The sequence below is a fragment of the Bombus terrestris genome, unplaced genomic scaffold (genome assembly GCF_910591885.1).
Source record: "Bombus terrestris unplaced genomic scaffold, iyBomTerr1.2, whole genome shotgun sequence".
Taxonomy (NCBI): Eukaryota; Metazoa; Arthropoda; class Insecta; order Hymenoptera; family Apidae; genus Bombus; species Bombus terrestris.
In genome coordinates, this window is record NW_025963586.1 from 75,497 (window position 1) to 147,585 (window position 72,089).

General features: G+C 39.5%; 3 protein-coding genes across 3 annotated transcripts in view; 1 reads left to right on the forward strand and 2 right to left on the reverse strand.

The window, feature by feature from the left end:
• The first annotated feature begins 20,431 nt into the window (after nucleotides 1-20,431).
• LOC105666730 (jerky protein homolog-like) lies at nucleotides 20,432-22,121 on the forward strand. Its single transcript, XM_012318447.3, has one exon. The coding sequence runs from the start codon at nucleotides 20,478-20,480 to the stop codon at nucleotides 21,927-21,929; it is 1,452 nt and encodes a 483-aa protein (XP_012173837.1). The 5' UTR covers nucleotides 20,432-20,477; the 3' UTR covers nucleotides 21,930-22,121.
• Nucleotides 22,122-52,199: 30,078 nt separating this feature from the next.
• On the reverse strand, nucleotides 52,200-54,439 carry LOC105666848 (jerky protein homolog-like). Its single transcript, XM_012319147.3, has one exon. It carries the CDS (start codon nucleotides 54,348-54,350, stop codon nucleotides 52,914-52,916), a length of 1,437 nt encoding a protein of 478 aa, XP_012174537.2. The 5' UTR covers nucleotides 54,351-54,439; the 3' UTR covers nucleotides 52,200-52,913.
• Nucleotides 54,440-70,986: 16,547 nt separating this feature from the next.
• Nucleotides 70,987-72,089, reverse strand: part of LOC105666847 — a 1,624-nt gene continuing 521 nt past the window's right edge. The window contains exon 2 of the mRNA XM_012319146.2: nucleotides 70,987-72,089. This exon is cut by the window's right edge and continues 142 nt beyond it. Coding sequence (XP_012174536.1) covers nucleotides 71,169-72,089 — 921 coding nt within the window. The 3' untranslated portion in view covers nucleotides 70,987-71,168.

Here is a 72,089-nt window from a genome sequence, read left to right on the forward strand (position 1 = left end):
GTGTCTAGGTTTCCTGCGGCGCTTGTGCCTAGAGTTATTTTACGTTTTTTGTTGGAAGTTACCACCTTCCAGCTTTCATCCTGGTGGGTTAGTTCCATTTCTATTTCATTTATAGCTGAGCACTCCTTATCTTCGTTTAGTGATTGTCTTAGATTTGTTGTATTTGTATCTCTGTTTATGTAGTATGTTTCTCCTTGTTGAGAAACGCTTAGTTGGTATGTTCGCTAGTTCCTGTAAGCTAAGTCGGTACGACTTCTAACGACGCTCTTTTGTCTTAGAAGTCAACCACGTGTGAATTGCTTAGGCGTATCCGGTGTGACCAGACGTTTTGTGCAAGGAGTAGAAATAAAAGGTGTGATAATCAATCCGTGTGAATCAGTTTGAATATCAACCCCAACCTATATATAATAACACACCTTTTGTTGTTATTTTTATTGGTGGAATTTGCTGTTGCATTTTCCACCATTTGACGATGGGCGTTGTTGTTGGTGGTCACTTTATTTTCACTGATTGACGCACTTTCACTGGAGCACTGTTTCACACGTTCGTTTAGTTCGACTGCTCGGGCAGAACTGGGTCCTGCTGAATATCCAGAAATCGAGAATATGTCGTGAGAATTGTTCTAGATAAAATAAAGGTCAATATATTTCTTAACACGATTGATTTGTCATAGTATTCTTTATATCAAGTAATTAAAGTATTTATGTTTGACAACTATTAGTAGTGAACAAAAAATTGTTTGGGAAAACTGAAGATCATAAATAATATCTTCAAATGTTGGGTTTTTCTAAGATATTAACAATCAAGCATATGTGTAGTATTACGGTAAACAAATTTTCATCATTATGATATTAATTACTTATATTAAAAGTGTTATAGGTGTTACGTCCGGTGATTTTCTACACAAATCAGGCCCTATACTGCGGGCAAGATGGTTGCCAGATGCCTACACACCCTTATTGCGTACCTTCAATAGTTTTAAGGACGCACCATAAATCTTAGCATTTTCATAGTTAAGGTCCTTCAGACCAAACGAGTATTTTTCTAATTGAAGTGTTCCTTAAATTTATTGTCCACTTCGGGAAGATACAGGAAATTTGGTTATTCTCACATTCGGTGTCTCCCGCTAGCAACTTTTCTCGGTGGCGGCTAGAACCCTTCTTTGTCCCCCAACTTTTTTCTTGTCCAATCAGAAGCCATGGCTATTACCCTCAGTTTTCTAGCCAAAATTGTCATCAACAAATCCGATGGTCTCTTGCGTCAGACACACTATCACTAGCTTTCCTCCGTCACGGCATCGTCTCCGAACTTCACTGGTTTTGCATCCTTAGATTAGTCAACATCTCTTAATCAGGTTTCTACCTTTAGTTCAATCATCTAGTTAACTTATATTGCGCACTCTGCTCATTCTCTATCTTAACCCATTGTTTATTAGTCTTAGATCAGTCATCTAGTTAATTTGTATCTATACGCATTGAACGTAACTATCCTGTCTATAAGTTGTTGGAATAAAGTGTGAATTGTAACCTGCTACCTCAGTGTTATCATCAATTCAACCACCCCTATTTTCCCAAACGAAATAGGGGATCGATCATTTCGTGACGTCGATTGTCTAATCGTAATGGGAATTTACGAGTCTCATTGGCGCGCTTCTTCGCGATCGCGTCTCTTCGCGAACGATCCAACAATAGGTTAAAACATTATATATATTAAATATTATATATATGTTGGAGATGGAAGGACACCGCGGCCTTCCCTTTGGAATTCTTGGAAAAATCCCCAATACTTTAGTCTTTATGATTTAATCCGATTATAGTTTTTCGAGATTTGTGATAATGAGCTTGGGCTCAAAGTGACAACTAGTCGTTAAACGTATAGTTCTCCTTAAAAATAAATAGTTGTAACGGCACTGGGCAGTAAACATTCCAACGGTTTCTGTCCCGTGACTCGCCACACACAGACCCTATTCTTCGGGCAAGATGATTACTAGATGTCGATATATCTCCATAGTACATGTTCAGCTAGCCTGAGAACCCGCTATGAATCTTAGAATTTAGTTAACTAAGGTCCTTCAAACGGACAAACAGTCTTTATCCCAGCAGTCCCTAAATCACCTACTACGGGAAGATACGGAAAATTTGCGTTTCTCGCGAACGACGCTTCCCGCTAGCAACTTTCTCTCAAGGGCAGTTAACATCCTTCTCTAACCACGAACAGGGAAATTAACCAATTAACAGGAACGTCTATTTCCCTCACTTTTCGAACGAAGGTTTTCCTTGACGAATCCGATGATCTCATGTCCTTAGACACAGCCCATCATAGTTTTCCTCTGCAGCATCCTCGTGACAGAAAGTCATTCTCTCGTGAGGTCGTATTAGCGAGTTACTTAGCGTCTCTACGCTTGGTGAATATTCTATTAACAAAGAGTTAGTTTAGTAATACTTGTACCATAGACAAGCAAGTTAAGTACAACTTAAACTTTGGAAGAAAGCACATTTTGTTATCCCGTTGATTGCGGATTCGTTATTGAACCTAGTATCATTGTCATTAGAATCTCGAGTATCTAATTATCACGGTTACTTGTCAAATTCTGTAATAATCATATTTGTAATAATCATCTTCTCTATTGCATAACAACAATGTCTAATCCGAATGAAGATTCGTTTCACGCCTCTAACCACAATCATAATGTGAACCCGACATATATATATGTATTACATAGTATAAAATTAAAGAAATATGAACATTTTTTTCCAAAAGAAGAATTGAGTCGTGTCCCATGCTTCCTTTGGGACTTTCCATCCCCATGATGGGTAGAATACGATGCAATGAAGAAATTTTATCCTGAATGCAAAAGTCAAATTCAATTTTGTGGTTTATTTTTTCCACAGATCTGTATCGATTTTGCGCCTAAGACACTATGTATGTCACAAACGAAATAATCCAGCATGATCTCGGAATACTAGCCGTGAAAGAGGAAACGAAATTTAGCACAAAATATTTAAACGAGCTAGAAATCCATCTGAATCTAGTTTAATATTCTGACTTTGAAAATGGGCCTGGTCGAAAACATCGGTCGGATAATAGTCTACAAATACGGAGGATTAAGAAGCACCACATGTCGTACCTTCTCTACCGTTTTTTAAATTAGTCAAAAAAATCCTAAAATTGAATAACATATTTGTAGCTAGAGAATTTAGAGGAACATACTGTGCGTTGCTCTTATCACAGGCTCAGAAATCAATAATAGGACAACCACGTCTGACAAAACATTCTGCATGCCGCACAGCCATCGAGACCAGATAGTATAATATATAACCCGATAGATACAATAACCAGATAGTAACGGAATAACCACGTCTGATAAGCACCCGACGATAGCCTATATAAACCTTCCGAAATCAACACCGAATACACTTTTGGTATAACACTCTGTTGAATGCATATAATGAATAGACATCTAAAGTCCGAATTTCTCACCTTATTTGTGAGACGTTCGAACTACGACGTGAGGAGACAACCGGTGATCTGTTAATTTCGCGATTTCCTGTGTTTTCTACGTGACACCTTTGCCAGCAGTCTGTATTAATATCACATCTGCGTATAGTCTTCTGTAAATAAGAAACTGATCGCGGGTAAATGTAACATACAGAAAAAATATAATAAATTTTATTTCACCCTATGAATATTTTACGATTGCGGCAGACTTTGACACGTAATTGGGTCAGAAACGCTGAAATAAGCACATACAAAGCAAGTATAAAAGTAATTGTCATCTAAATAGACTTTCGGAAAGATAGAATTTCCCAAATGTCACCTACATACCAACAGGTATGCCAACAAGAATAAAATTTATCAATTGATTGTTTATAAATTGGTGCAATTTTAAACAAGCATTTGATCGATAATAGCTATATATGTTAATATATGTACAGATTTCACTTACCTTTCATATGATTTTAATTTGCTTTACTTTGCTAAATAATTATTCAGTTATTTGTTTTAATAGAATTCCTCGTTTTTCTAATAAATCTATATATTATATATATTACATACCTTGTATTTATATATATATGTTCCTTCTAAATTTCCATACACTACTGCAAGTTATAAAATGAGTAGTATGAAAAAAATGGGTAGATCTACTTGCAAGCTGTTTATATAGGTTGTTGCATTTCTATTCATTATTTCACTCCAATGTTCGTTAAGATCAAAGATAGTCGACATTAAATTCGATATTCATAATGAGCTATTCACAGTACTCTCTCAAGGCTGATACAAGATCTCGCGTGCTATGTCATTTCTTATAAATATTATGCGTGTGAAATGGTTAATGTGTGAGAAATGGTTAAAGAAAACATTACTGTCTACTAAAGCGATAAAGGTAATGAGAAATAATAATATGAGACTATAATAGAAGTGTTTAGACATCACTAGTTCAAATTAAACAAACCATCAGAATTTATATATGTTTATACCTATCATATCGATTTATATGTATGTGTAATTATTGTGTATTCATATTTATCATAAAATCGTCATAATATTGAGGCACATACATATAGCAAAATTTAAATGAATATTCACGATATATAACAAAAGCTTGATTACCAGAGAATATATTATTATATGATAAATAGAAAATGATACTAATCGTAAGTGAAAAAAGTATCGCACATAACGAGGAAAAATTAAAGGTCTGATTTTATGTATTATAATATGAGGGGAAAAAAACCAATTGTATTTAAGGTTTTGATTTCGAGTTTTACAAATATTTTTAAATTATCCCCGAGATTTGACAAACTTTTGTATGGTGAATATAGAACACAGTAAGATGTATGGAAAAGGATTCGATACGACGAATGATTGATGCCTTATAGAAGGCATAGAAAATATCGTATATTGGACAATAAAAAGCTACATACCAACTGAAAGATAAAAGAATACCTATGTACACCTTATGATATCTGTATATGGAAGGAATTAATGTTTTTTTTAATACACAAGCCAGCGCACAAATTCACCTACGTACAGGGTGCGATATTTAGATGAGAGCATCTAAACATCTTCATTATTTATAGTTTTATGAAACAATTCTGAAAACTTACACTGCGCTCTTCAATTCTTATTTGAAAACATTTCTTGTACTGTTGTGTAAATAGACGATGCCAGGCGGATTCTACACCGCCGTAGCCAAAACATAGTGTTAGGTACATTTGCTTCTAGAAATGATAATTCTTGGAATTGGCGGCTAGCACTGCCAGGTGAATAAACGCTCGAGAAACGGATTGAACCGGTTCTTTTTGTGATGTGATAAAAATGTTGTATCGCAGTGTTCTGAGGTTTGTTTATCCTGTGTTGCCGGCCGCTGAATGTTATGACTTCGTGAAAAATGACTTGTCAATTCGACACGAGTAATTACGCGGAAAACGATTATAACTGAGTTTGTAGGACTGCGAGTGGAGATATACCCAATTCATCTTTATGTCATGCAGAAATATGTAAAAAAGTAATGACAGGTATTAAACGAAACGTTGAAGCGTATAATATATGTTTCGAAGATTGTATCAAATGTCTTCAAGGGAACATGGAAAAGACTATTTCTTAGAATCGCATAAGGTCTATAATGTATGATATGTACACAATAAATGTACAGGAATTAGATCTTAGTTCATTCGATAATAAACGATATATAGTACCAAATATACTCGCGAGAAGACATTACGCTTTCGTGAAAAAATGAGCACATAAATTAATAAAATTAAAGATGTATCAAGATAGACGAACGTGTCTATTTTCAGATGCTCATTAAGATGTACACGTACGTCTATCTTCATACATCTTTAATTTTATTAATTTGTCTCCACATTTTACATACATGTATGTCGGGTTCACATTATGATTAGGGTTAGAGGCGTGTAACGAATCTTCATTTGGATTAGATGAGGTGGATGGTCATAATAGGTGCGGAAGGACACTCAGATATATTCAACAATAAATATTTATTTCACAATATATTCTGGGTGTACACTGATGCGCAGAACTCGCGGTTACTATTAACGGTTTTTTTTATTTATTATTTGTATTCACAATTTGTCCAATTTGGACATTTGGTAGAATTTTTTAACAGTTATATTAACATGCAGGTGGCTACCCCCAGCGGGGTACCATCCTCGCGTTTGCTAGGTCATATCCTTTGTAAGATATCCTTTGTAAGGATGCTGGGTGCTTCCTTTTTAGCCTTCTATCCATGTTTATGGTTTTGAACGTTTCCGCTGCTAGCCGGTTTGGGTGTGTTGCTATTCTTGCCTTGTCAGTTTCCTGGTGAGTGCCGAAGCGTGCAGACGTGTGTCCAGTGCCCTGTGAAGTTCACAAAACTCCACGTGACGCCCATTTTTCGAAAGCGAATCCAACAAACCTAGCTAAGTGTTAACAGCCTCTCGACTAGTTCTTTCATACTGAATTAACTAGCTCGATGATGGCCCTAACATTCCAAACAGGCTCTCCGGAGCTAAATTATAACACCGCCGTTCTTCCTCCACGGTGGCAAAGGGGCAACACATCTTTCTTTGCAAACGACCAGCACACGAAAAAACGCAAGCTGGAACCAATCAAGACAAATGTGAACAAAAGTCAAGCTAAACCACCAGCCAGCCAAGTGACCACCTACAACAGATTCTCAATACTGGAGACTACGGAAAACTCCATGAATACAACCGAAACGGTAAATAATCTCCATACCCAAAGAATTCCCCCTCCCCCGCCAATATTCATTGACGACGTAATCGACATCCAGACAATGATAAGGACTATCGAAAAAGATATCAGCAAAGAGGACTACAAGTTAAAAATTAACAACAACCACGTGAAAATTCTGCCGAAGCCTATAGAAAACTAACTAAGTTGCTAAAAACTTTGAATGCAAAATTCCACACATATCAGCTCAAGCAAGAAAGACCTTTTCGTGTGGTGCTACGCAATATCCACCACTCAGTCGACCTAGACGAACTAAAGTTCGAACTTCAAACATTTGGCCACGAGGTAACCAACATCAGCAACATTAGACATAGAGTCACAAAAAATCCCCTACCGCCATTTTTCGTAGATGTAAAACAAAAAGGAAATAACAAAGAAATCTACAACGTCAACCGGCTGATGAACTCCATAATTAAGTTCGAGCCACCTCTTGTAAAGAGAGAAATAGTACAATGCAAAAGGTGCCAAAGGTACGGTCACACGTAGAAATACTGCAATCATAACTTCCGGTGCGTAAAATGTGCAGGTAGTCACCCCACTGATCAATGCACCAAATCCCCTGAAACCCCCGCGAAGTGCATCCACTGTCAAGGAGAGCATCCTGCGAACTACAAAGGATGCTCAGCCTATAAAACGCTACATAATATTAAGTACCCAAAACTAAGAACCAAGGAGATTACCATACAAGAACCAAGACCCCAAAAACTCACCACACCATCAATATCCTATGCGCAGGCAACACAAGGAAACATAAACAACTCGAAAACCCACAGTGAACACTCAGAAAATAGTGTTCCCACCCCACAAAACACAGACAATTTCATCAGACTCGAAAAACTTACACAGCAGCAAACTGCGCAAATTAACAACTTGCTATCACTACTCACACTCTTCATGGACAAATTCATACGCACAGAAGCAAAATAAAACCAATGCGAATAGCTCTGTGGAACGCCAACGGCCTAGCTCAGCACAAATTTGAACTAGAACTATTCTTAAAACAACAGCAAATCGATGTGATGCTCATATCCGAAACCCACTTCACCGACAAAAACTACCTCAAAATACACGGCTACAACTTCTACCACACCCAACACCCCAGCGGAAAGGCCCACGGCGGCACCGGAATCATCATCAAATCCAGCATTAAGCACTACGAGCTTCCATCATTCCAGAAAAACTACCTTCTAGCCACAAGCGTAGCAATAGAAGACCGCCATGGTACAATCACCACCTCAGCAGTATACTGCCCTCCCAGACACTCGATTGCTAAAGAGAACTTCGACAGCCTCTCTGACGCCCTAGGCAATAGATTTCTAGCTGGAGAAGACTATAACGCCAAACATACGCAATGGGGCAGCAGACTTGTCACAGCAAGAGGCAAAAACCTCCTGCAAAGCATAGCCACCAACAATCTCAACTACCTCACCACATATGAACCCCCATACTGGCCCACTGACACTAACAAAATCCCCGACTTGCTCGACTTCTTCATAACCAAAAATATCTCGCCCAGACATGTCCAAATCAACTCCTCTACCGAACTCTCTTCCGACCACTCCCCCGTAATAGTAACAGTCGGTTCGGCAATAATCGAGAACCTAACGGCCTTATTCACAACCAACTCACCAACTGTCAGCTCTTTAGAGAAATCTTTAACCGCTCAACTTCTGCCTCAATCTCACTAAAAACAAAGGCAGATATAGAAACTGCCACAGTATACTTAAACACGAGCATAATAAACGCCATCCGCTCCTCAACACCTATTAAGACTCCCATCAGTAAACACGAATATCCCCATTACATATTAAACAAAATTACAGAAAAACGAAGGCTAAGAAGAGTATGGCAAACCCATAGAACACCGGACGACAAACTCAAGCTAAACAACGCAACCAGGAAGTTAACCAAAATCATTAAAAAATTCAAAAATGACTGTTTCCAAAAGTACCTCGTCAATTTGTCCCCCTCTGCCGACTCCAACTACTCTCTATGGAAGGTATTACGTCGCGTGAAGAGGTCTGCGCGACGTCTTTTATTGTCTGACCGTAAAGGCCCAAGCGTCGTTAGAGAAACCCTCAATAAACCTAAGGCCCACCCTAAACCGAGTCTCATTAGCTTGCAGGAACCTTGAATCCTGCAAGTATTTTGGGTTTATAGCTGGTACTTAAACAAGTCATTAGGTCTATTGAGCGTGCTTAAAGATTACGGAGAAAGCTGGTATTTATAACGGGAAAAACTGGTAATTATATGATAGGGAAAACCAGGTATTTATAGGATAGAAATGTCTGGATTTTCCCACGAGTCATGCCGATGGGGTGCTTACATCTCCCATCTTCAAGCGTTGACGTCTCAGCCAATGGATAACGCGGATCCTTGTCCTCGCCTTTCCTAACGAAAAGTATGAACAACGAATCCGCGTTCTTCGTTCAAAGGACACACCCATACCGAGCTTTCCTCCGTATTCACATCAGAATAAAACTTCAGAGTTTTCCATCATCTCTCACGGTGCCCACAAGTCCGACAGCTGCTATAGATCTCACGGGCTTAGAGCTCCTATAGCTCTCACTCTCTCATCTAAGAATAATCCTTCTCTTCGTTATCTGTATCTTAATCAACGGCGTTACTACTTTGTGTGATTGTATAAAGTGTTGGAAATATATATTTTTATAATTCTGTGAATTCCAGTGTTATACAAACTGAATCACCCCTATTATCCTAACCGAAATCAGGGGATCGAACTATTCGTGGTGTCGATTATTGCAACCGTAACGGGAATTGACGACTCCCGTTGACGCGTATTTTAACGACCGCGTCTCCCCGCGATAGCTCGAAAATACATGGTCCTTCGAGCCGGATTACGTGCCGAAAATACGTAGCTCGAAAATACAAAGACCGTAATAAAACCAGTCTGGACCTACGGGATCCAACTATGGGGAACAGCAAGTAATTCCAATATTGAAATACTCCAACGCTTTCAATAGAAAACGCTAAGATCCCTATTAAATGCACCCTGGTATGTTGCCAACGAAACAATCCACAGTGACCTCAAGATACCTACAGTCAAAGATGAAATACACAAGTCCAGAAGAAGGTATAACACAAGAGTCAACAACCACCACTACCCACTAGTCACCCAACTACTGGACACGACGGACCAGATCCGCAGTCTAAAAAGAAAATACCCTCTAGATTAAATCCTTAGTTTCTACTAGAACCAACAATATAAAACTATTATAATTCATGTCATTGTATCACGCCAAATTAAGTTACTGAAAATTCTCAACGAGAATTGATTGTAAATATTCTAATAAAAAAAAAGAAAAAAGAAAAAAAAGAATTACCATTAAGAAACTGCTTCAGCTCATTAACTGAAGAAATAGACGCTGACCCGACAAGTTTTTTTTTTATTTTTTTTTTATTTATTAGAATATTTATAATCAATACTCGTTGAAAATTTTCAGTAACTTCATTTGGCTTGATACAATGACATGGCTTATAATAGTCTTATATTGTTGGTTCTAGTAGGATCTAAGGATTTAATCTAAAGCTATACCTATACCAAATACCTAGGACTCCACTTAGATACACAACTCACATGGAAACAGCATACTAAATCAATAATAGACAAAATACAGGCAACAAGGAGATAAGTGCATTGGCTAACAAGTCGAAAAACCAAATTAAGCATAGAAAGTAAATTAAAAATATACAAAACGATCATAAAACCAATCTGGACGTACGGAATACCTCTATGTGGGACAGAAGCAATGAGCCATATAAACAAAATAGAGACATTTTTTTTTTTTTTTTTTTTTTTTTTTTATTAGAATATTTACAATCAATTCTCGTTGAGAATTTTCAGTAACTTAATTTGGCGTGATACAATGACATGGATTATAATAGCTTTATATTGTTGATTCTAGTAGGACTAAGGATTTAATCTAGTGGGTATTTTCTTTTTAGTCTGCGGATCTGGTCCGTCGTGTCCAGTAGTTGGGTGACTAGTGGGTTGTGGTGGTTGTTGACTCTTGTGTTATATCTGCTTCTGGACTTGTGTATTTCGTCTTTGACTGTAGGTATCTTGAGGTCTCGGTGTATTGTTTCGTTGGTAACATACGAGGGGGCATTTAATAGGGATCTTAGCGTTCTCGATTGAAAGCGTTGGAGTATTTCAATGTTGGAGTTACTTGCTGTTCCCCATAGTTGGATTCCGTAGGTCCAGACAGGTTTTATTACGGCCTTGTAGAGGGTTATTTTGTTCTGTATGTTTAGTTTGGAGCGTCGGCCCGTGAGCCAATAGAATTTTCTTAGTTTTTCCTTCAGTTGCTTTGTTTTTTCCGAGATATGTTTTTTCCAGGTTAGCCTCCTGTCCAGGGTCATGCCCAGGTATCTTACGGAGTCCTTGCTTGGGATTATTGTGTTGTTAATGGTGACCTGGGGGCAGGTTTGTTTTCGGAGCGTGAAGGTTACATGGGAGGATTTTTTTTCGTTTATTTTAAAGCCCCATTTTTGGAACCACTTTTCCATGGAGTCGAGACTTCGCTGGAGAGTGGATGAGGCAATTGCCGGGTCTGCGTGGGTAGCTAATAGTGCTGTGTCGTCGGCAAATGTTGCTATTGTTACCTCGTTTGATATGGGTAAGTCGGCAGTGTAGATGGAGAATAGTAGGGGTCCGAGGACACTACCTTGCGGTATGCCGGATTCTATTGGGAATGTTGCGGAAGTGGCGCCTAGACATTTGACTATGAATTGTCTGTTGGTTAGGTAGGATTTTAAGATGGAGTAGTATGGGTGGGGTAGGATTTTTTTAAGCTTGTAGAGTAGCCCTTCATGCCATACTTTATCGAATGCCTGTTGGATGTCTAGGAATACGGCTGAGCAGTATTTTTCCTTTTCAAGGGTTTGGCTGATCATGTGGGTTATGCGGTGGATTTGCTCTACTGTTGAGTGTTGTTTTCGGAAGCCGAATTGGTGATCTGGGAGAGTTTTCAATTCTTCTAGGAGTGGAAGGAGACGGTTCGTGAGCATCCTCTCGAATAGTTTAGATAGGGTAGGTAAGAGACTGATTGGGCGATAGGAGCTGGCTTCATATATTGGTTTACCGGGTTTGGGGATGAGGGTGATTAGTGAGATTTTCCACGCCTTAGGAAAGTGTTCAAGGCGGAGGATGGCGTTAAAGATTGATGCGATGAGTGCAATCCCTTTTATGGGGAGTTCCTTGATTGCTTTATTTCCTATTAGGTCGTGACCTGCTGCTTTCTTGGGGTTTAGGCGACTGATTGCTTCTATGATCTCTGCAGAAGTGAAGGGTTGGATAGGAGGGGACATTTGGAAGGGAGTGTGCAGGTATTCGGTGACGTCCGCTGCGGCTATGGAGGAATGGGGTGGGAATACTTCAGTCAAGTGTTTGGCAAATAGGTTGGCTTTTTCTATAGGGCTACGCGCCCATCCACCCTGCGGGCGGCGGATTGGAGGTATTATTTGTGGGGGGCGCGTGAGTTTCCTGGAGGCTTTCCATAGTGAGTAGTTTGAGTCGGCTGTGGGGGACAGGCTGGCGAGATATTTGTGAAAACGGTCATTATTGTAGTTCTTTATGGTTTTGGATAGTTTTCTAGTTGCGTTGTTTAGTTTGCGTTTGTCCTCCGGTGTTCTATGGGTCTGCCATATCCTTCTTAGTCTACGTTTTTCTGCTATTTTTTTTAGTAAGTACTGGGGGTATTCGTGATTGCTGATGGACGTTTTTGCCGGTGTGGAGACGCGGATAGCGTTTATTATGCTCTCATTTAGGTATTCCGTGGCTGCTTCGATTTCGTCATTGGTTTTTAGTGAGGTTGAGGCTGAAGTTGTGTGGGTAAAGACTTCTCTAAAGAGCTGCCAGTTGGTGTGTTGGTTATGAATGGAGCCATTAGGTGTATTCTCGATGATAGTTGAACTGACTGTTACTATCACGGGGGAATGATCAGAGAAGAGATCAGCCGAGGAATTGATTTGGACGTGTCTTGGCGAGATATTTTTAGTTATGAAGAAATCAAGGAGATCGGGTATTTTGTTTGTGTCGGTGGGCCAGTGTGTGGGTTCGTATGTGGTAAGGTAGTTGAGGTTGTTGGATATTATGCTGTTGAGGAGGTTTTTGCCTCTTACTGTAACCAGTCTGCTACCCCATTGGGTGTGTTTAGCGTTGTAGTCTCCTCCGGCTATGCATCTGTTGCCCAGGGTGTCCAGGAAGTGGTCGAAGTCTTCTTTGGCGATGGAGTGTCTGGGAGGGCAGTATACAGCTGAGGTGGTGATTGTACCATGATAGTCTTCTATTGCTACGTTTGTTGCTTGGAGGTAGTCTTTCTGGAATGGTGGAAGTTCGTAGTGTTTGATATTTGCTTTGATTATGATTCCGGTGCCGCCGTGGGCCTTTCCGCTGGGGTGTTGGGTATGGTAGAACTTGTATCCGTTTATGTTCAGGTAGTTTTTGTCGGTGAAGTGGGTTTCAGATATGAGCATTATGTCGATTAGCTGGTGTTTTAGGAAGAGTTCTAGCTCAAGTTTGCGTTGCGCTAGACCATTGGCATTCCAGAGAGCTATGCGTCTTGGTTTTATTTTGTGTCTGGGCGTATTAATTTGTCCATGATGAATGTTAATAGCGATAGCAAATTGTTTATTTGCTCTGATTGTTTCTCTATTAGCTTTTCTAGTCTAGAGACGTTGTCTGTGTTAGGTGAGGTGGGGGCACTATTTTGGGGAGGATCCCTGTGGCTATTTGGTGTATTTTGAGTGCCTTGTACCGCTTGGGCATAGGAGTTTGAGGGAGTGGTGAGTTTGATAGGGCTGGGTGTTTGATTGATTGGGGGGATTGGGATAACTGTGGATTTCGGCGAGCTGGGTGTTTGGTGATTTTCCTCTGTTGTTCTAAGTTTGGGGTATTTGCTTGAGTACAGACTTTTGTAGGCTGAGCAGCCTTTGTAGTTGGCAGGATGGTCACCTTGACAGTGGATGCACTTCGCTGGAGTTTCCGGTGAGTTCCTGCACTGGTCGGTGGGGTGTGTACCTGCACATTTGACGCAGCGGAAGGTGTGGTTGCAGTATTTCTGCGTGTGCCCATATCTTTGGCACCTTTTGCATTGGACTATCTCCTTTTTGGTTTGCGGTGGTTCGAATTTAACGATGGCGTTCATTAGACGACTGATATTGTAGATTTCTTTGTTGTTTGGTTTCTGTTTTAAGTCGATGAAAAATAGGGATAGCGGGTCTTTTGTGACTCTATGCCTTATGTTGCTGACATTTGTGACTTCGTGGCCGAGTTTCGATAGTTCTATTTTTAGTTCGTCGATGTCTGCGGAGTGGTGGATGTTTCGTAGCACTACCCGAAAAGGTCTTTCTTCCTTGAGTTGGTAGGTGTGGAAGTTGGCATTCAGGGCCCTGAGTGTCTTGGTGAGCTTCCTGTAAGCTTCTGGGTTCGTCGGCAGGATTTTTACTTGATTGTTGGTTATTTTCAGGTTATAGTCCTCCTTGGAGATATCTCTCTCTAAGGACTTGGTCATTGTCTGGAGGTCTATGACATCATTAATAAATATTGGTGGGGGAGGGGGGCGTCTCTGTGTGTGGTGGTTAGGTGGCGAGCCTGCGGTTTCCATGGCGTCGTTGGTGGATTCCAAGATTGCCAACCTGTTGTGGGTGTTGATTTGCGTTGATGGCTGTTCGTTCGAGATTATGTCTGCTGGTTCGGTTTTGCGTTTTTTCGCCTTATTGGCGTCGTTGGCACGGGGGGATCTGCTGAGCTTCTGCCACGGGGGGAGTAGCGCGGGGTAGTGGTGGGTTTGCACAGGCGAGCCTGGTCGTGATTGTTGGGCCATCATCGAGCTAGCTATTTCAATATGAATAACTAGTCGTGAGGCTATGCGGCAGGGATCGGGTTGGGGTTAGTTGCGTAGGCTTTTCTTCTCTCTGGCGGATAGGAAACACTTGGGAAGATAGGAGCACGTTGTGTTCACTTTCGACGGTTGGGTAACACGTGTTGCTTTCGAACTTCACTGGGCACTAGAGACACGTCTGCACGCTTCGGCACTCGACAGCGAACTCCGAGTCGTAAAATGAGACTGAAAATAGAGACATTGCAAGCTAAAATTCTTAGAACGATAGTAAACGCACCATGGTACGTTAGAAATGATGACATACAGAGGGATCTGGGAATCGCAACGGTCAAGGAAGAAATTAACAGATGCGCAGAAAAATACAAATCAAGAATAGCAACACACCCAAACTGGTTAACTGCGGAAACGTTCAACACCTTAAACATGGACAGAAGGCTAAAAAGGAAGCACCCAGCAGACCTTATAAAGGACATAACCTAGCAAACACGAGGATGATACCCCGCTGGGGGTAGCCACCAACATGCTAATTTAACTGTTAAAAAATTCTACCAAATGTCCAAATTGGACAAATTGTGAATTTCAATAAATAAAAAAAAAAAAAAGGAAAAAACCAGCAGACCTCATAAAGGATGCAACCTAGCAAACGCGAGGATGGTACCCAGGTGGGGGTAGCCACCAACATGTTAATATAACTGTTAAAAAATTCTACCAAATGTCCAAAATGGACAAACTGTGAATTTCAATAAATAAATAAAAAAAAAGTTACTGGTTAATGCTTCTACCGTAGATACTAAGTATACGAAAAAACAAAAATTGACGTGGAAATATTTTTACTACATTTTACAATTAGCATATACTTTAATTTTCCATGCTTACAATATTTTACGGAAAATGATGATTTCTGATTTTTTAAACAGAATGTGACATATTTTTTTGTATTATAATTTATTATTTCATACATTACTATAATCTTAATCATTGTACGATATACATTATTTCTTTCAAGATCTCAAGATTATACAAGACTGGAAATAGAAGAAATGTTTTTATATTTTTATATTTTTTTTTTACATTTACCAGTATTTCTTATTCATCATGTTTATGGAGCATGTTCAATACGGATATTACTGTCCACTGTTCATGATATAGATAAATGCGTGTATTTTCAAGTGCATAATTTCTAATCTTATAATTACAAAGCAGCGAACAATTTCCTACACAACGTGTTTAAGTTTCAAATAAACGGAGCTGAACTTACAAAGTTGAGAAGTGATTTTCAAGGCTACAAACTAAAAAATTGGAATACTCCACAGATTATAATTGTATTTCGACGGCAATGCGTTATATTGTTTGAAAAACGTCTTAAGAGCGAGAAATTGGGGTTCTTCTACCAGTACTGTTGGTCGATGATATACGTTATTACGTTTATTATAAAAAAATGGTAAAATTTTGCATCCTTTCAGTTTCCTCCTGTCCAGGGTCATGCCCAGGTATCTTACGGAGTCCTTGCTTGGGATTATTGTGTTGTTAATGGTGACCTGGGGGCAGGGTTGTTTTCGGAGCGTGAAGGTTACATGAGAGGATTTTTTTTCGTTTCTTTTAAAGCCCCATTTTTGGAACCACTTTCCCATGGAGTCGAGACTTCGCTGGAGAGTGGATGAGGCAATTGCAGGGTCTGCGTGGGTAGCTAATAGTGCTGTGTCGTCGGCAAATGTTGCTATTGTTACCTCGTTTGATATAGGTAAGTCGGCAGTGTAGATGGAGAACAGTAGGGGTCCGAGGACACTACCTTGGAGTATGCCGGATTCTATTGGGAATGTTGCGGAAGTGGCGCCTAGGCATTTAACTATGAATTGTCTGTTGGTTAGGTAGGATTTTAAGATGGAGTAGTATAGATGGGGTAGGATCTTTTTGAGCTTGTAGAGTAGCCCTTCATACCATACTTTATCGAATGCCTGTTGGATGTCTAGGAATACCGCTGAGCAGTATTTTTTCTTTTCCAGGGTTTAGCTGATCATGAGGGTTATGCGGTGGATTTGCTCTACTGTTGAGTGTTGTTTTCGAAAGCCGAATTGGTGATCTGGGAGTGTTTTCAATTCCTCTAGGAGTGGAAGGAGGCGATTCGTGAGCATCCTCTCGAATAGTTTAGACAGGGTAGGTAAAAGACTGATTGGGCGATAGGAGCTGGTTTCATATATTGGTTTGCCGGGTTTAGGGATGAGGGTGATCAGTGAGATTTTCCACGCCTTAGGAAAGTGTTCAAGGCGGAGGATGGCGTTAAAGATTGATGCGATGAGTACAATACCTTTTATGGGAAGTTCCTTGATTGCTTTATTTCCTATTAGGTCGTGACCTGCTGCTTTCTTGGGGTTTAGGCGACTGATTGCTTCTATGATCTCTGCAGAAGTGAAGGGTTCAATAGGAGGGGACATTTGGAAGGGAGTGTGCAGGTATTCGGTAATGTCCGCTGCAGCTATGGAGGAATGGGGTTTGAATACTTCAGTCAAGTGTTTGGCAAATAGGGTGGCTTTTTCTATAGGGCTACGCGCCCATCCACCCTGCAGACGGCGAATTGGTGGTATTATTTGTGGGGGGCGCGTGAGTTTCCTGGAGGCCTCCCATAGTGAGTAGTTAGAGTCGGCTGTGGGGGACAAGCTGGCGAGATATTTGTGAAAACGGTCATTATTGTAGTTTTTTATGGTTTTGGATAGTTTTCTAGTTGCGTTGTTTAGTTTGCGTTTGTCCTCCGGTGTTCTATGGGTCTGCCATATCCTTCTTAGTCTACGTTTTTCTGCTATTTTTTTTAATATGTACTGGGGGTATTCGTGATTGCTGATGGACGTTTTTGTCGGTGTGGAGAAACGGATAGCGTTTATTATGCTCGCGTTTAGGTATTCCGTGGCTGCTTCGATTTCTTCATTGGTTTTTAGTGAGGTTGAGGCTGAAGTTGTGTGGGTAAAGACTTCTCTAAAGAGCTGCCAGTTGGTGTGTTGGTTATGAATGGAGCCATTAGGTGTATTCTCGATGATAGTTGAACTGACTTACTATCACGGGGGAATGATCAGAGGAGAGGTCAGCCGAGGAATTGATTTGGACGTGTCTTGACGAGATATTTTTAGTTATGAGGAAATCAAGGAGATCGGGTATTTTGTTTGTGTCGGTGGGCCAGTGTGTGGGTTCGTATGTGGTAAGGTAGTTGAGGTTGTTGGTTATTATGCTGTTGAGGAGGTTTTTGCCTCTTACTGTAACCAGTCTGCTGCCCCATTGGGTGTGTTTAGCGTTGTAGTCTCCTCCGGATATGAATCTATTGCCCAGGGTGTCCAGGAAGTTACCAAAGTCTTCTTTGGCGATGGAGTGTGTGGGAGGGCAGTATACCGCTGAAGTGGTGATTGTACCATGACAGTCTTCTATTGCTTCGTTTGTTGCTTGGAGGTAGTCTTTCTGGAATGGTGGAAGTTCGTAGTGCTTAATGTTTGATTTGATTATGATTCCGGTGCCGCCGTGGGCCTTTACGCTGGGGTGTTGGGTATGGTAGAATTTGTATCCGTTTATGTTCAGGTAGTTTTTGTCGGTGAAGTGGGTTTCAGATATGAGCATTATATCGATTTGCTGGTGTTTTAGGAAGAGTTCTAGTTCAAGTTTGCGTTGCGCTAGACCGTTGGCATTCCACAGAGCTATGCGTCTTGGTTTTATTTTGTGTCGGGGCGTATTAGTTTATCCATGATGAGTCTTAATAGCGATAGCACATTGTTTATTTGCTCTGATTGTTTCTCTATTAGCTTTTCAAGCCTAGAGACGTTGTCTGTATTAGGTGAGTTGGGGGCACTATTTTGAGGAGGATCCTTGTGGCTATTTGGTGTATTTCGATTGCCTTGTACCGCTTGGGCATAGGAGGTTGAGGGACTGGTGTGTTTGGTAGGGCTGGGTGTTTGATTGGTTTGGGGGAATTGGGGTAAAGGTAAATTTCGGCGAGCTGGGTATTTGGTGGGTTACCTCTTTTGTTCTAAGTTTGGGGTACTTGTTTGAGTATAGAGTTTTGTAGGCTGAGCAGCCTTTGTAGTTGGCAGGATGGTCACCTTGACAGTGGATGCACTTCGCTGGGGTTTCCGGTGATTTCCTGCATTGGTCGGTTGGGTGTGTTCCTGCATATTTGACGCAGCGGAAGGTATGGTTGCAGTATTTCTGCGTGTGCCCGTATCTTTCTCACCTTTTGCATTGCACTATCTCCTTTTTAATTTGCGGTGGTTCGAATTTTACGATGGCGTTCATTAGGCGACTGATGTTGTAGATTTCCTTATTGTTGGGTTTCAAATCGATAAAGGTTTGTTTAAAACCCTGTTTTAAATCGATAAAGAATAGGGATAACGTGTCTTTCGTGACTCTATGCCTTATGTTGCTGACATTGATGACTTCGTGGCCGAGTTTCGATAGTTCGGTTTTTAGCTCGTCGATGTCTGCGGAGTGGTGGATGTTTCGTAGCACCACCCGAAAAGGTCTTTCTTCTTTGAGTTGATAGGTGTGAAAATTGGCGTTCAGGGCCCTAAGTGTCTTGGTAAGCTTCCTGTAGGCTTCTGGATTCGTCGGCAGGATTTTGACTTGGTTGTTGGTTATCTTCAGGTTGTAGTCCTCCTTGGAGATATCTCTCTCTAAGGACTTGATCATTGTCTGGATGTCGATGGCATCATTAACAAATATTGAAGGGGGAGAGGGGCTTCTCTGTGCGTGGTGGTTTGGTGGCGGGCCTGCGATTTCCATGGCGTCGTTTGAGGATTCCAATATTGCGAACCTGTTGTGAGTGTTAATTTGTGTTTTTGACTGTTCGAGTTTGTGTTTGGTGGTTCAATTTTGCGTTTTTTCGCCTTACTGGCGTCGTTGGCACGTGGGGATCTGCTGCACTTCTGCCACGGGGGGAGTAGTGCGGGGTAGTTGTGAGTTTGCACAGGCGAGCCTGGTCGTGATTGCTGGGCCATCATCGAGCTAGCTATTTCAATATGAATAACTAGTCGTGAGGCTATGAGGTAAGGTTCGGGTTGGGGTTAGGTGCGTAGGCTTTTTTTCTCTCTGGCGCATAGGAAACACTTGGGAGGATAAGAGCTCGTTGTGTTCACTTTCGACGGTTGGGTGACACGTGTTAGTTTCGAGCTTCACTGGGCACTAGAGACACGTCTGCACGCTTCGGCACTCAACAGCGAACTGGTTAGATAGAATCTACGTAGTATTTTCTACGGTAAAAGACACTGTTTTCAAATTAGATGATATTAACAATAAAGCACGATGGCAACATTACAATTCATTTTTAACTCGTTTATCTTCGTAATTAAATTTATTATTATTATATTATTTTTTCCTTTTACAAAATAACGCAAAAATATTCGGAAAATAAATCCGCGAAAAGAACGTTTGGAATATTTGTAGAATCCATGCATTGTTTTTCTTTTTAAAAAGATCACCGTTTATAGGATGGGCAGAAGTATAAATTTAGTTGCAGAAAACCATTTATTTATAAACTATTTGCAATTAAATCCGTTCTTATTATTCTCATAATAATCTTATAATAAATTCTTACTTTCGTGTTGCCTGCTTCTATCAACTCTTGGCCGAATATTATTTGTTATTTTGATACTCATACAGCATAACCTCGATTATATATTGCGTATATACATCATCCGGACGTTCTATCATCAGAATGTTGTATAATTCTCTACAGTGTATCGTACATACGTATATTCCTATATACGTATATAGTTCATATAGTATTTGTTTCCCCCAATCAAAATTGTCGACGACGAGAACTGTCGAAATAAAATCGCGTAACATCATTTCTGTGCGGTATTTACATTCGAAACGTTCCAAACAATGATGAAGCGAAAACCGCAAGCAGTGTTGTCAATTGAAAAAAAATACGACATTCTTAGGATGAGAGATAAAGGTGAGGATCAAAAATTAATACAAGAAAAGTACAATGCTTCAGTAACCTGCTTGGACCATATATATAAAGAATACCAAGAGATTAAAAGACTATTCCAGGCCAAGACATTGGATATTAGCCGTTCCAGAAAATGTACAAGATGGCTACATGTAAGGGATCTAGAAAGAATTGTTTACCAGTTGTACTTACGGTGTAGGCAAAACAGAATACAAATGACAGGAGTAGAGGTACGGAGAAAAGCTTTGGAAATTAATGAAAAATTAAAGGGAGATCCTGATTTTAAAGCCTCTGACCAATGGTTTAAAAACTTTAGATCTCGTCACCGTATAACTGGTAATGATGTCGAGAAAGATCTTCCAATAATAAATGTAGATACACTGAATACCTTTAAAGCTCATTTTAACACATTTCTGAAAAACGGGGAGTTCACATTGGAGAACGTTTACAATGTCGTTTACACAGTAATGATGTGGAAGGGAGTACCAGAAAAAACTTCGATTTTTAGGCGTGCGAAACAGGCAGGAAACCAACAAATGTTGGAAGATCATGTTACTGTACTTTTTTGTGCAAATGCTACCGGAAGTCACAAGTTGCCGGTACTAATAATCGGCAACATTGGAGAAACTCAAGGTTTATACAATTTGAATACAGATGCCTTTTCAACTATCTACAGAGCAAACGCCAATGCTTGGATGAGCAGTAACATTTTCAATGAGTGGTTTAGGAAATATTTCTTAGAATCAGTTATAAGAAGACAACTGAAGAAGGGGCGCAGGGAGAAAACGTTGTTATTACTAGATAATACTAGGTTGATTCACGATCTCAACGATCTAAATAGAAAAGATAGATTCGTTACAGTTATAAGTATTCCACTTAACATATCACCAGTCGGGCAACCAATGAATTGTGGAATAATTTCAAGTTTCAAGAGAAAGTACCGAAAAGAATTGGTGACAACATTAGCATCATTACCTCTCTACAATACGAATGATGATGTGATAGACATGCATGAAAAATTAGACATGTGGGATTGCTGCAGCATTGTACATGATGCTTGGTCTTATGTCGACAATGCAATATTGACAAATGCGTGGGACAGCCTTTTGAATCGTGAAATCCAGTGGAGTGAGGAATACTCACTAAGAATGAAATATGACGCAGTTAAAACAATTGAAATACTGCGTAGCTTACCTGGATGCGGACGGTGCGATGAAGCCAGTGTGTTAAACTGGTTTGAAAATGACGAAATTTGTGAGGTTTTCATGAAGATATGTACCAACGACATTATTCGAGAGTTTGAAAACAAAACTGTGGATCGAATGAACTATTTCTACGATGAAGCTGGGCCTTCTCATTCGAAGCTTCCAAAAATGAGTTAACATGGTTTGAAGCACAAAATGAATGTAACTTGGAGGAATTGCTTATATTAAAACGTGTATATTAAAAAATATATTAAGAAATATAATATGATTTAGCTATAAGAAAATTGCGGAACGCGTATGATTTGATGTAGCGTTTAATTGTTTGCATGTACCATTTGGTTTGAAATATATGGCACACAGTACAGAAAAGCTGTTGCTCTGTTATTCAAATACATTTATCATTATTAGTTCCGATAGTTAAGGTTCTACTGTATATGGAAGACAAAGATAGACGCGAAATAGTATCCTTATATTTACATTCTCTTTGACTATTATACTTTCAATTTGACAAATTAGAGTTAAAGTAACTGTCAAATTAAATGTTTATAGGGAATATCGAGATAGATCGATTAATGTATTGAACAAATATATTGTCCCATAATAAAATAACAGAGTTGATGACGACCTTAAAATCATATTTGAAAAATATCTTCTAGAAAAAACATTATCTACCACTGCGTGTACCCCTCCAAATAGCATAACATTGTCCTGTGCAGTTCTTTTCATAACATTAATAACCAAGATATTTAGGTGTTGCAATTTATTTGTTCCATTTTGTACATCAGCGGATATTTATCAGTGTGACTACCAAAGCCGGTAAATACGCGACGAATCATTAATCGGAGTCGCTTCGAGTGCGTACAAGCATATCGCCCAACGTGTCACCTAGATCTTCACTGAAACCAAAATTCGGTTATGTGCAATTTTACCGTTGTTGCACATGTTTTTAACGCGTTCCTCGCTTCAACGATCGGCATAACACGCAATCTACGTTCGCAAATCTGAACGATCTCGTCACCAGTTCGCAGCTGCTTCGATTAGGCTGTCACTCTATTTACGTACTTCTTCGGAATCACGTAAAAAAGTCAGGCAGTTTCTTTCCTTCCTACGTAAATGTCAAGGTTTTCGGATTTTCTTACGAACAATTTTAATGTCTTTAACCCTCGACGAACCAAGGTCTTTGCTGGTGTTGGTGGAATTGACACTGCACGATCGACTTCAGTTTTCTATTCGGATTTTTTCATTTTGTTTCTACAATGGACAACCTCGGAATCTTCCGGTTCCATGTTCGACCACAATCACTTTCGATTATAGTACTGCAGTGGGCTAATGACATGTGTCGCGTGGATTTCCGTCATTGGTGGACTATCCATGCACGAAGATTCAGCGTTATCCACAACGCGCTGAAGTCGATGTACTTTCGAGACTTTAACGGTATCTGGGACTTTTGTAAATTCTGCAACTTGACAGCTTGCGACAGTAGCAGTGTTTTATTATTATTATTATTTAATTTGTACTTTGGACAAGTCTCGGTGTGACTTGGCAAGCCTGATCGTAGTCGAAAAAAGAAACGGATCTCTTCATATTCCTATCGGGGAAAGTAGCAGAGAATTTACGGCAATTGTAGTACCCACGAGTCCTTCTTGTCTCGAGAACACCGTCGTCATAAATAAAAGTTCATTAGATGAATCAATTACAACGGACATAACCGCGGTAGCGTCGGATGGAGACAACACGGACGGTTGCGATGAGGATTTCGTAGGAGTATCGTGTGAACTGTAAAGTGGAACAAACAGAATACAGCACGAGTATGTGAGAAAGATGGGACACCGAAATGTTCCTTAGTATCTTTGAGCGGCAATTTCGAAGATGAACGAATGTCCTCGACCATAGCTGTGAGCAGCGAACTCTCGCTACAACTGCTACAGCAAACACTGTTACAATAATAAAGCCAATTTGAACATACGAAATACCACTATGGAGTACAGCAGCAATGAGCTACATAAATAAACTAGAGTCGCTATAATTCAAGATACTGAGAACAATAGTCAACGCCCCATGGTATGTCAGAAACGAGGATATACGCAAAGACTTAAAAATACCAGCGCCAAAGAAGAAATCGGCAGGTACGCATAAAAATACAAGGAAAAACGGCAACATATTCAAATCAACTGACTGCTGAAGCGGGAAAAATTGTCATAGAAAGAAGACTAAAGAAAAAACAACCAACTGATCTCAATAAAGAAATAAAATAGACAAACTCGAAGATGGTATACCGCTGGTGATAGCCATCCACGTGTTATTTAATAATTAAGCTAGAAAAATTTACCGAATGTCCAACTGGACAAATCTTTCAATTCCGCAACTTTAGTTGTTTCGATTCGCGTCAGTTTATCGTTAGCAACGCACGTTTCTCCGACATCAATGGTAGTGTTATCCGTGTTTCATTCCTCGCTCATCGTGGATAATGATTTGACTCGATTTCAACTTAATTTCACATTTATTACACGAATCGTTCTGTTAAATAGTTGGTTTTCCGTTTTTTCAATCCCAGCTCGAGGCCCTAGAATTATAGTGACCTATCTATTTGATAGATTTATTTATAATGATGAAACAGGACACTATCATTGTTTAACTAGAGCTACTTCTTAATGTAGAGGTTTAATCGCTTAGGGACAGTGCGAAATGACGAGAACAAATTATTGCTATCGCACATCGCATAGTATTGCTATCATGTGCCGCTACATTAATATAGTAATGCAATACAACTAAAACAATTAAATTGGTACAACTAATCAACTTCTAAGTGATAATTCACAACTCACTACAATCGACAACCAACAACTTGCAACTAACTACTTACATCTCGTGACTATCTCCAACTAACTAACTTTCTCCACCAAAACATCCTTTTTTTTATTGGCACATGTTTCTGAAAATTTTCGAAGCAATTACATCGAGAATTTCCATATGAATTTGACACATTACATCAAAATTGAATTCAAGTTACTAACCGATGTCGATATATTATTGTTCGTTGAGTAGGATATACGCGGTGGCTGAATCAATGCTCGTGTCACGGTGGTCCCGCGAATACAGCGATAGGATATCATATCTCATATACCTTAGCCATCGAAATAATAACTAAGCAGTAATAGGATGCCTATGTAATCGGCATCCAGTGATAACCCCTCCACAGGAACCAAACCCTTGATATAAAAATCCTCCCAAGTCAATACTCGACATTCTATTCTGTTCTGTTATAACATTCTGTATCGTTACTCTGTCAATTTCTAATAAATTTTGTAATAACGATCATAATTGAAATACGAATCTCTCACCTCCCATGCGGAACGTGAAATAATTTCGAATCGACGTGACACTCGCATAGGTACGGCCGCTCGAAAACAAGTATCTACCTACAGATGATTCATCAGAAACGTAAAATATTTAAGGGGGTATTCCAGTCTAGAGGCATGAATTTCGAGCGGATTTGAAAGTTCTGTACGAACGAAACAAAAAATATTTTTACTATCCATTTTTTTATCATTTGTTTATTGATATTTTAAGATTACATGAAAAATTCACCGAAAAAAACTCAAAATTCACAAAGTTATAAGCTGGCAAAGTGAAGGGTCCAAAAAAAGGGTATCCTGGCGTGCATGATTTCAACCCTTTTGGTTATCTGAAGCAAAAACGCCGTATGGATTCTTAATTAGTGTAGATGCGCCTATAGCCTGAACCTTGGAAAAGTAAAAAAAATATTTTTTCACAAAATGGCTGCCGTTTGAAAAAAAGTTTCCTTTTGGACGTTTTTTTGGCAATTCCGAATTATTTAAAAATAGGAAAATTAAGAATTTTGATCTGAGCGTGGTTCAGGCAATAGAGGAATGTACAAAGAACATTCACAACAACTTTCAAATAAATCGGTTCATTAGAATTTGAAATATCGTGTACGCCAACTCGGAAAAAGTAGTTTCGAGAAAAACGGGTTTAAAGTTTTGAGACAAGTTTCCGGCAATTTTACTCATAGAATGGTGCAGCATATTTACATATTTTTAATCGGCGATTCCTGCTCTATACAAGAAACCTTCCTCTACTTCAAACTGCTCATTCTCCGAAGTTCATTCATGGAGACGAGCAATTCTGGCTTCCTTTGATGTCTCAGAAGCTCGGAGTTCAGAGCACTCGATGCGAACTTTGTCTTGCCTGACTGCGAACGCATGAGCTTCTGGGCCAATCGTGATTCCCATGACACTTAAGATTTTTAATATGGATATGAAACCTTCATTAAAAATACATACTGCGACAAAAGTGGAAATTTGAATTGTCTGCGTTCCTGCGTGGATGTGCTTCGGAGCAAAAGTCCATATTAACGAAGTTAACGATTCGTTATTCTTTTGGGTTTCAGAACCCAAACATCGTTCCAATTGAATTGCTGAATTAAAAATACATTAAAAAGGGATAAAATACAATATAGATTTTATGAGCGTATTCATACGCAGGTACTCATGCAGAGTCTACCGTCTACTGTTCATTTGTTCCGGTCGGACCGGAGCAGATGCCGCGTCACAAAAATAGCTGTAACTCATAAAATAATTGAAATTTTGAAAAATCCTTTTAAAGGAATATTCTTGAATGTCTAAACTTTGGAAATATTGAAAAAAAATTGTCGATTTTTTCAAATTTGTAGACTAGAATACCCCTTAAGAGTAAAGGACTCTTACTGGGAGAGCAATGAAATGGGCCGAATTCAAATTGTATGTTGCTGTAAATAATTTCTATGCTTCGGCTGTGTTTCAATCGATGCTGCCCGGAGGTTTTCGATAGATCGGCGATATTAATTGTGATATAAATTCCGCTCCGCTGTATGAGTCACGGGATACCTCTTAACGTTTGAGTTGAAGCATCAGTGACAGGGACAAACAGCAGAAAAAAGACTGCTTATCAACAGTCGATAATAAACTTCGGTACATAACACATTGCACTTATTTGCGATACGTTTCAAACGATAGATTGAAATTGACAAAAGTACACTGTATTTTAGTGCTTCAACAATCGGATGGTTGTGTAATTACATCGATTCCAGACTTTATACGAACACAACTAACGATCTTTTCTAAAATTTGTTTAAATTAATGAATAACGCGGTCAATCATACAGACGTGAAGCTATTCACTTGTTGGAACCATGCTGAGCGACTGATCATTGTATTAAATTTTGTCGGATATAGTAACATTATGTTCACGGATACGGATAGTTTGATTTAGGAGCTCACACGCGATAACCCACATGATATTATGAAGCGAAACATACATCACTTCGACATGAGTGATTACGCGAAAAAAAATGAGTACTGTGTTCCATGTACGAAATAGTGTACCGGGCAGGATGAAAGACAACAAAAATGGTGTGGTTATAATGGAGTACGTAGGACTGCAAATGAAGATGTACCCATTTCATGTTTGTGCCATGCAGAAATATGTAAAAAAGTAATGAATGGTATTAAACGAAACTTTGATGCGTGGAAGATATGTTTCTAAGATTGTATCAAACGTAACGGAGTGAACACGGGAAATACTGTTTCTCAGAATCGTATAACATCTATAATGTATGACGTGTACTTTTTTCGATAAACAACCATGCTACGTTATAAAACTCTTTAACCTTGCAGACCGATGAGAACTTTCTATGGGTTCGAAAACGTGTGTTATCAAATTGGCGAATCGCTGTCTGGATAATCGCCGAAAAGTTTAGTATCGTTTTAAGATGCGCATATCCAATTCCAAAAAATGATTTAAAAATGCGAAAATTTGATGCTAGAATTGCTGATCCCACGGTCTTCTGATGAAATTCTACGAACATTTTGAATAGAATCTAAATACACTTAAACTTGTAATAGTATTAATAGATGCAGATATTCTCAACTCTTTCTTCCTCTTGTTGTAAACATTCGTTGAGACGGATTGAATATAGCTAAAGTCAAAGTGTATCTAGTGCTTAGTCGTTTTACTCAGAATGCTCACACAGCTACTGGTTAACGTTTCTACCGTAGATATTAAGTATACGAAAAAAACAAAAACGTCAAATGACGCCGAGACAAATATCGGAAATGCTGTCATTTGACACAAAATACGAAATCCTTCCTTAGAAAGAGGTAAGTCTAAAAGTACCATAGCAAGTAAATACGGTACTACACCATCCACCGTGCGCTATATATATGCACACAGCGAAGAGATTAAAACATATTTCGAGAACAATACACTGATTGCTAGCCGATCCATTAAACGTCTATCATGGACACGGATAACGGATTTAGAAAGAGTTCTTTACCAGTGGTGCGTACGATGTAGGGGAAAAAACATAGAATCGACGATAGAGATACGGAGAAGAGCTCTGGAATTTAATGAAAAACTAAACGGAGATCCTAATTTTAGAGCCAGTTACGGTTGGATGATGAATTTTAAGGAGCGTTGCCGTATCTATCAAGCGGATATCGACGATTTCCGTACTCCAAATAGAGCTGCAGCGAATATCTTCAAAGCTAATTTTAAAGAATTACTGAAATGTGAGGAGTACACACTGAAGAACGTTTACAATGTCAATTACACTGGATTAACGTGGAGAGCAGTACCAGAGTTAACTTGGATCTTTTGAAATGAGAAATTAGAATGCCCAAAAATGTACAAGGATTACGTTACTACACTTCTTTGTACAAATGCTACCGGATGTCACAAGTTGTCAGTACTAATAATCGGCAGAATTGTGGAAACTCAAGGTTCATACAATTTGAATACAAATGCTTCCTCAACTATCTACATAGGAACAACCACTGCTTGGATGAACAGTAAGATTTTCAATAAGTGGTTCGAGAAATATTTCTTAGAATCAGTTAAAGAAAGACAAAGGAAAAACGGGCGCAGGGAGAATACTTTGTTGATAGTAGATAATGCTAAGTGACATTATGATCTCGAGGAACTAAATAAACAAGATGAATTCGTTACAGTCATGAGTTTTCCATGTGATGTTGCACCACTCATACAACCAATGGATCGTGGAATAATCGAATGTTTCAGGCGAATATACCGAAAAAAATTAGTCGAAACATTAATGCCATTACCTAACTGCAATACGAAGGATGACGTGGTAACAAACCATAACGATTTAATCTTGTGGGATTGTTGCCGTATGATACAAGATGCTTGGTCAAATGCCAAAAATGTAATACTGATAAAAGCGTGGGGCGAGCTTTTGAAGTATGAAAGCGAACAAGATGAGGATGACATAACAATAATGGGAAAGAGCATAGCAGAATGCCAATGGTGCAACAGAGCCGGTGTGAAAAACTGGTTTGAATTTGATAATATAAATAAAATGTTTATGAAAGTATATATCGACGAAGTTATTCGAGATTGTAAAAACAATACTCTTTATCAAGTGAACATAGATATTGTCGACGATGAAGCTGGGCCTTCTCATTCGTAACTCTAAAAAAAGAGCTAACATGGTCTGAAGCACAAAATGAAAGTAACTCGGAGGAATTGCTTATACTAAGACGTGAATGTAATATTTGATTTATTAGAATATTTACAATCAATTCTCGTTGAGAATTTTCAGTAACTTAATTTGGCGTGATACAATGACATGGATTATAATAGCTTTATATTGTTGATTCTAGTAGGACTAAGGATTTAATCTAGTGGGTATTTTCTTTTTAGTCTGCGGATCTGGTCCGTCGTGTCCAGTAGTTGGGTGACTAGTGGGTTGTGGTGGTTGTTGACTCTTGTGTTATATCTGCTTCTGGACTTGTGTATTTCATCTTTGACTGTAGGTATCTTGAGGTCTCGGTGGATTGTTTCGTTGGTAACATACCAGGGTGCATTTAATAGGGATCTTAGCGTTTTCGATTGGAAGCGTTGGAGTATTTCAATGTTGGAGTTACTTGCTGTTCCCCATAGTTGGATTCCGTAGGTCCAGACAGGTTTTATTACGGCCTTGTAGAGGGTTATTTTGTTCTGTATGTTTAGTTTGGAGCGTCGGCCCGTGAGCCAATAGAATTTTCTTAGTTTTTCCTTTAGTTGCTTTGTTTTTTCCGAGATATGTTTTTTCCAGGTTAGCCTCCTGTCCAGGGTCATGCCCAGGTATCTTACGGAGTCCTTGCTTGGGATTATTGTGTTGTTAATGGTGACCTGGGGGCAGGTTTGTTTTCGGAGCGTGAAGGTTACATGGGAGGATTTTTTTTCGTTTATTTTAAAACCCCATTTTTGGAAGCACTTTTCCATGGAGTCGAGACTTCGCTGGAGAGTGGATGAGGCAATTGCCGGGTCTGCGTGGGTAGCTAATAGTGCTGTGTCGTCGGCAAATGTTGCTATTGTTACCTCGTTTGGTACGGGTAAGTCGGCAGTGTAGATGGAGAATAGTAGGGGTCCGAGGACACTACCTTGCGGTATGTCGGATTCTATTGGGAATGTTGCGGAAGTGGCGCCTAGACATTTAACTATGAATTGTCTGTTGGTTAGGTAGGATTTTAAGATGGAGTAGTATGGGTGGGGTAGGATTTTTTTAAGCTTGTAGAGTAGCCCTTCATGCCATACTTTATCGAATGCCTGTTGGATGTCTAGGAATACGGCTGAGCAGTATTTTTTCTTTTCAAGGGATTGGCTGATCATGTGGGTTATGCGGTGGATTTGCTCTACTGTTGAGTGTTGTTTTCGGAAGCCGAATTGGTGATCTGGGAGAGTTTTCAATTCCTCTAGGAGTGGAAGGAGACGATTCGTGAGCAGCCTCTCGAATAGTTTAGACAGGGTAGGTAAGAGACTGATTGGGCGATAGGAGCTGGCTTCATATATTGGTTTACCGGGTTTGGGGATGAGGGTGATTAGTGAGATTTTCCACGCCTTAGGAAAGTGTTCAAGGCGGAGGATGGCGTTAAAGATTGATGCGATGAGTGCAATCCCTTTTATGGGGAGTTCCTTGATTGCTTTATTTCCTATTAGGTCGTGACCTGCTGCTTTCTTGGGGTTTAGGCGACTGATTGCTTCAATGATCTCTGCAGAAGTGAAGGGTTGGATAGGAGGGGACATTTGGAAGGGAGTGTGCAGGTATTCGGTGACGTCCGCTGCAGCTATGGAGGAATGGGGTTGGAATACTTCAGTCAAGTGTTTGGCAAATAGGTTGGCTTTTTCTATAGGGCTACGCGCCCATCCACCCTGCGGGCGGCGGATTGGAGGTATTATTTGTGGGGGGCGCGTGAGTTTCCTGGAGGCTTTCCATAGTGAGTAGTTTGAGTCGGCTGTGGGGGACAGGCTGGCGAGATATTTGTGAAAACGGTCATTATTGTAGTTCTTTATGGTTTTGGATAGTTTTCTAGTTGCGTTGTTTAGTTTGCGTTTGTCCTCCGGTGTTCTATGGGTCTGCCACATCCTTCTTAGTCTACGTTTTTCTGCTATTTTTTTTAATATGTACTGGGGGTAATCGTGGTTGCTGATGGACGTTTTTGCCGGTGTGGAGACGCGGATAGCGTTTATTATGCTCGCATTTAGGTATTCCGTGGCTGCTTCGATTTCGTCATTGGTTTTTAGTGAGGTTGAGGCTGAAGTTGTGTGGGTACAGACTTCTCTAAAGAGCTGCCAGTTGGTGTGTTGGTTATGAATGGAGCCATTAGGTGTATTCTCGATGATGGTTGAACTGACTGTTACTATCACGGGGGAATGATCAGAGGAGAGATCAGCCGAGGAATTGATTTGGACGTGTCTTGGCGAGATATTTTTAGTTATGAAGAAATCAAGGAGATCGGGTATTTTGTTTGTGTCGGTGGGCCAGTGTGTGGGTTCGTATGTGGTAAGGTAGTTGAGGTTGTTGGATATTATGCTGTTGAGGAGGTTTTTGCCTGTTACTGTAACCAGTCTGCTACCCCATTGGGTGTGTTTAGCGTTGTAGTCTCCTCCGGCTATGCATCTGTTGCCCAGGGTGTCCAGGAAGTGGTCGAAGTCTTCTTTGGCGATGGAGTGTCTGGGAGGGCAGTATTCAGCTGAGGTGGTGATTGTACCATGACAGTCTTCTATTGCTACGTTTGTTGCTTGGAGGTAGTCTTTCTGGAATGGTGGAAGTTCGTAGTGCCTGATGTTTGACTTGATTATGATTCCGGTGCCGCCGTGAGCCTTTCCGCTGAGGTGCTGGGTGTGGTAGAAGTTGTAGCCGTGTATTTTGAGGTAGTTTTTGTCGGTGAAGTGGGTTTCGGATATGAGCATCACATCGATTTGCTGTTGTTTTAAGAATAGTTCTAGCTCAGATTTGTGCTGAGCTAGACCGTTGGCGTTCCACAGAGCTATTCGCATTGGTTTTATTTTGCTTCTGTGCTTATGAATTTGTCCATGAAGAGTGTGAGTAGTGACAGCAAGTTGTTAATTTGCTCAGTTTGCTTCTCGATAAGTTTTTCGAGTCTGGTAAAGTTGTCTGTGCTTTGTGGGGTGGGAATTCTATTTTCTGTGTGTACACTGTGTGTTTTCGAGTTGTATACGTTTCCTTGCGTTGCCTGCGCATAGGATACTGTTGGTGAGGTGAGTTTTTGGGGTTTAGGTTCTTGTATGTTTATGTCCTTGGGTCTCAGTTTTGGATACCTTATATTATGTAGCGATTTGTAGGCTGAGCATCCTTTGTAGTTCGCAGGATGCTCTCCTTGACAGTGGATACACTTGGCGGGGGTTTCCGGGGGTTTAGTGCATTGGTCAGTGGGGTGATTACCTGCACATTTTACGCACCGGAAGTTGTGATTGCAGTATTTCTGCGTGTGGCCGTACCTTTGGCACCTTTTGCATTGTATTATTTCTTTCTTTACAAGAGGTGGCTCGAACTTAACTATGGAGTTCATCAGCCGATTGATATTGTAGATTTCTTTGTTGTTTGTTTTTTGTTTTAAGTCTATAAAGAATAAGGATAGTGGGTTTTTTGTGATTCTGTGCTTAATGTTGCTGATATTAGTTACTTCGCGGCCGTGGTTTGACAGTTCGCACTTTAGTTCGTCTAGATCGACTGAGTGATGGATGTTGCGTAGCACCACTCGAAATGGTCTTTCTTGTTTGAGCTGGTATGTGTGGAATTTAGCGTTTAATGTTTTTAATAGCTTGGTTAACTTTCTAGAGGCGTCTGGGTGGGTCGGCAGTATTTTCACGTGGTTGTTGTTAATCTTTAACTTGTAGTCCTCTTTGCTGATTTCTTTTTCGGTAGTCTTAATCATTGACTGAATGTCGATTACGTCGTTTATGAATATCGGTGCGGGAGGGGGAATTCTTTGAGTATGGAGATTGTTTACCTTTTCGGTTGTAATCATGGAGTCTTCCGTGGACTCCAGTATTGAGAATCTATTGTAGGTGGTCACTTGGCTGGCTGATGGTTTGGTTTGATTCTTGTTTACGTTTGTCTTGGTCGGTTCGAGCTTCCGTTTTTTCGTGTGCTGGTCGTTTACCAGGATGGATGTGTTGCCCTCTTGCCACAGGGGAGGAAAAATGGCGGTGTGATAATTTAGCTCCGGGGAGCCTGTTGGAAATGATAGAGCCATCATCGAGCTAGTTAATTCAGTGTGAAAGAACTAGTCGAGAGGCTGTTAACCCTGGCTAGGTTAGTTGGATTCGCTTTCGACAGATGGGCGTCACGGCACGTCACGGCATTCAGCAGCAACTGGATGGTCACTGCTGCTTTGTGGACTTTGCCGGGCACTGGACACACGTCTGCACGCCTCGGCACTCACGAACGAACTATGACCCTCTTGATGGCGTAGAAACAGTAGTAGCAGTAGTAGCAATAGGAGCAATAGGAGCCGTAAGAGCCGTAGGAACTGTCGGGACTCTAGGCACCGTGAGGGCCGAAGGAACTGTCGGAACTCCAGGCACTGTGAGAGCTGTATGAACTCTGATAATGAAGGATGACAAACAAAAGAGGAAACAGATGTCACCGAAAGTAAGAAAATATTGTAAGAGCCTCAGTCTCGAACGGCCGCGGCTAGAGTTCAGAAGTGTATAAACGAGGAAAAAATAAAGTTTTCTTCTTTCCTTTAAATTTCTTTCTTATTTTACGTGACATTTTGGCGATACTGCCAGGATACATCCACGTTGGATAAAACAAGATTACGATTTTGGCCTACGGGACATCCGACCAAAGGTGTATCAAGCAACCTGGACTACGAAAAACGGTTTTATTAGTAAGTAGAACCATTTCCTCTAAAAGGATCGATCGATTGCATTCGATAACGTCAGACTCCGACGATCTATTACTCTGAAATGGATAAAAGGGACGATAAGAAAATTACACCTGTCGCTTCGACTAGCGGTGATCCAAACCTGCGGGCAATTTTGGATATGATGCAGCGCCAGCACGAAGAACATAAGGCAGCTATAAATGATTTGCATAAACTAATCCGCGATGAAAGCACTCAACGGATCAAGGAAATAGAACCAATAGGGAAGACTGTTGCCGAACTCAAGCTAGGAGTACAATCCTCCGTAGATACGTCTGAGTTCAACTCAATTATGACAGACGATACTAGTTCTGCCAGCAGAAGCACTACTCGGGACACCCGCATAGTGAAATCTCCGGAAGAACGCGTTCGGATCAAAGAAACTCCAGAAACCTCCGACCCAGCGAACTCCGAGGACGAGGAAGAAGAATCAGCCTCGTACGAACGACATATGTTCGACGCGAAAACCAGCATCGAGTTCATCCCAGTCCTCAACGGTCAAGATGACATTGGAGTGGAGGGATTCATCAAGCGGGTAAGCGAAGCTAGATCGGAATGTAAGGAAAAGCGTGCTTTATTGAAATTAATTCTAACCAAACGCATTGTCGGCGAAGCCGAAAGAGGCATTACACATTCGGTTATCGAGACGTACGGCGCCTTATTCGAAAATCTGAGGAAGTTCGTATCGATTAGCGTAACTTCAAACGGTGCACGCGATAAATTACAAAGAACTCGGCAAAGTTTTAACGAATCAGTACACGGATACGTCAAAAGATTTCGACAAGGTCTTAATGAACTTATATACGCATTGCAACACGAAATTCGCGATCCTATTCGACGAGCAGTCGCGATAGACCTAGAGAACGAACGCGCAACCAAAACGTTCATACTAAATTTAAAACCCGAGATAGAAATCAGAACATCAAGCATGAAACCGCGCACCTTACAAGAAGCACAAGATGCCGCGTTCGAAGCAGAACTATTAATCGGAGAAATTGAGCGAAACCGCGGAAATCAGTGCAGCCAGCAAATAAGAGCTCATTCATTTGCCCGAGGGAATGTATCATCACAACGCAAACCCCCACTTAGGAGCGGTCCGATGACTACGCTCAATCGCCTGCCGACAAGCACTCAAATAAACAACGGAGGGAGAATGAAGTGTTTTAAGTGCAACCAAATAGGACATACCGCAAATTACTGCCGAAAATTTTCAACCGGCCAGCCAGCGAAATCTTCCGCCACCGCGCAGCTACAATATAAACATGGAGAATGCGGGACGAGAAGAGGAAACAGCGCTACCAGAACCTTGCGAGTACACGCAACAACAGGAAAACTTCTATCCATTGGAGTTCGATCAGGAACAGAAATCAAACGATATTTAATCGATACCGGTGCAGGAATAAATCTAGTTAAAAGATCAAGTGCCATATTTAAACCTAAAAAGACAGTAGCTAAAACATTTTACATGGGCAATGACAAATACCAAACTGACGAAACAGTAGACTTTCAATTCTTTAACATCATGAACACATTTCACGTTGTGCCAGACGATTTTCCTTTAATAGAAGGCGGAATAATTGGTTTACCTATGCTCTCTAACTACTCATATCAAATTAACAACGAATCAATACAATTAAACGGGAACGAAATATTTTTCCAGGCGCCGAAAACCATTCTCCCAGGGCAAACCAAAATCGAAACAATTTATCTGGATAAAGTTCCGACGAGAGTATGTTTCTGCAATACTGGTGAGCAACCAACTATAATCACTAATGATCTTTCTTATGAACACGATCTCGATAAAATTGCTAAAATGAAACAAATAATTAGACTAGACCATATTGAAGACAAACTTCGTATTCCTATCGAAAAGATCCTCCTACATTACATAGACGTGTTCGACCTAGAATCCGATACCCTACCTTGTACTAACCTAACAAAACACACTATTACCCTACGCGAAAACAAAATCGTCAATACCAAATCGTACCGACCTCCCGAAGCCCATAAAGCAGAAATTGAAAAACAAATGAAAAAAATGTTAGATAAAAATATCATTGAAGAATCAGATTCTCCTTACAACAGTCCAGTATGGGTAGTACCCAAGAAATCAGACGCATCAGGCAAACAGAAATGGCGTATAGTTATAGACTTTCGAAAATTAAATGAACTTACCGATCAAGACGCCTACCCACTACCGACAATCGACGACATTCCATCACAATTAGGCAACGCCAAATTCTTCTCTGCTCTAGATTTATCTTCGGGATTCCATCAAATACCTATGGACCCCGACTCAAAGAAATATACAGCCTTTAGCACACCTCAGGGACACTTTCACTATAATCGCATGCCATTCGGTTTAAAAAACGCCCCAGCCACCTTCCAACGCATGATGGATACCGCGTTACGAGGATTATTGAACAAATACTGCTTTGTATACCTTGACGACATAATAATATTCGGTAGTACAATTCAACAACACAATGAAAACCTTGCTATAGTATTGAAAGATTAAAAGAATTAGGACTAAAAATCCAACCCGACAAATGCGAATTTCTAAAACCTTTTTTTTTTTTTTTTATTTATTTATTAAAATTCACAATTTGTCCAATTTGGACATTTGGTGGAATTTTTTAACGGTTAAATTAGCATGTTGGTGGCTACCCCCAGCGGGGTACCATCCTCGTGTTTCTTAGGTTATGTCCTTTATAAGGTCTGCTGGGTGCTTCCTTTTTAGTCTTCTGTCCATATTTATGATTTTGTATGTTTCCGCAGCTAGCCGGTTTATGTGTGTTGCTATTCTTAATTTGTATTTCTCGGAGTATCTGTTGATTTCTTCCTTGACCGTTGGCATTCCCAGGTCCCTTCGTATATCTTCGTTTCTGACGTACCAAGGTCCGTTTACTATTGTCCTGAGGATTTTAGCCTGTATTACCTCTATTTTGTTTATATGGCTCATTGCTGCCGTCCCCCATAGTGGTATTCCGTACGTCCAGATTGGTTTTATGATCGTTTTATATATTTTTAACTTGTTTTCTGTGCTCGAGGTGTAATGTTTCTTGACCCCCAAAGCGTGTGCTTTGAGTTGTAGTCTCCCGCTGCGATGTACTTGTCCCCTAGGTCCTGGAAGTATTCTTCCCACATTTGTGTTGTTATTTTGTGTCGCGGAGGCACGTATACTGCTGACAACTGGAAGTAGTTGCTGCTAGTTTGAACTGTAACAGTGGTTGCTTGTAAATATTCTTTGTTAACTTGGCTGTGTAGATAATGTTTGATATCGTTTCTGACTATCACTGCTGTCCCTCCGTGAGCTTTTCCTGAGGGGTGTTTGGTATCATATATGGTGTAGTATGGTATTTTCAAATAGCTTTTTGTAGTGAAGTGTGTTTCTGAGACAAGTAGTATGTCTATATTATTATTGTATATGAATGTTTTAGTTTCGCGGGCCCGTTGTTGTAGGCCGTTTGAGTTCCAGGCTGCTATTTTTAGAGTGTCCGTTTTTATTTTTTGCTTAGCACGTTTGTAATTAGTTGTAGCATGACTGTGATTTGTTGGGTTTGCTGTTTGAGTACTGCGTTTTGTTCGCTTATCATTCTGGTTAGCATTTCGGTGTTCTTTATGGATTGTTTGAGCAGTTCTTTGATTTCTGCAGTGTCGTTGTTACTATTGCTGTGGTATTGGTTATGTGTGTGTGTTGGTTGGCTGGTTAATTGAGCATAGCTTAGACCACCAATGGTGTTGGTGCCGATAGGTTTGGTGTTTATTGCTTGCTCTGTATTTGGTATTATTTCAGGTTTTGTGCTGTCCTGATGGGCTTGTGTGTTAGTGCTTGTCCTGCTTCGTAGGGGCGGGAACAGTTTTCGTTGTAGTTGTTTTCTTACTTCACAGCCTTTATAGCTGGCTGGGTGGTTACCGTTACAGTTGAAGCATTTAACTTTTTCTATTTTTCCTGAATATGGGCAGTGTGCAGTTAAGTGATTTTTTGCGCACTTGACGCAGGCTGGGCTTCTGTTGCAGTAGTTTTTAGTGTGTCCGTATTGTTGACACCGCATGCATTGAGGTATATCTTTTTTGTGTCGTGGTGGTTCGACTGTTACTATTGTGTTTAGTATTTGTTTGATATCATATATCTCTTTGTTATTGATTCTGGGTTCAAGTTCTATTAAGAATAGTGGTAGTGGTTGCTTTGTGTCGAATCTTGTTATATTGTTTATTGTTCTTGTTTGATGTGCAATTTTAGCTAACTCGTCGCTTAGTTTATGTATGTTGGTTTTAGGATGCAATCCTCTTATGACAATTTTATAGCTCCTTTCAGTTTTAAGCTGATATGTGTGGTAGATAGCATTTTTTTCTTTTAATGCTTTTATAACTTTCCTAAATGATTCTGGTGTGTTTGTTTGAATTTTTACTTGATCCAATTTTGTTTGCTTTATTGTGTAGTTGTTTTTCTCGTCTAGATTATTTAGTAGATCAATGAGCGGGTCTATTATTTGGGCCTCAACAAAGATTGGTGGTGGTTTTGTAATATGGTTTGTTTGGATAGTGGTTTTACTTACGGGGTCAGCGTCTATTTCTTCAGTTAGTGAGTTGAAGGAGTTACTTAATGGTAATTCTTGCAGCCATCGCTGCTTTTATGTGACTGGGTTTCCTATGGCACTTATGTCTGTGGTTGTTTTGCGTTTTTTGTTAGCCTTCACTGGCTTCCAGCTTTCGTCCTGGTAGTATCTTTCATGTTCTGAGTTGCTATCTTCCTGTCCCCGATGCTCTTTTGTTTCATCTGTCTCCATGTTAATTTGTTTGGTTTTTATATAATATGTTTCTCCTTTTGTTGCTATGTTTATAGTTGGTACCTGCATTGTTATTTTATTTCCTCCTCACTATCACTTTGCAGCACTATTACTTTGGAGCACTTTTTCACTATTCACTTATACCTGGAGAGGACGACCGTCTAGACACGTCCGTCCTCCTCGGCTGTCCGAGCAGGAGTGATTTCTAAAACCTGAATTAGAATACTTAGGACATGTCATAACACACGAGGGCATAAAGCCAAATCCTAAAAAGATCTCCGCAGTTAAAGACTTTAAGATTCCCAAAACACCAACAGACGTAAAGTCATTTCTCGGATTAGCAGGATACTACAGAAAATTCATTAAAAACTTTTCCAAACTCGCCAAACCATTAACAGATCTCACAAAGAAAGACAATCCTTTTAGATGGACAGAAACGCAACAGACAAGCTTTGACACACTAAAAGAAAAGCTATGCTCAGCCCCAGTTTTAGCATACCCAGACTACACGAAAACATTCACACTCACCACAGACGCTTCCAATGAAGGAATAGGCGCAATCTTATCACAAGACGGACATCCTTGTTGTTACATATCACGGACACTCAACCCCCCAGAGAAAAATTATTCTACCACAGAAAAGGAATTATTAGTTATCGTATGGGCAGTTAAGAGACTTAGGCAATACCTGTTAGGAAGACGATTCGTTATTCGAACCGATCACCAAGCACTCACTTGGTTCAAAAATTGCAAAGACCCTTCCTCGCGTTTGATTAGATGGAGACTTAAACTCGAAGAATACGAGTACGATATTCAGTATTGCAAAGGTAAAGAGAATACAGCAGCCGACGCACTTTCCAGAAAAATTTACCAAATTACCGACAAATCAGTCCCAGACACACCTGCAAACTCCGAAAATATTATAGAACACTTTAACGCATGGTCAGAAGACGCGACACCCCCGAGACGACTTAAAATCACGCCAAACGATCACACCTTCTATCAATTGAATAGAGAAACATTAGGTCCATTCGACAAAGATACTTGGATTCGAAAAATTTTTGAACTAACCAAGAAACACAAGAAAATTGGGATAGGAGACAATAGTTTTACCGAAACCGAAAAAGCTAGGATCAAAGTAACACTCCTGTTTATTAATGACCAAATTGAAGAAATAACTTTTGCATACGAACCAATACAAACCATAGCTGACGAACAAGCTCTAGACATTATACGCGAAAACCATAACGACATTACTGGACACTTGGGTATTCAAAAGACATATAGTAAAATCAAAGACCAATTCAAAATCCCACGCCTCATGGAAAGGATAGAAGATTTTATAAAAAATTGCGAAGCTTGTCAACGACAAAAGCTAGTTAGAATCAGACCCAAGGAACAACCCGTAATTCCTCAGACACCAGTAGAGCCAAACGAAAAGATAGCCATGGATCTAATTGGTCCGATGCCTAAAACCACACGTGGAAATCAATACATTCTTTCGATTCACGATGACCTAACGAAATATCTCGTTTTAGTACCACTGAAAACACAACGAACCGAATCGATTATCGATGCACTACTACACCACTACATTTACATCTTCTCAGCACCCAAAACGATACTAACAGACCAGGGACAAAACTTTATTAGCGAACTAATGGAAAAATTCGAGGAAGCATTTAAAATCAAACATATAAAGACCACTAGTTTTCATCCTCAATCTAACGGATCCTTAGAACGAACACACGCCACAGTAAAAGACATGATTCGCACGAGCCTACACGATTCTAATAAAGAATGGGATCAGGTATTAGACTTTATTTGCCTAGGGTATAATACCGCGATACACGATGCAACTGGATTTTCACCCTTCGAACTAACATTTGGAAGAAAAGCCAACCTCCCGTCTTCCGTATCCAGAACTTCCAATTACACCTACGAAGAAATGTTTGCACTATGGCAAAAACAATTGCAAAAATATAGAATGATAGCGAAGAACACTCTTGAACAAAGTAGAAAGAGGTACATGAGAGATCAGACAAGAAAAATCATTAGAACTCAAACCTTATTTAAGGAAGGAGATCGTATACTCCTTCACAACGATCATAAGTCGGATAAATTGGACGAATGGTTAGGACCCTACGTTATTAAATCAGTCAAGACACCGTATTATGAGATTCTCATTAGAGATCGAGTTAAGAAAATCCACGGTAACAGAATAAAACCTTATTTTTCAGGACGATCACCCTTGCCGTCGGCTTTACCACCCTTAACAGATTAAAAATAACCCCTATTGACAATAATGGAATATTTCATGAGAAAATATCCAAAGCATATCTTTATAGCGAACACATAAATGTTATTATAGGACTAGATATTAGTGCTGTATTGGAACAAGTAAGATATATTGAAAAGGGAGTAGCCGAAGTTAGGAATCATTGCGAGACACGAAAAGACTGTAACATATTACCAGAAATACGCTCTTTACAAGCAAAACTAAATAACGTCAGAACACTTAGCATCGAATTACGATCCTTAGCTCACATTCATCTCAGAAGTAGACGAGGACTAGTAGACGCTATCGGATCTATTAGTAAAACTCTTTTTGGAACCCTAGCCGCGAACGGTCTAGATATAATCAACAAAAATATAGACAAACTCTTTGAAGAAGGTAACAGCCTAAAAACCATAGTAGCCAACCAGACAGCTTTGATTAAACGAATTTTAAATAACGACGTTATCCAGCGACTGAAACAAGTAGACACAGGTGTAACAAACGAACTTAAAACGCTTAACAAAAACGAGATCACCTTAATAAAAGTCATAGCTCTAGAAAGCTCACTCTCTGACTTACATTTCCAAATCGACGAAATATTCAATTTAATCATCTTAGGAAAACAAGGAATAATAAGCCCACAGATTATTGATCCCGGAACTTTTATTAACAATTACGCCCAAGTACTAGGTAGCAAAACAGTAGGAAACGCTTTTATACCAAAGGAAGAGAATTTCCAAAATATTTTAGATATCTCAGAACTCACATTGTTTACTCGACAAAACAAAGTTTTCTTTGTAATTTCTGTACCAACAGTTATGGACATGGAATGGGATATAGAGCAAATATATCCCATACCATCTCTCACGAACAAAGTGTTTTTAGCACCTTTAGTAGTTCATCCGATATTTTTAATGTCAGGACTAAATTACACCAATGTCGATCAAAACTACTTGGATAAGCAATGCCGTTCTATATCCGACTTTTACATTTGCAAACAAACTCAGCCGATTCACGACCGTCGAATGAAGCACGATTGTAACTCTGAAATCTTAAGCGCAGAAAACACTGTCAAATTCTGTAAGGTAGTAGTTTATAACATTGAAGATATAACTTTTATCCCATTAAACGCTGAGAATCATTTTATAGCTATACCAGAAAAACCAATAGATCTGAGCATTTTCGAAGATAAGACACATCGAATTGTTAGACTAGAAAAACCATCTTTGTTACAAACTAATAAAACCGTAGAAATATTGTACAAGAATAACCATATGAGAATCAGTGATAGTAGCAAGGAAATTTCTTACGAGATTAAAATCAAAACAGTCAATGTAACTAATGATTCAGACTGGATTATTTTACTAAATAAACTAGAGAAAACTCCAAAACTTATTAACGATAATTACGGATACAAAAACACTCTGGATGGAATCGAAGATCAAACAAATCAACTAACTTTTGCTCATAGAATCGATCAAGTTGAATCACGGAGAATATCTATATTACAAATTATAGGATATTTATCCATTGCTCTCATATGCTTATACTTTCTCAACAAAATAGGAATGCCGAAATTGTGTTTTCATTTATTCTGTTGTAAAATCAAGCGAAACACGACAAATAACAATCCACCAGCCAGCGCTCCGATGCCAATCAACCCGGCACCTATCAACATATTCACCCCGATTCTACCTGTGCCCAGTACCAGCAACGATTCACAAGTAACCTTCGACCTGGAAACACCCAAGGCAAAATTTCACCCATCTATCTTAAAGAGGAAAAGGAACTTCGAGGACTAAGTTCATTCTAAGGAGGGGGGAGTGTAACCCCAAACTCTTTTGCCCTGACGTCACCTTAGACGACCACTTCTAAACATTCTCCAGACAGCCGATACTTGAACATTACACATGGCGACCTTGGCGACAATGTATATTGCCGGAGTACCTGAGGGTTCATCTATGTCCTAACGGTCCTTCCACCGAATGTTCTAGAAGCGTAGCAACAGTCACGTACGCCTACAGGGTAGTGGGGATAATGAAGGATGAAAAACAAAAGAAGAAACAGATGTCACCGAAAGTAAGAAAATATTGTAAGAGCCTCAGTCTCGAACGGGCACGGCTAGAGTTCAGAAGTGTATAAACGAAGAAAAAATAAAGTTTTCTTCTTTTCTTTAAATTTCTTTCTTATTTTACGTGACACTAGCAGTGTTACTTTATGACTGAAAACCCCGAAGCCAACGTCGCCTGTCTACTGTTTATGGTCTGCCTCCCTGCTATTCTTTTGTCTATATGCTGTCGATGGCTTTGTCACGTAAAATGAGAAAGAAATTTAAAGGAGAGAAGAATGCTTTATTTTTTTCCTCGTTTATACACTTCTGAACTATAGCCGTGCCCGTTCGAGACTGAGGCTCTTACAATATTTTTTTACTTTCGGTGACATCTGTTTCTTCTTTTGTTTTTCATCCTTCATCATCCCCACCACCCTGCAGGCGCACGCGACCGCTGCCACGCTTCCAGAACATTCGGTGGAAGGACCGTTAGGACACAGATGAACCCTCAGGCACTCCGGCAATATACATTGTCGCCAAGGTCACCATGTGTAATGTTCAAGTATCGGCTGTCTGGAGAATGTTTAGAAGTGGTCGCCTAAGGTGACGTCAGGGCAAAAGAGTTTGGGGTTACAGCTTCAGCGCTTGAGAAAGCTAAAAAGACCAGATGTGGAGTTTTCCTAGAAGTGGTGACCACTTCAACAAATTAGTAGAACAACAATTTTCTCTGTACTGAGTGTCATATATTTCAAACCAAATGTTACAAACAAACAATTAAACGCTGCATAAATTCATATGCGTTTCGTATCTTTCTTATCGTTAAATTATATTATTCTTCTTAGTATATTTCTCGATATGTATATCTGTATGTATGTATACGAATATGTATGTATACGATATGTATACGAATAATTTCTCCGAGTTAGCTACATTTTGCCGTTGAGTCATATTATTTCTTAATATATTTTTTAATGTACACGTATTTAGACGTATTTAGACGAATATAAGTAATTGCTCCGAGTTATTTTCGTTTTGTGCTTCAAACCATCTAAACCCAACCTAACTCGTAACATATAATATATCTTGAAACATGCCCTCACCAATTTCGTTTTTTCCTCCACTCAGAGCTTTGTTTAAAAATTCATTAAAAATATCATTGGTATCTACGTGTACGTCAGTATTATATTTCTCATCAATTTCAAACCAGTTTAGCACAACGACACTGCCACACCCTCCACATCCGGATAATGTATTCAGTATTTCAAGTGCTTCATCCATGTCGTTATTTATTATTTCGAAGTCTTCTGCACTCTCCGCTTTCATGTTTCAAAATCAGTTTTCTGGTGAGTGCAGAAGCGTGTAGACGTGTGTCCAGTGCCCTGTGAAGTTCACAAAACAACACGTGACGCCCATCTGTCGAAAGCGAATTCAACAAACCTAGCCAAGTGTTCACCCATAACAGGTTCGCGATACTGGAGGCTGGAGTCGCAATGGATAGAGGTTTTTGTTTTATTCATTTATTAAAATTCACAATTTGTCCAATTTGGACATTTGGTGGAATTTTTTAACGGTTAAATTAGCATGTTGGTGGCTACCCCCAGCGGGGTACCATCCTCGTGTTTCTTAGGTTATGTCCTTTATAAGGTCTGCTGGGTGCTTCCTTTTTAGTCTTCTGTCCATATTTATGATTTTGTATGTTTCCGCAGCTAGCCGGTTTGTATTCCTTGTCGGCTGTGGTAGTAGTGGTTTGTGGATCCTCCTCCATATGACTTTTGAGGTTGCTGTTGTTGATAATGTGTGGTGTGAATGTGTTGCAGAGGTGGTTGGAGAATTCTTCAGCTTGTTCTTCGTTGCTTCTTGCCCATCTGTTATCTGCTTTTCTGATTGCCGGGACGGGTATTATTGGCTTCCTTATTTTTTTCGTGGCTTTCCATAGTGAATAGTTGGTGTTCTCGTATGTGGAGAGTGTCCCTATGAACTTTGCGAATTCGTTATCGTTGTGCTCCTTTATTTTGTTTTTTATTTCCTTTGCAAGTTTGTTTAAGTGTTTTTTGTTTTCTCGGGTTCTGTATTTTTGCCATTTTGCTTTTGCTTTTCTTTTTTCTTTGATTTTGTCGAGTATTTCTTGCGGGATTGTTATTGTTTGTCTGCTGGTTGGTTCGGGAGTAGTGGTTGTCCTTGCTGCTTCCTGAATAGTTGCTGTCAATGTTGCTACTGCCTGTTCTATGTGTTCAGGAGTTTTTAACGGGATGTTGCAGTTTATTTTGCTTTCTATTATTTCTTTGAAAGTTTGCCAATTGGTGGTTTTATTGCATAGTGTTTCTGGTTTGCTATAGTGAATTGGTTTGTTTCTGTATTCAATTATTATGGGTGTATGATCGGAGCTGAGCTCGAGGTTGGGTGTTATTTTTAGTTTATTTGTGTTCAGTCCCCTTGTAACTGCAAAGTCCAGAAGATCTGGTTTTTTGTTCAGGTCAGTCGGCCAATGTGTCGGTGTTGCTGTGGATAATATATTGAGGTTATTATTTCTAATGTATTTTTCCAGTGTTCTACCTCGAGGTGTAATGTTTCTTGATCCCCAAAGCGTGTGCTTTGAGTTGTAGTCTCCCGCTGCGATGTATTTGTCCCCTAGGTCCTGGAAGTATTCTTCCCACATTTGTGTTGTTATTTTGTGTCGCGGAGGCACATATACTGCTGACAACTGGAAATGGTTGCTGCTAGTTTGAACTGTAACAGTGGTTGCTTGTAAATATTCTTTGTTAACTTGGCTGTGTAGATAATGTTTGATATCGTTTCTGACTATCACTGCTGTCCCTCCGTGAGCTTCTCCTGAGGGGTGTTTGGTATCATATATGGTGTAGCATGGTATTTTCAAGTAGCTTTTTGTAGTGAAGTGTGTTTCTGAGACAAGTAGTATGTCTATATTGTTATTGTATATGAATGTTTTAATTTCGAGGGCCCGTTGTTGAAGGCCGTTTGAGTTCCAGGCTGCTATTTTTAGAGTGTCCGTTTTTATTTTTTGCTTAGCACGTTTGTAATTAGTTGTAGCATGACTGTGATTTGTTGAGCTTGCTGTTTTAGTACTGCGTTTTGTTCGCTTATCATTCTGGTTAGCATTTCGGTGTTCTTTATGGATTGTTTGAGCAGTTCTTTGATTTCTGCAGTGTCATTGTTACTATTGCTGTGGTATTGGTTGTGTGTATGTGTTGGTTGGCTGGTTACTTGAGCATAGCTTAGACCACCAATGGTGTTGGTGCTGATAGGTTTGGTGTTTATTGCTTGCTCTGTACTTGGAATTATTTCAGGATTTGTGCTGTCCTGTTGGGCTTGTGTATTAGTGATTGTTCTGCTTCGTAGGGGCGGGAACGGTTTACGTTGTAATTGTTTTCTTACTTCACATCCCTTATAGCTGGCTGGGTGGTTTCCGTTACAGTTGTAGCATTTAACCTCCTCAATTTTTCCCGTGGATGGGCAGTGTGTCGTGAGATGATTTTTTGCGCATTTAACGCATGCCGGGGTTCTATTACAATAGTTTTTGGTGTGTCCGTATTGTTGGCACCTTATGCATTGTGGGATTTCTTTTTTATATCTGGGTGGTTCAACTTTTACTATTGTGTTTAGTAATTTTTCTATATCGTATATTTCTTTATTGTTGTTTTTAAGTTCTAGTTCAACCAGGAATAGCGGTAATGGTTGTTTGGTATCGTATTTGTTTATGTTATTTATTGACCTTACCTGGTGTCCGATTTTTGCCAGTTTTTCACTTATTTTTCCAGTATTTGTTTTTGGGTGTAGTCCCCTGATTACTGCTTTGTAGCTTTTGTCGGTTTTGAGCTGAAAAATGTGATATGCTGCATTTTTTTCTTTTAGTGATCTTGTAATTTTTCTGAATGTTTCTGGGGTGTTGGTTTGCACCTTCACTTGGTCTATTTTTATTTGTTTGATGATATAGTTGTCTTTCCCTGCGATGTTATTTAGTAGTTCGATGAGGGGGTCAATTATTTTTGCGTCTACATATATCGGTGGTGGTTTGGGAGTACGGTTTGTCGGACTTTCCGTTGGGTCCGTTGCTGCCTCTTCTGGCAGTGCGCTGAATGGATTGTGTAGCTTGATATCTTGTAGCCATTGTTTTTTTTCATATGTATCATTTTTCCTCGCGCTTGCGAGCGGGGTTACCTTCCGTTTTTTGCTGGAGGTTGCCACCGTCCAGCTTTCTTCCTGGTGTATTGACATGTTTTGCTCCCCGTCGGATTGTGTTGTTTCCATAACATCATCATTTTTCTCTACATATGTAGAGTCTGTAGCTTTATTTATGAAAAATGTTTCACCGGAGCTAATTATTTTTATTGGTGGAATCTGCATGATTCCACGTTTTGTCTATTTTTGGCGTTAACTTTGTCCCTTTCTCTTCTCTCTTACCGCACTTTCACTGGAGCACTGTTTCACACGTCCGTTTAGGTCGCCTGCCCAGGCGGAACTCTGATGGATAGAGGTAAATACACAACCTACACAACCCCCCCCCCCCCGCGAATCTTCATCGATGGTGTCATTGACATTCAATCAATGACAAAGACAATCCAAAAAGAAATCGGCAAGGACGAATATAAATTGAAAATCAGCAACAACAGCGTAAAAGTCCTGCCGGCCAACCCTGACGCATACAGGAAATTAACGAAGTTGTTAAAAAACCTGAATGCCAACTTCCACACATACCAACTCAAGCAAGAAAGACCATTTCGAGTGGTGCTACGCCAATATCCACCACTCAGTCGACCTAGATGAACTAAAGTTCGAACTTCAGAAAGTTGGCCATGAGGTAACCAACATCAGCAACATTAGACATAGAATCTCAAAAAATCCACTATCACTATTTTTCGTAGATTTAAAACAAAAAGGAAGTAACAAAGAAATCTACGACGTCAACCGGCTGATGAACTCCATAGTTAAGTTCGAACCACCTCTTGTAAAGAAAGAGATAGTACAATGCAAAAGATGCCAAAGGTACGGCCGTACGCAGAAATACTGCAATCATAACTTCCGGTGCGTAAAATGTGCAGGTAGTCAACCCACTAACCAATGCACTAAATCCCCAGAAACCCCCGCGAAGTGCATCCACTGTCAAGGAGAGCATCCTGCGAACTAAAAGGATGCTCAGCCTATAAAACACTACACAATATTAAGTATCCAAAACTGAGACCCAAGGAGATAACCATACAAGAACCTAGACCATAAAAACTCACCTCACCATCAGTATCCTATGCGCAGGCAACACCAGGAAACGTAAACAACTCGAAAACCCACAGTGTACAAACGGAAAATAAAATTCCCACACCACAAAACACAGACAACTTCACCAGACTCGAAAAACTTATCGAGAAGCAATCTGAGCAAATTAACAACTTGCTATCATTACTCACACTCTTCATGGACAAATTCATACGCACAGAAGCAAAATAAAACCAATGCGAATAGCTCTGTGGAACGCCAACGGCCTAGCTCAGCACAAATTTGAACTAGAACTATTCTTAAAACAACAGCAAATCGATGTGATGCTCATATCCGAAACCCACTTCACCAACAAAAACTACCTCAAAATACACGGCTACAACTTCTACCACATCCAACACCCCAGCGGAAAGGCCTACGGCGGCACCGGAATCATCATGAAATCCAGCATTAAGCACTACGAGCTTCCATCATTCCAGAAAGACTACCTTCAAGCCACAAGCGTAGCAATGGAAGACCGCCATGGTACAATCACCACCTCAGCAGTATACTGCCCTCCCAGACACTCGATTGCAAAAGAGAACTTCGACAGCCTATTTGACGCCCTAGGCAATAGATTCATAGCTGGAGGAAACTATAACGCAAAACATACCCAATGGGGCAGCAGACTTGTCACAGCAAGAGGCAAAAACCTCCTGCAAAGCATAACCACCAACAATCTCAACTACCTCACCACATATGAACCCACATACTGTCCCACTGACACTAACAAAATCCCCGATTTACTCGACTTCTTCATAACCAAAAATATCTCGCCCAGACATGTCCAAATGAACTCCTCGACTGAACTCTCTTCCGACCACTCCCCCGTAATAGCAACAGTCGGTTCAGCAATAATCGAGAACCCACCTAATGGCCTTATTCACAACCAACTCACCAACTGTCAGCTCTTTAGAGAAATCTTTAACCGCTCAACTTCTGCCCCAATCTCACTAAAAACAAAGGCAGATATAGAAACTGCCACAGAATACTTAAACACGAGCATAATAAACGCCATCCGCTCCTCAACACCTATCAAGACTTCCATCAGTAAACACGAATATCCCCATTACATATTAAACAAAATTACAGAAAAACGAAGGCTAAGAAGAGTATGGCAAACCAATAGAACACCGGACGACAAACTCAAGCTAAACAACGCAACCAGGAAGTTAACCAAAATCATTAAAAAATTCAAAAATGACTGTTTCCAAAAGTACCTCGTCTATTTGTCCCCCTCTGCCGACTCCAACTACACACTATGGGAGGCTTCCAGGAAACTCAGGCGTCTCCCCCCCCCCCAAATAATCCCTCCAATTCGCTGTCCGCAAGGCGGATGGGCACGAAGCCCTATAGAAAAAGCCAACCTCTTCGCCAACTACCTATCCAACATTATCAAACCACATTCCTCCAATACCGCTCAGGAAATAACAGAATACCTGCATTTTCCCTTCCAAATGTCTCTCCCCATTAAACCTTTCACTTCTCTAGAGGTTACTGAATTAATTCATCGTCTGAACCCCAGGAAAGCACCGGGACATGATCAAATAAGTAACAAAGCAATTAAGGAACTTCCTGTAAAAGGGATTGCACTCATTTCTTCAATCTTCAACGTAATTCTTCACCTTGAATACTATCCCAAAATCTGTAGAATGTCAGAAATTACACTCATCCCTAAACCCGGAAAGCCATTACACGAAACTAGCTCCTATCGCCCAATTAGTCTTTTACCCACTTTGTCAAAACTATCCGAAAAGTTGCTAACGAATCGACTCCTTCCACTCCTAGAGGATCTGAAAACCCTGCAGATCATCAATTCGACTTTCGGAAGCAGCATTTCGGAATAGAGCAAATCCACCGAATAACACACAATATCAGCTAAACCCTCGAAAAGAAAAAATACTGCTCAGCGGTATTCCTTGATATTCAACAGGCATTGGACAAAGTATGGCATGAAGGGCCTCTTTACAAACTTAAAAAAGTCCTACCACACACTTACTACTCTATCCTAAAGTCCTACCTAACCAATAGGCAATTCATGGTTAAATACGCAGACGCCATTACCACAACTTTCCCAATAGAAGCGGGCATACCCCATGGCAGTGTCCTCGGATTCCTTCTGTTCTCCATCTGCACTGCCGATTTACCAATATCAACAGAAATAACTATAGCAACATTTGCTGACGCCACAGCGCCATTAGCGTCCCACGCCAACCCGATAATTGCCTCATCCACTCTCCAACGAAGTTTCGACTCAATGGAAGAGTGGTTCCATAAATGGGGCTTCAAAATTAATGAAAAAAAATCCACACACGTAACCTTCACGCTGCGAAAACAAACCTGCCCACAGGTCTCCATTAATAATATAACAGTTCCCAACAAGGACACAGTCAGATACATGGGCATGACTCTGGACAGGAGATTAACCTGGAAACAACATATCCTAATCTTAATCTAAACATCTCAGGGACAAACTCAAAAAATTTTATTGGCTCATTGGCCGTCGCTCCAACCTAAGCATGCAGAACAAAATTACGCTCTATAAGATCGTAATAAAACCAGTCTGGACCTACGGAATCCAACTATGGGGAACAGCAAGTAATTCCAACATTGAAATACTCCAACGCTTTCAATCGAAAACGCTAAGATCCCTATTAAATGCACCCTGGTTTGTTACAAACGAAACAATCCACCGCGACCTCATGATACCTACAGCCAAAGATGAAATACATAAGTCCAGAAGCAGATATAACACAAGAGTCAACAACCACCACAACCCATTAGTCACCCAACTACTGGATCCGACGGACCAGATCCGCAGACTAAAAAGAAAATACCCTCTAGATTAAATCCTTTGTTTCTACTAGAACCAACAATATAAAACTACTATAAGCCATGTCATTGTATCACGCCAAATGAAGTTACTGAAAATTCTCAACGAGAATTGATTGTAAATATTCTAAGAAATACATAAAAAAAAAACGCATGCCGGGGTTCTATTGCAATAGTTTTTTGTGTGGCCGTATCGCTGGCACCTTATGCATTGTGGGATATCTTTTTTATTTCTAGTTGGCTCCACTTTTACTATTGTGTTTAGTAATTTTTCTATATCGTATATGTCTTTGTTGTTGTTTCTAGGTTCTAGTTCGACTAGGAATAGCGGTAATGGTTGTTTGGTGTCATACTTGTTTATGTTGTTAATTGACCTTGCCCGGTGTCCGATTTTTGCAAGTTCTTCGTTTATTTTGTCGGTATTTGTTTTTAGGTGTAATCCCCTGATTACTGCTTTGTAGCTTTTGTTGGTTTTGAGCTGGTAGGTGTGATACGCTAGAAGAAAATTGTGTTTAGAAACATACATGGAAGATCTAGAACGATGTCGTATGGTGTATGCAGAATACAAATAGATGTAGACGTTGAGATCAGTGGAAGTTTATATGAATTTTTAAAAATAAGGTTATATTTTTCCGTGCATTGGTCGATGTAGTTCATTATTCCTTACAAAAAGATATTAGTCCACTTTCTTTTAAGAAGATGTAAATATTTTAGTGATGTATGTTAAATCGAGTACCTATATGAACATTTACGTTTAATGATGTAGCTCAACGCTACTGCTTATTTAATAGCGTATATTTAGTAATTCCTAAATCTTCGAAGTAATAATTATTAGTTTGTTTTGACTTTTACTTTCTTTAACGTAGTTCAAAGTCATATACATCGGCGAGGTCACCGATCTCAATAATTATATTTAGTTAATTACAATTACAGTTTCTTTTTCATTTAATAGGACAACTTCTAAAGAACGTGAGAGAGAAGAGAGAAAAAAAGAAGCCTATTTGTGTATATGTATTTATTTTTATACTATATAACTATACGAATATAAATTTAATTTCAATTCAAGTTTCGCACATATTATTCGCGTATCAACCGGCTTTGGTAGGTACTCGCACTGATAAATATCCGCTAAAATACAGAATGGGATACATAAATCGGGACACCTAAATAACAATGTTATTAATACTATGAAAAGAACTACGTAGGGAAAGGTTATGCTATTTCGTAGATAATGTTTTTCCTAGAAGACCTTTTTTAAATATGATTTTAAGGTCATCATCATTTATTTGTGCGACAATATATTTGTTTAATACATTCGCCGATCCATCTCTATATTCCCAATAAACATTTAATTTAACAGTTACTTTAACTCTAATTTGCCAAATTCAAAGTTTAAAGTTCAAAGAGAACGTAAATACAAGATTACCATTGCACGTCTTTCCTTGTCTTCCATATATAGCAGAATCTTGATTACCGGAACTAATAAGGATAAATGTGTTTGAATTATAGAACAACAGCTTTTTCTGTACTTCAAACCAAATGGTACAAGCAAACAATTGAACGCTACATAAAACCATACGGGTTCCACAACTTCTTATCGTTAAATCATATTATATTTCTTAATATACATTTTAATACACATGTTTTAATAGAAGCAATTCCACCGAGTTACTTTCATTTTGTGTTTCAAACCGTGTTAGCTCTTTCTTGAGAACTACGCGTGAGAAGGTCCGGCTTCGTCGCTAATACCTATGTTCGCTGGACCCAGAGTATTGTTTTTAAATTCTCGAAGAACTTCTTCGGTACATATCTTCTTGATTATATCATGTTTCTCTTCAATATGAAACCAGTCAAACACTTCGATTTCGTGGCACTGTTTGCATCCAGGTAATTTATGCAGCAATTTAATTGCTTTACGTATGTAAGCATCCCATTTTTCTGCCTGTTCCACGGTCCGTACGTTTTCAGGCCACAAAATGCTGTCCCACGAGTTTATCAGTATTGTATCGTCGATACGTGACCAAGCATCATGTACAATGCGGCAGCAATCCCACATGCGTAAGTTTCTATGGTGTTCTATCACATCTCGCTTCGTAATATTCGCAGATAGTGGCGTTATTGCAAACAAAAATTCTTTTCGGTACTCTCGCCTGAAACATGTGATTATTCCACAATTCATGGGTTGTCTGCGTGGTGATACGTTAACTGGAGGAGCCTTAACTGTAACGAATTCATCCATATGATTAAGATCATCGAGATCGTGAAGTGACATATTATTATCTAGTAACAACAAAGATTTCTCCCTGCACCCGTTCTCACTTTGCCGTCTTTTAACTGATTCTAAGAAATGTTCTTTGTACCATTCTTTGAAAATGGTTCTGTTCATGCAAGCATTGGTGCTTGATTTGTAGAGAGTTGAGAAGGCTTTCGTTTTGTAATTGACTAAAATATCAATATCTGGTTCGCTACCGATTAGTACTACCGGCAACTTGTGACATCCGGTAGCATTTGCACAAAAAATTGCAGTAACATATTCTTCGCATATTTTTAGGTTTCCTGTCGATTTCGCATGGTCCAAAATGCAAGTTGATTCTGGTACTGCTTTCCACATTATTGTTGTGTAAACGACATTGTAAACGTTCTTCAATGCGATCCCATCTTCTTGCAGTGTTTTGTTAAAATCAACTGTAAAGGCTTCAAATGAAGCGATTTCAGTTTCGTTTGGCACATCTTTCCTGATATCCACATCAGTAATACTGTAACGTTCTTTAAAGTCTAGCAACCAAGAGGTACCGGCTCGAAAACTAGCAAATCCGCTTAATTCTCTATTAATTTCCAGAGCTTTTGCCTTTATGTCTGCTTCTGTCACTTGTACGTTTCTTTCCTTACATCGTAAGTACCAGTGGAAAACAATTCTATCTATATCCATATCTATACGATCTACTAAACGTTTTGCGACTTGGCTAAAACCCTTGTTGGCTTCGAATTGTTTTTTAATCTGTTTGCTTTCTGCATATATGCGGTACAAGGTGGATCGTGAAATACCGAACCTATCAGATATGGCTTGTCGAGATTCACTACCTCCTCTCAACATAAGGATTTCGTATTTTTCAGCAATTGTCAAATGTGCCCGGCCTTGTTTTGACGCCATTATTGATTGGAACGTTTCGAATGTAAATACCGTACTGAAATGTTGTGACGAAATTTTATTTCGACAATTATTGTCGTCGACAACTTTGACTGGGGGAAAAACATACTATATGGATTATATACGTGTATAGGTATATATGTATATACGTGTATGAAATACACTATAGAGAATTATAGAATATTCTGATGATAGAACGTTCGAATGATGTATGTACGCAATATATAATCAAGGTTGCGCTGTGTATCAAAATAACAAATAATATTCGACCGAGAGGTGACAATAAGCAGGATGTGCGAAAATAAGAATTTAGTACGAGATTATTATGAGAATAAGAACAATTTTAATGCAAACAGTTCATAAATCAATAGTTTTCTGTAACTGAATTTATACTTCCATCCATTCTATAAACGGTAAACTTTTTAAGAAGACTAAAATTTCATGAATTCTACAAATATTTCAAACTTTCGTTTCATGGATTTATTCTTCGAGTAACGAATATTTCACGTAATTTTGAAAAGCAAAAAAATAATAACTTTAACTACGAAGATGTCACGTAAAATAAAAAAGCGGTAGCTCGAACCAAAAGAAAAAAAATTGAGTAACAAAAAAACAAGAGAATTTATTTCTTTCACTCTGAATTTACACTGACGGCGATTTGGTTCTGAGCTCCAGCCGTGACTCTCCAAGACTGAAGCTCTTACAATTTGGCTTTCGGTGGGATCAGTTTCTTCTTTGTTTGTCATCCCTCAATATCCCCACTATCCTGTAGGCGTACGTGACCGTTGCCACGCTTCTAGAACATTTGGTGGAAGGACCGTTAGGATATAGATGACTCATTAGGCACTTCGGCGATATATATTGTTGCCAAGGCCGCCACATCTTTATCTCCATCACCGGTACATCGGATTTGAAGTATGCCGGTCGTGACAAAGATAAAGGACTTAAAAATGAATTGTAATTTTGTCATCGTGCTCTATTGTTAATATCGAGTAATTTGAAAATAGTCTTTTTCTGTAGAAAATTCAACGTAGATCAACGTAAATCAAACGTGCGTAAGTTAAATATATGGGGTCTACATACAGGTACTAGCCAGCATTTTTTCTCGTAAATGATAACTATATGGGGAAAATGAAAGGATACACAATTTTCCTTTAATTTACTGCTAATTTTTTTTTTTAATCACTGTTAATTTTTTTATTTGCAAATCACTACCCCACTTCCTAAGTTCAAATCCGTTCATTTGAAACTTAAACACGTTGTGTAGGAAATTGTTCGCTGCTTTGTAATTATAAGAATGGAACTTATTCACTTGAAAATATACACATTAATCTATATCTTGAACAGTAGACAGTAATAGTCGTATTGAACATGCTCCTTAAACTTCATGAATACGAAATACTAATAAATGTAAAACTGTACGCAACATTTAAACATTTCTTTTGTGTTCAGTATTGTATAGCCTTGAGATCTTGAAAGAAATGATGTATATCCTACATGATTAAAATTATATTAATGTATGAAACAATAATGTATAATACAAAAAAATATGTCACATTCTATTTAAAAAATTAGAATTCATCATTTTCCGGAAAATATTGTAAGCATGAAAAATTAAAATATATGCTATCATGCTGGTTGCAAAATATGGTAAAAATGTTCCCACGTTAATTTTTTTTCGTATACTTAGTATTTACGGTAAAAGCATTGACCTGTAACTGTATGAGCACCCTGCGTAAAACGACTAAGCACTAAGTAGCTTTGAAGTTTCTTTGACTTTAGCTATTTTCAACCCTTCTCAACGAATGTTTACAACAAGATGAATTGAGAATATTTGCACCTCATGTTATTATAAATTATTAACATTATTGCTGGTTTAAGAGTATTCACATTCTGTTCAAAATGTTCGTAGAATTACATCAGCAATTCTAGCATCAAGTTTTCGCATTTTTAGATCATTTTTTGGAATAATATGTGCACCTCTGAAAGCGATACTAAGGTCTTCGAAGATCACCCAGACAGTGATTCGCCAATTGGATAACACAAGTTTTCGAACCCATATAATGTTCCCATCGGTCTGCAAGGTAAAAGGTCAATCCTCATGAGCTTCACCTTCCATTCGTTTCCTGTTCCTTTTTGAAACCTTTCAGCCTGTTGTAAATGACTGGTGGCTTCATAGTATTTCTGCCATCTGTTTCTTTTAGCGTATCAACCACTTCAGTTCCTTTTATCTCACGTTTTAAGACTGATTTCTTCTTAATACGTTGCTTTTTTGGAAAATAGATCACCAGCCGCTTTTGAACCGTGTGATGGTTGAAAGAAAAATAGGCATGCTGAAGATGTTACCATAAGCTTATAGCAGGTGCTACGCCGCGAGGCTCACTATAGGCCGTGTTGCTCCATTGGTGCTACAGTTCCATCATCGGTCCATCGGATTTGAAGTATGCCGGTCGTGACATTGTGATGAGAGTGAAAAATCATTCTGCGAACTTTCTCTATAGGAAAGCATATTATGTGCAAATTACTTGTCTTTTTCGACAGAAAGTAAGCAATACTGAAGTTGCAATCATTAAATACAGATATCTTGAAAATTAAATTTTATTCAAGCGCACATGTTGTCTGGCGCTTTACAAGGTCCACTACGTAGAGGAATCCTATCTAGAAAACTCAATTTAGTACCGTTACATGCTATCGACCGGTTGTCGATGATCCTGTCACGACCGGTATACTTCAAATCCGATGGACCCATGATGGAGACAAAGATGTGGCGGCCTTGGCGACAATGTATATCGCCGAAGTGCCTAAAGAGTCATCTATGTCCTAACGGTCCTTCCACCGAATGTTCTAGAAGCGTGACAACGGTCACGTACGCCTACAGGGTAGTGGGGATATTGAGGGATGACAAACAAAGAAGAAACAGATCCCACCGAAAGTCAAATTGTAAGAGCTTCAATCTTGGAAAGTCACGGCTGGAGCTCAGAACCAAATCGCAGTGTAAACTCAGAGTACAAGAAATAAATTCTCTTGTTTTTTTTTGTTACCTTAATTTTTTTTTTCGTTCGAGCTACCCCTTTTTTTTATTTTACGTGACAACCACTACATTTAGGAGAATATGAACCCACATTGACATGTGTCGATAACTACAAAACATGAATGACGCATGAGTGATTACCCGATTGTTACTTGAACCCAGTGCGTTAATCAAATTATATACACCACCAGAATTATATACACTATTATCTGCACTAGTATTCGGGTACTTGGTGTAATTCAAACAAAACGTTGATATTATTATTATATTTTCAACATTACGCTAGAAATATGTTTCTCTAGTGTTAACTCTTTAATATTCGTCGTAATTAAATATGTGGTGGCACTCGACGACGGAACTTTCCGACTGTTTTGCGACACAAAGCGCTATACCATCAATACGTAACACCGACATGCCTTATGTATTATCGATATTCCTACAGTCCTTTCGTCGGAAGAATGCATACGCGGCAATCGTCGCGGGCGCCTAACAACGTCTAACGTGTTTGAATAAGCACATATTGCAATCATTCTAAGATTTCAACAATGAACAGATATGTATGCTTACAGTCTGTAAACATAGCTGTTTTGATGAAAGTAATTTTCATTCACATTCAATTGTGTTTTTCCTTTCATTTACACTAGTGTAATATCGCGGACAAATGACCAAAGAAATATCGAGTGAACCATAAATATTATTATGAGCAAGCCTAAGTGTGGACAGGCTAAAAGGGTCTAGAAACTTCAATGGATGGAGCGGCCCATCAATGTATCATCGGCCTATTAGTCGAATAGTTACGCGGAAAAAAGACTTATGTCACTGTAACATCAATCCACATCAGAGACTACGCCACACCGCGGGCAAGATGGTAGTCAGATGCCAAACAAGTATTTTTTATTTTAAGTGCCCCTTTACATTTATTGTTTACTACGGATTGATACGGGAAAGTTGGTTTTTCTCACGTTCGGTATCTTCCGTTAGCAACTTTATCTCGAGGGCGGCTAAAACCCTTCCTGGTCTACCAACCTTCTTATTATCCAATGGGAAGCGGTGTCTACTGCCCTCACTTTCCTAACCAAAGTTGTCATCAACAAATCCGATGGTCCCGTGTCCTTAGACACACCCATCTCTAGCTTTCCTCCGACGCAACATCGTCATTAAGCTTTGCATATTCTCTATTCTTAGAATAGTCAACATATTTTTACCGGTTTCTACCCTTAGATCAGTCACGTACTTGATTTATACATACCCACCAGTGTATACTCAATTGTGACTATGAAGTGAAAAATAAAGTTTAATAAAAATTGTTGAAGTGGTCACCACTTCTAGGAAAACTCCACATCTGGTCTTTTTAGCTTTCTCAAGCGCTGAAGCCATCGACAGCATATAGACAAAAGAATAGCAGGGAGGCAGACCATAAACAGTATACAGGCGACGTTGGCTTCGGGGTTTTCAGTTATAAGGTAACACTGCTAGCGTGCGGATCTGGACCAGCTCAAATTGTATTCCTGTATTTCACTATTAAGTCAAATATATATTTGTATCTTATACTTTATCCACGCGTTTTTCTCTCTTTATATACTGAATAACCTCAACAAAAATGAAAGTTAATAGTTGTGTTACTGCTCAACGTTCTTGTTTTCGTCACCTAAGCCTCAAGTTTACGTGACATGACCATGGCCACGGATGGTTGCGAAACGCGCAAATGGTGTGGCTATGAGAACAGTCAAAGAGATGCTTAAGGAAGAAAGACGAATTAACAGTCACTGTGAGTTGAGAAGTCAGTGTGTTTTCAGCGTTGTCGAGGAGTGTAGTCCGCGCGAAATAGAGCGTTCGAACTGTGGCGACGAGAGTTATAAATTATCTATTTAGTTGTCTTAGTTATAGCACATTATTGTATTTAGTTCTCGTTAAATAACAATTGTTTCCTCTTTAATCCATTTTAAATAAGTAAAAGAATCCTACAGTGCTCTTCACCTTGTGTCTGCGTAAAAATTGAAAATACAGGTGAAGAACGGTCAACGCATCCAGGACAACAACATCTGTGCGAAGAGAGTCGCGATCGCGAGGAAGCGCGCCAACGAGAGTCGTAAATTCCCGTTACGATTATACAATCGATGCCACGAAATGATGGATCCTCTATTTCGTTTAGGAGAACAGAGGTGGTTTAATTGAAGATAACGCTGAGTTAGCAGGTTACAATATGCACTTTATTCCAACAACTTAATAGCTTTAATATTCAATATAATAGTGAATATGTCGGCACGCAGAGTACAAGTTAATAGGGATCAACGGAATACAGGATAAGAGAAGAGATTGAAACTGACTGAAAACTCCTGTTCTGTGACAGGGGTGTTTATACTGAACCGATGGGTAGTCGTTGGTCACCCCACCATAGGTTCTTTACGATTGGGAATCCCGTAAAAAAATGGAAAAATCCACGTTTTCCCATTTTTATCGGCCGGAACAATAGCCCTAAGGAATGTATCGATTTGAACTTTATATTACAGCAATCGAGGGCCTTGAAGTTAGAATAAAAAACGGTACTCCCTTTATCATCGTGCCTTAGGATTATTGCGGTCAGATCTATGATGTTTGTCCCGCTAGTGGCCGTCCCGACCGAGGGACGGAATATAGCCCGTACCATTTAACGGGACATAACAGCACTGCTTTCGAGACGGTAAGAAAAAGAGGACGTCAATATTCTGATGATCAATGAGATGTCCAATGCCGGAAAACCGATAATTGGAGCCCTGATCAAGAGGAATCCACGGCCGAATCTGGAAGCCTTTCCAGAGCCTAGAAGAGAACACCATGGAAGCGGACATGCAACAGAACTTCGATGGAATCAAGAGGTCGAAAATGAGACAGCAAGTGAAACTCATATTCAAGCCCGGAGCCAAGAACAAATATAACTGCTACTAGGTAGTCGAGATGTCGAAGGAAGCTCGGAACCTACTAATGAGGAAAGAAAAGCTACACTTTGATTAGTGCTATTGCAGGATGCTGGATGACATCAAAGCATCCAGATATTAAGAATGTCACAGCTATAATTACGTTTCTAAGTACTATAAGGTAGAAAAGGTAACACCCAGACACTGTGTAACTATGGGACACAATTTTAGAACTTGCTGAAGTGTTACAACTGTATAAAGCCAGAAAAGACATCGTGTAAGAGCGTGACGGACGAAACTAGACCCATCTTCAAAGTTTACTTTTTTTTTTATTTATTAGAATATTTACAATCAATTCTCGTTGAAAATTTCAGTAACTTCATTTGGCGTGATACAATGACATGGTTTATAATAGTTTTAAATCGTTGATTCTAGTAGGATCTAAGGATTTAATCTAAAGGCTATTTTCTTTTTAATCTGAGGATCTGGTCCGTCGTGTCAAGTAGTTGGGTGACTAACGGGTTGTGGTGGTTGTTGACTCTTGCGTTATAGCTGTTTCTGGACTTGTGTATTTCATCTCTGATTGTAGGTACCTTGAGGTCGCGGTGGATTGTTTCGTTTGTAACAAACCAGGGTGCATTTAATAGGGATCTTAGCGTTTTCGATTGGAAGCGTTGGAGTATTTCAATGTTGGAATTACTTGCTGTTCCCCATAGTTGGATTCCGTAGGTCCACACAGGTTTTATTACGGTCTTATAGAGCGTAACTTCGTTCTGTATGCTTAGGTTGGAGCGACGGCCAATGAGCCAATAAAATTTTTTGAGTTTGTCTCTGAGTTGTTTAGATTTGTCTACGATATGTTGTTTCCAGGTTAATCTCCTGTCCAGAGTCATGCCCAGGTATCTGATTGTGTCTTTGTTAGGAACTGTTATATTGTTAATGGAGACCTGTGGGCAGGTTCGTTTTCGCAGCGTGAAGGTTACATGTGTGGATTTTTTTTCATTAATTTTGAAGCCCCATTTATGGAACCACTTTTCTGTACTTTTCTGTATTGTCTGTTACGATTGTACTCCTATCTCGAGTTCGGCCACAGTTCTCCCTACTAATTCTATTTCTGTAATGCGTTGAGCGCTTTCATCGCAGCTTAGTTTGTGTAAATCATTGACGGTTGCTTTATGCTCTTCGTTCTGGCGCTGTATCATATCCAAAATTGCCCGTAGGTTTGGATCAACGCTAGTCGAAGCGACAGGTGTAATTTTCTTGTCCATTTCACAGTAATAGATCGTCGGAGTCTGACGTTACCGAATACAGTCGATCGATCTTTTTTTTAAAAGAAATGGTTCTACTCACTAGTAAAAATCGTCGTTTGTAGTGCAGGTTGCTTGATACACCTTTGGTTGGATGTCCCGTACGCCAAAACCGTAGTCTTGTTTTACCCAACGTTGATGTATCCTGACAGGATCGCCAAAATGTCACGTAAAAGAAGAAGAAATTCTCTTGATGATACAAAAACTTTATTTCTCAAGAGACCCTTGGGTACTCCTTACAATATTCAAGTATCGGCTCACAGATCAGACTGACCTGGTTGTCAATATTCGGGGTTTATATACTATCCAAGGACAACGGAAATGAGGGTGGGGGTATTGTCTTTGGAAATTCTTTACCAGGGTGGCGATGTGTCGACTGTTTGGAGGATGTTTAGAGATGGTCGCCTAAAGTGACGTCAGTGTAGAAGATTTTGGGGGTCACACGAGCGTGGATTCGGCGCAGCACACGTTGGAGTTCTGTCCGGCGTGGGCGCGGCTGCGCCGCGATCTCTTCGTGGAAATCGGATGGGACCTCTCGCCGCCGGCGATCTCACGTCCCGGAGAGGGAGGAGGGCCGTGACCTCCTTCTGTGAGCAGGTTATGCTTCTGAAGGAGGCAGCGGAGAGGGCGAGGGTGCGGAGCTCCCACCCCGAGAGGATCGATCGGCGGGGGTGCGGCAGACGCCGCGGACGCGCTTGGACAAGGCGCTCTAGGGTCGCCGCTCCCCCCGGTGGGGGTTAAACTTAGGCGCTGATAGATCAGCGCCAAGCAGTCCGGTAGGGGAACCAGACTGCCTTGCACGGCGGCTCCGGAGACGATGCATTCCTGTGAGCGGGAGAGGCCCGGTGTGTCGCTCGCACCGATTCCCGGGCCTCTTTCGATCGCAGCCGGGACGATCATCGTGGAGGTTTTAGTCGGTTGGAGTCCGGCAATACCACACCGCCTCCCCCCAGAAGCGACCTGGTGTCCGTGCGGATTTCCTCCACGTAAAAAAAAAAAAGTTAATTGAAAAGTATGGGTTAATTATGTCAAGTCTGGCAATGTTTCCACTAATTTATCAATATGTAATCATTTATCAATATGTATCATTTAAAATATATTTTGTATTAGTCCAGTTATGTTTATGAATAATAACAAGAAATGAAATAGTAGTATTTTTTATTTTGAATTATATTTATATATTGTTAAACTTAACCTTAAATATTGATAGTATTTATTTATGTCCCTCATGTGGCAGTGTTTTTATATGTTCATGATGCACAGGAGGTATATAAATAAAGTAATAACCTGCCCATATCCTTCTGTTTTTGTATCTAATAGGTCTGGCTCGCATCGTGATACAAAGCCGCCAGGGCGATTCTTTCAAATATTGGCAGTCTTCGACATGTTAATTTAACTTCTTAAATTCTGTGCCATCCATTGATGTTTTCCATAAAATACTATGCGTTGCATTTTTGCAAAACCTTATCTAATATATCTTCAGCCAGGTTACCTTTTCTACCTTAGTATTTTTTCTTAGCCGTTTTTGAATAGCGCTTTGTAGATTTTTTGTTGAAACCAAATTCTCACGTTTCCTTTCGTATAAAATAAATTTTTTATTTTGTGTACATGGTTTTATAATATCATAATAATCCTGTAATGTGCACAAGAAATTCTTTTTTCGTAATATCACTTCTATAATACCAGAATCTGCATTGTTTGGGAGATACGAATTCACGGAGAGTAAAAATTTACGATCAATTATTTCGATGTTATTTTCCAAAGACTGGACAATTCTCAACCACATCAATGTCATTTGTAAATTTCGATTTTGGCCAGTACACATATCACTGTATGCAATAAAATGACTTTCAGTCATTACAGTTTATAAATGTCTTAGACGCCAAGAAGCTATTGCTGGCGATCCCCTGGAAGCAGTAGTTTGGTCCCAAAAATACATATTAATTTTATTGTCGTGAAAATTATGAAATACTTCGTTTAAAAGATACATATTTCGCTTATAATATACGATTAAAACAGATAATCTTGGATAGGGTAAGGCTATGTTTTTTTTTTTTTTTTTTTATTTATTGAAATTCACAATTTGTCCAATTTGGACATTTGGTGGAATGTTTTAACAGTTAAATTAGCATGTTGGTGGCTACCCCCAGCGAGGTACCATCCTCGTGTATGCTAGGTTATGTCCTTTATAAGGTCTGCTGGGTGCTTCCTTTTTAGTCTTCTGTCCATGTTTATGGTTTTGTACGTTTCCGCAGCTAGCCGGTTTGGATGTATTGCTATTCTTGATTTGTATTTTTCTGAGTATCTGCTAATTTCTTCCTTGACCGTTGGGATTCCCAGGTCCCTTCGTATATCTTCGTTTCTGACGTACCAAGGTCCGTTTACTATTGTCCTGAGGATTTTAGTCTGTATTACCTCTATTTTGTTTATATGGCTCATTGCTGCCGTCCCCCCTAATGGTATTCCGTACGTCCAGATTGGTTTTATGATCGTTTTATATATTTTTAATTTGTTTTCTGTGCTTAGTTTGGATTTTCGGCTTGTTAGCCAATGAATTTGTCTTCTTGTTTTCTGTATTTTTTCTACTATTGATTTGATGTGTAGTTTCCAGGTGAGTTTTTGATCTAAGTGGAGTCCTAGGTATTTGACATGCTTTGTTTGCGTTATATGCGTGCCGTTCAATAGGATGTTTGGTGGTATCTTTTTCCGTAGCGTGAATGTAATATGGTTGCATTTATTGGGGTTTGCTTTTATTTGTTTTTCTTGTAGCCAATTTTCTATTTTTACGATATGTTCTTGTAGTATTTTGACTGCCGTTTCTGGGTTAGTATGCCTGACTAGTATAGCTGTGTCGTCCGCGAATGTCAATACTGTGCTGTTGGTAGTTGTTGGTATGTTCGCCGTGTATAATGTGTATAGTATTGGGCCTAGGACGCTTCCTTGTGGTACCCCGGCCTTGATGTCTTTAACCTGAGAATGTGTGTCCTTGATTTTTATTACGAAGGTTCTGCTGCTTAGGTAGGATTTTATTAAGTGGTGTATTTGCTCCGGGAATTGTTTCTTAATTGTTTGTAGTAGACTTTCATGGTTAATTTTATCGAATGCTTTCTCTATGTCTATAAAGAGGGCTGTGCAGTATTCCTTGTTTTCTAGTGCTACTATTATTTCGTTTATAAGCCTGTGCATTTGCTCTATCGTGGAGTGTTTGTTTCTGAAACCAAATTGGTGATCCGGTATTAGTTTTCTTGTCTCTATTATTGTTTTTATCCGGCAATATATTATTTTTTCCAGTATTTTGGAAAATACTGGAAGCAGTGATATTGGTCTGTAAGATGCAGTTTGGTGCGGGTCTTTGCCTGGTTTATGTAACATTTTGATCTGTGCTAATTTCCATGGTTTGGGGAAGTATTGAATTCTTAGAATTGCATTGAATATTATTGTCATTAGTCTTATTGCTTTTGGCGGAAGGTTTTTCAAGATTTTACCATTGATCAGGTCGATTCCTGGTGCTTTGTTGTTTTTTGTTTTATCAATTATGTTTCTAATTTCTTGTGCTGATGTTTTAGGTATGGTGTATTCCTTGTCGGTTGTGGTAATAGTGGTTTGTGGATCCTCCTCCGTATGACTTTTGAGGTTGCTGTTGTTGATAATGTGTGGTGTGAATGTGTTGCAGAGGTGGTTGGAGAATTCTTCAGCTTGTTCTTCGTTGCTTCTTGCCCATGTGTCATCTGCTTTTCTGATTGCTGGACGGGTATTATTGGCTTCCTTATTTTTTTTCGTGGCTTTCCATAGTGAATAGTTGGTGTTCTCGTGTGTGGAGAGTGTCCCTATGAACTTTGCGAATTCGTTATTGTTGTGCTCCTTTATTTTGTTTTTTATTTCCTTTGCAAGTTTGTTTAAGTGTTTTTTGTTTTCTCGAGTTCTGTATTTTTGCCATTTTGCTTTTGCTTTTCTTTTTTCTCTAATTTTGTCAAGTATTTCTTGCAGCATTGTTATTGTTTATCTGCTGGTTGATTCGGCTGTAGTGGTTGTCCTTGCTGCTTCTTGGATAGTTGCTGTCAATGTTGCTACTGCCTGTTGTATCTGTTTAGGAGTTTTCAACGGGATGTTGCAGTTTATTTTGCTTTGTATTATTTCTTTGAAAGTTTGCCATTTGGTGGTTTTATTGCATAGTGTTTTTGGTTTGCTATAGTGTATTGGTTTGTTTCTGTATTCAATTATTATGGGTTTATGATCGGAGCTAAGCTCGTGGTTGGGTGTTATTTTTAGTGTGTTTGTGTTTAGTCCCCTTGTAACTGCAAAGTCCAGAAGATCTGGTTTTTTGTTCAGGTCAGTCGGCCAATGTGTCGGTGTTGCTGTGGATAATATATTGAGGTTATTATTTCTAATGTATTTTTCCAGTGTTCTGCCTCGAGGTGTAATGTTTCTTGACCCCCATAGCGTGTGCTTGGAGTTGTAGTCTCCCGCTGCGATGTACTTGTCCCCTAGGTCCTGGAAGTATTCTTCCCACATTTGTGATGTTATTTTGTGTCGCGGAGGAACATATACTGCTGACAACTGGAAGTAGTTGCTGCTAGTTTGAACTGTAACGGTTGTTGCTTCTAAATATTCTTTGTTAACTTGGCTGTGTAGATAATGTTTGATATCGTTTCTGACTATCACTGCTGTCCTTCCGTGAGCTTTTTCTGAGGGGTGTTTGGTATCATATATGGTGTAGTATGGTATTTTCAAGTAGCTTTTTGTAGTGAAGTGTGTTTCTGAGACAAGTAGTATGTCTATATTGTTATTGTATATGAATGTTTTAATTTCGAGGGCCCGTTGTTGTAGGCCGTTTGAGTTCCAGACTGCTATTTTTAGAGTGTCCGTTTTTATTTTTTGCTTAGCACGTTTGTAATTAGTTGTAGCATGACTGTGATTTGTTGGGTTTGCTGTCTGAGTACTGCATTTTGTTTGCTTATCATTCTGGTTAGCATTTCGGTGTTCTTTATGGATTGTTTGAGCAGTTCTTTGATTTCTGCAGTGTCATTGATACTATTGCTGTGGTATTGGTTGTGTGTATGTGTCGTTTGGCTGGTTACTTGAGCGTAGCTTAGACTACCAATGGTGTTGGTGCTGATGGGTTTGGAGTTTGTTGCTGGCTCTGTATTTGGTATAATTTCGGGTTTCGTGCTGTCCTGTTGGGCTTGTGTGTTAATGATTGTCCTGCTTCGTAAGGAACAGTTTGCGTTGTAATTGTTTCCTAGCTTTGCAACCTTTGTAACTGGCTGGGTGTTTTCCGTTGCAGTTGTAGCATTTAACCTCCTCTATTTTTCCCGTGGATGGGCAGTGTATCGTAAGATGATTTTTTGCGCATTTAACGCATGCCTGGGTTCTATGGCAATAGTTTTTAGTGTGTCCGTATTGTTGGCACCTTATGCATTGTGGGATTTCTTTTTTATGTCTAGGTGGCTCCACTTTTACCATTGTGTTTAGTAATTTTCTATATCGTATATTTCTTTGTTGTTGTTTCTAGGTTCTAGTTCAACTAAGGAATAGCGGTAATGGTTGTTTGGTATCGTATTTGTTAATGTTATTAATTGACCTTACCTGGTGTCCGATTTTTGCCAGTTCTTCACTTATTTTTCCGGTATTTGTTTTTGGGTGTAGTCCTCTGATTACTGCTTTGTAGCTTTTGTCTGTTTTGAGCTGAAAAGTGTGATATGCTGCATTTTTTTCCTTTAGTGATCTTGTAATTTTTCTGAATGTTTCTGGGGTGTTGGTTTGCACCTTCACCTGGTCTATTTTTATCTGTTTGATAATATAGTTGTCTTTCCCTGCGATGTTGTTTAGTAGTTCGATGAGGGGGTCAATTATTTTTGCGTCTACGTATATCGGTGGTGGTTTGGGAGTACGGTTTGTCGGACTTTCCGTTGGGTCCGTTGCTGCCTCTTCTGGCAGTGCGCTGAATGGATTGTGCAGCTTGATATCTTGTAGCCATTGTTTTTTTCATATGTATCAATTTTCCTCGCGCTTGCGAGCGCTGTTACCTTCCGTTTTTTGCTGGAGGTTGACACCGTCCAGCTTTCTTCCTGGTGTATTGGTATGTTTTGCTACCCGTCGGATTGTGTTGTTTCCATAATATCGTCTTTTTTCTCTACATATGTAGAGTCTGTAGCTTTATTTATGAAATATGTTTCTCCGGAATTAAGTATTTTTATTGGTGGAATCTGCATGATTCCACGTTTTGTAGATGGGCGTTTACTTTGTCCCTTTCTCTTCCCTCTTGCCGCACTTTCACTGGAGCACTGTTTCGCACGTCCGTTTAGGTCGCCTGCCCAGGCGGAACTGTAAGGCTTTGTGTAGACGAGAAGAAAAACAAAATATTTATTAAGATATTTTGATGCCAGGATTTTATCTTTTGTAATGCTTATTTGATAATTCAGCATTTTTCAAGTGAACACCATGGTTTTCTACAAGAGTCGCTTTCTCTTCTTCATTATTTGTTGTATGAATTTTCATGCCGAAGAAATCGTATCTTGCACGGGTATCTTTCGTGCAGATATGTTCACTAAGGTTTTTCCTAGGGCGAAACATATATTCTTCGCTGAATCGTTCGGTATTCAGCCTGTAATATGAAGCTTTCAGTACCACGCGCGGATCGAAAAGGGCGTGTTGAAACTTCGCGTAATTCGATCTTTCGCGTGACCGATTGCATTTGCGTAGTACCTCGAGCACTAGCAAGCATATTCTCTACCTTCCGATGGTCATCTCCTCCTGTAGAGAGAGAAATCGATCGTTGGGCGAGCGAACATGCCGTTACGTAATTATAATTCACGATAATTACGAATTTACGAGTTGATACCGCATTATTCTTTCGTCCTATACGCGTTTGTAATGTAGCCCTAATACATATACAGACATCGATGTCTATTATAAGTAAAAGCAATTGATCTAATTATACATTGAACATTTGTTGTAGTGCATTCTGTTTCATTCATTCATACAAAATTATGAAACTGGTTGCCATTGTTGATATAAAGTTTCCTCGTAAGTGATTAACATGCCTCACATTTCGGTTTACGATAAATTTATGGTTGAATCCAGTAACTTCTCTTGTTACGTTGCATCTTTCTGTTTCTCATAAAATATTGTAAGTAATAACCCTAAATTTTTACATATTAGTAGTCTCACTTCATTCGTAGGTTAGAAGAAAACAAGATAAGCTGAAGAGATAAGACACTGACCAATTTTCAGTGGACATAATTCTGAGGGTTCTCTCGTATAGTAAGATTTCGGCGTGTATTTTAACGTGTATCTTAAAGTAAAAATTTTTGAGCTTGTCCTCAAACGAATACACAATCTGAGAGTACTCTCGAGCACTATTGAAACAAATTCTCAAATCGACACATATCTTTGGTCTGAAGATTTTTTCAAGACCTTTAGAAATACATGAATAATAATTGTATTTTCTTAACGCAAATTACACGGAGCATTATATTTAAACAGAAATGAAATAATAACTCGAAGTACGTAACGCAATAGTTTTACATAACCTTTCAATACGTTCTACCACACCCGCACTTGTTATTTCTCTTCCGAATGAGACTTTCGCAAAGCTACCTTTTCTTTTTTCCGCGAGGAGGAGAAATGTTATGACACGGTCACTGGATATGTGGGACTCGGCGGATGGAGTTACCAGAGCCACTAAAAACCCCTCCGCTATCCACTGCTCTTATGGTATAAGAACCAACCCCGGAACCGCCTTTCGGCATTATTTCAGGTTTGGCTTTAGTGTGCACCCCTGACTAGTTCACAGTCTTCTCAATTAGGTCTTCTAACTTGTCTTCTTCTCCTCTCGACAATCATCTCTTGCCCTCGCCTTGCTTGCATGATCTTCCTGGAAAATGCTTGGAGATTATTCCAATTGTCCTCTTTCTTGGTTACTATCTCTATCAAATTTTCCGTCGTCAGTGGCATGCAACGTTTCCTGCTTCGTCCTCAATAGGTATCTTACCATGTCAATTTCCATAAGCTTGGAGATGTGTTTTTCTGCGAGCAGAATCACCTCCGTCTTGTTGTGCGCGATTGTCGGCCCGTTGTCGACACACCACCGCGTAACCATACTCATTCCTCTTCCTAATTTGTCTCCCATCTCCTCTTGACTGGCTACATCAAGTTTCAACGCCAAGTCGTCGGCAAAGGCAACCGCACTCATACCTGGAATATCCTGGAGTTAATAGTTTCCGACGCATCCCTCTCGGTTCGGCCTCCATCAAGATCTTTCTCAAGCTGAGAATGTTGAACGCGTTCTTGATGTCCACCATTGCAAGTACACATATCCGGTTTCTTCTTTTACAATTATGTGCCAATTGCACAACCCGGCATAGGGAGTCCACCGTACTCTTCTTCTTGTGAAATCCGTATTGGTCCTTGTGGAAGAGGTTAAACCCCAACCTTTCCTCGCTTAGGTTCTTTTGCGTGTGCTCCTAGACTTTACTGAGTGCTGGAAGCACGCTGATCGATCGGAAAGACGATGTTAACGTGGGGTCCCTGCTCGGTTTAGGTTTGAGCTCCACCCTCGCTATCTCCCATTCCGCCGGGATCTTGCCCGTGTCGTTCACGGCATTCAACATTCTCAACACTTTCTCTGGTCTCCTCTCCACCAATGCTTTGACCGCCGTTCCTGGTATACCGTCTACGCTAACCGCCTTGTTCGGGTTTATCTTCCTACATGCATCCATCAGGTCTTCCTCTGAGATCCTGTAATCATCACCTTCTTCCTCTTCTCCGTTACGATTTTTCAATGTAAATTCGACCAATCGCGGGGAGACGCAATCGCGAGGATAACTATAATATAACTATAATAGGATTAAACACAATTGTATGAATTATTTTAGTGAGCTTTCTCTGCGTATACTTCATACACAACCTGTATATAATTCGTGATAAAATGCCGATAGTAAACGCCCCATGGTACGTTAGAAACAAGGACATACAGAGGGACCTGGGAATACCAACGGTCATGGAAGAAATTAGCAAATATGCAGAAAAATACAAAGAAAAAATAGCAACACACCCAAACCGGTTAGCTGCGGAAACGATCAACACCTCAAACATTTTTCTTTTTTTTATTTATTGGAATATTTACAATCAATTCTCGTTGAGAATTTTTAGTAACTTCATTTGGCGTGATACAATGACATGGCTTATAATTGTTTTATATTGTTGGTTCTAGTAGGATCTAAGAATTTAATCTAAAGGGTATTTTCTTTTTAGTCTGCGGATCCGGACCGTCGCGTCAAGTAGTTGGGTGACTGACTCATGGGTTGTAGTGGTTGTTGACTCTTGCGTTATATTTGCTTCTGAACTTGTATATTTCATCTTTGACTGTGGGTATCTTGGGTCTTATACCTATCAAAACACTCATACCAGTCCCTCGGACTTTCTTCTTTTAACCTATAAAGCGCTTTCGATAATTTACAAACTCTATCTATGTGCATATCCCTTTGGTTGATTTACATATAGATAAGTAATACCTAGCTGGATCATATTCTAGGTTAGATCTATACCTATCAGAGACTTGAATTGTCTTTATATTCCGCCCGAATCCTCATTTAGCTGGTCCTGGCCTAGGACTAAGATTATCAGGAGAAGGAGATACTATAACTGTACCTATGATCGCAGATTCTTGTATAGCTTTGGCTCTCTTTAATGCACTATATTTTGTCTCTTCAGATTCGTACGACCTGAGTAACTCTTCATAAGAATATTCTACCGGTACACCGCCAATAGTATATTTAGATATTATAGCTAGCCTTCTATTATTGGGCATTTTGCCCTTGTTCATATATTGCTTAAATACCTTAATAACTATATTTTTCCTTAGGCCTTTATCCTTCACATTTCTAGTTGCAGCTATAGTAGCACAGACAGCTATATCGATATCTCCATGTTGAAGATAATGCCCTCCACTTTGTGTGCTTTGGTTTATACTAACTAGCACATTTACCTCCGTATCATTTAATTCTGCTGTCAGCTTTCCGATATCTTCTTTGGAAAAGCATGCTGCAGATAAAGGTGTCATTAATTTATGACCCAATCCATAAGCTATATGTACCAATCTAGCAAATGTTTCTTGAGCTAATAAGCCAGCTTCTTCTAATAATAAAAACATATATTTTTCCTCATGTTTTGGTGAAAATTGTGCATTTTCTCGTTTATAAATATCTATATATACGAAATGTTCTATCTTATCATTAATAAATATAAATTTCCAGACTTTATCTCTTGTCCCTTTCTTAACCTTTCTTGATTCAGGACCAATTTCATTCATAACTTTGAAACAAAATTCTACTGCTTTTGATGGCCTATTAATCTCTAATTTTTCCATATAATCAGGACAATGTTTTTTGAATTGTCTTCTGAGATCATCCATATCAAACTCTAATCCACTTTGCATCTTAATGAAATCATTAGGTGTGATTCCACTTATTACAAATTCTTTTGCTATGCCATGCCCAATTAGACTTTC

Bases quoted from the DNA above. Each gene is read 5' to 3' on its own strand.
- LOC105666730 (XM_012318447.3), top strand. From the start codon at position 20,478: ATGATGAAGCGAAAACCGCAAGCAGTGTTGTCAATTGAAAAAAAATAC.
- LOC105666848 (XM_012319147.3), bottom strand. From the start codon at position 54,350: ATGGCGTCAAAACAAGGCCGGGCACATTTGACAATTGCTGAAAAATAC.